At 42.8% G+C, this 72,089-nt stretch overlaps 3 protein-coding genes across 5 annotated transcripts; all 3 read right to left on the bottom strand.

Moving 5' to 3' along the window:
* Positions 1-14,159: 14,159 nt before the first annotated feature.
* On the bottom strand, positions 14,160-39,359 carry ZNF813 (zinc finger protein 813). The gene is made up of 5 exons (XM_048224205.2): positions 37,793-39,359; positions 35,908-35,994; positions 28,715-28,760; positions 25,776-25,869; positions 14,160-17,566 (listed from the first exon to the last, which is right to left on the bottom strand). Exons 2-5 carry the CDS (start codon positions 35,985-35,987, stop codon positions 15,942-15,944), a joined length of 1,845 nt encoding a protein of 614 aa, XP_048080162.2. The 5' UTR covers positions 35,988-35,994; positions 37,793-39,359; the 3' UTR covers positions 14,160-15,941.
* A 3,349-nt stretch (positions 39,360-42,708) lies between these two features.
* On the bottom strand, positions 42,709-52,629 carry LOC113250134 (vomeronasal type-1 receptor 4-like). The gene is made up of 3 exons (XM_048224201.2): positions 49,348-52,629; positions 46,990-47,753; positions 42,709-46,861 (listed from the first exon to the last, which is right to left on the bottom strand). Exons 2-3 carry the CDS (start codon positions 47,704-47,706, stop codon positions 46,835-46,837), a joined length of 744 nt encoding a protein of 247 aa, XP_048080158.2. The 5' UTR covers positions 47,707-47,753; positions 49,348-52,629; the 3' UTR covers positions 42,709-46,834.
* A 5,043-nt stretch (positions 52,630-57,672) lies between these two features.
* On the bottom strand, positions 57,673-64,847 carry LOC125283336 (vomeronasal type-1 receptor 4-like). 3 transcript variants are annotated; one of them, XM_057314058.1, is made up of 3 exons: positions 61,089-64,847; positions 60,776-60,999; positions 57,673-59,174 (listed from the first exon to the last, which is right to left on the bottom strand). In XM_057314058.1, the coding sequence occupies exon 3, from the start codon at positions 59,125-59,127 to the stop codon at positions 58,195-58,197; it is 933 nt and encodes a 310-aa protein (XP_057170041.1). In that variant the 5' UTR covers positions 59,128-59,174; positions 60,776-60,999; positions 61,089-64,847; the 3' UTR covers positions 57,673-58,194. The 3 variants fall into 3 exon arrangements, with proteins under 3 accessions (XP_057170041.1, XP_048080163.2, XP_057170042.1); XM_048224206.2 differs by having other exon boundaries at positions 57,673-58,282; positions 58,411-59,174; positions 60,776-64,836; XM_057314059.1 differs by lacking the exon at positions 61,089-64,847 and having other exon boundaries at positions 60,776-61,019.
* Between the last annotated feature and the right edge of the window lie 7,242 nt (positions 64,848-72,089).

Raw genomic sequence — 72,089 nt, 5'->3', positions numbered from 1 at the left:
TCAACCCTTTTTCAAAATCTTCTTTAATTTTCATTTCCACAATTATATTCTGTCCTTTCATTGTATTTAATTTTACTTTTGTATATATATGTTTTTCTTTCTTCACAAGTTTGGGTTGCAGTTTCTCCTAACAGTCCAAAATACACCCAGAATCTGGTGTGTGGCTCTGTTCTCTTCACCTGTCTCATCCTATTCTTTCTTTCTTTTTTTTTCCTTTTGTTTTGATTTGTTAAAGTCTTTGTCATCCTTACAGTTACATTCTATTCTTTCAATGTATTTAATTTTATTCTTGTATATATATAAGTTTTTCCTTCTTTACAATTTTGGGATGTAGTTTTTCCTATCAAACCAATGAAAATACACTTAGGATATGGTGTATTTCTCTGTTCTGTCCACCTGCCTTTATAGTCCTTTGTTTTTAGTTCTTCTTCTTCTTCTTCTTCTTCTTCTTCTTCTTCTTCTTTTGGGGGGGGGTCTTTTTCATTTTTACAGTGACATTCTGTACTTTCATTGTATTTAATTTTATTTTTGTACATATATAAGTTTTTCTTTCTTTACAGTTTTGGGATCTAGTTTTCTAACACATGGACCAAAATACACACAGGATCCAGTGTATTGCTCATTCTGTTCACCTGTGTGATTATATTCTCTATTTTTTTTTTCATTTTTTTTCAGTTACAGGACTCTTTTAATTGGTTTAGTGTATATATCACTGGGGTTGTTGCTGCCATTTTTTTATTTGGTTCTCTTGTTCATCTATTCTCTGGACAGCATGACAAGATGGGAAAGCTCACCTCAAGAAAGAGAACAAGAAGCAGTACTGACTGCCAGGGACCTAATCAGTATGGATATAAGTAATATGTTCTCGAGTTCAGAATACGATTATAAAGATATGAGGTGGGCTTGAAAAAAGCATATAGGACGCTAGAGAATCCCTTCCTGGAGAAATAAAAGAACTAAAATCTAATCAAGGCAAAATAAAAAAGGCTATTAATGAGATGCAATCAAAAATGGAGGCTCTAACTGCTAGGATATATGAGGCCGAAGAGAAAATTAGTGATACAGAAGACAACAAGATGGAGAATAAAGAAGCTAAGAGAGACAAACAACTACTAGAACCCGAGGGGAGAATCTGAGAGATAAGTGATACCATAAAGCAAAACAATATTAGAAAAATTGGTATCCCAGAAGAAGAGGAAAGAGAGAGGGACAGAAGGTATATTGGAGCAAATTATAGCTGAAAACTTCCCCATTCTGGGGAAAGAAACAGGCACCCAAGTCCAGGAAGCACAGAGAACCACCTCAAAATCAGTAAAAAATAGGACAACGCCCTGACATAAAATAGCGAAACTAGCAAATCTCAGAAACAAAGAGAAAAGCCTGAAAGCTGCTCAGGACAAGAGGTTCATAACCTACAAGGCTAGAAACATAAACATAAGACTGGCAGCAGACCTATCCACAGACACCTGGTGGGCCAGAAAGGACTGGCTTGATATATTCAGGGTGCTAAATGAGAAAAATATGCAGCCAAGAATACTTTATCCAGCTAGGAAATCCTTCAAAATAGAAGGAGGGATAAAAAAGCTACCAGGACAAACAGAAACTAAAATAATCTGTGATCACCAAACCAGCCCTACAAGAAATATTAAAAAGGATGCTTTAAGCAAGCGAAAGGAGAGCCCAAAAGTAACGTACACCAGAAAGGAACAGAGACAATATACAGAATCAGTGACTTTACAGGTAATACAATGGCACTAAATTCATATCTTTCAGTAATTACTCTGAATGTAAATGGGCTAATGCCCCCAGTGAAAAGACATAGGGTATCAAATTGGATAAAAAAAGCAAGACCCATTCATATGCTGTCTGCAAGAGACTCCTTTTAGACCCAAAGACACCTCTAGATTGAAAGTGAGAGGGTGGAAACCCATTTATCATGCCAAGGGACATCAAAAGAAAGCTGGGGTGACAATCATTATATCAGACCAATTACATTTTAAACTACAGACTGTAACAGATGAGGAAGGACACTAAATCATAAATAAAGGATCCATCCCACAGGAAGATGTAACAATTGTAAACGTTCATGCCCCTAACCTGGGAGCAGCCAATTATATAAACCAATTAATAACAAAATTAAAGAGACACATTGATCATAATATAATCATAGTAGGGGACTTTAACACCCCCATCACTGCAGTGGACAGATCACCTAAGCAAAAGATCAACAAGGAAACAAGTCCTTTGAATGACACACTGGACTAGATGGACTTCGCAGATATATATTCAGAACATTTCAGTTTAAATAAACAGAACACATTCTGCTTGAGTGCACATGGAACATTCTCCAGAATAGATCACATCCTGGCTCACAAATCAGGTCTCAACTGGTACCAAAAGACTGTGATCTTTCCCTGAATGTTTTCAGACCACAATGCTTTGAAACTGGAACTCAATCACAAGAGGAAAGTTGGAAAGAACTCAAATACATGGAGGATAAAGAGCATCCTACTAAAGTATGAATGGGTCAACCAGGAAATTAAAGAACAATTTTAAAAAGTCATGGAAATTAATGAAAATGAAAACACAACTATTACAATCTTTGGGATGCGGCAAAGGCTGTCCTAAGAGGTAAGTATATAGCAATACAAGCCTTGCTCAAGAAACAAGAAAGGTCTCAAATACACAGCCTAACCCTATACCTAAAGGAGCTGGAGAAAAACAGCAAATAAAGCCTAAACCCAACAAGAGAGAAGAAAATAATAAAGACTAGAGCAGAAATCAACAAAATGGAAATCAAAGAACAGGAGAACAGATCAACAAAACTAGCAGCTGGTTCTTTAAAAGAATAATAAGATTGATTAACCCCTGGCCAGGCTGATCAAAAAGAAAAGAGAAAGGACCCAAATAAATAAAATCATAATGAGAGAGGAGAGATCACAACCAACACTGAAGAAATGCAAACAATTATATAAGCATATTATGAGCGACCATATGCCAACAAATTAGGCAATCTGGAAGAAATGGATGCATTCCTAGAGACATATAAACAACCAAAACTGAAACAGGAAGAAAAAGAAAACCTGAGCAACCCATAACCAGCAAGGAAAGCAGTAATCAAAAATCTCCCAATAAACAAGAGCCCGGGGCCAGATGGCTTCCCAGGGGACTTCTACCAAACCTTAAAAGAAGAAATAATACCTATTCTTCTGAAGAAGTTTCAAAAAATAGAAATGGAAGGGAAATTTCCAAACTCTTTCTAAGAGGCCAGCGTCACCTTGATACCAAAACCATACAAAGACCCCACCAAAAAGGAGAATTACACTCTAATATCCCTGATGAACATGGATGCAGAACATCTCACCAAAACACTAGCCAATAGGATCCAACAGTACATTAAAAGGAATATTCACCATGACCGAGAGGGATTTTTTCCTGGGCTGCAGTGTGGTTAAGCATCCACAAATCAAGGGCCGCCTGGGTGGCTCAGTTGGTTAAATGTCTGCCTTCAGCTCAGGTCATGATCCCAGGGTCCTGGAATGGAGCCCCACATCAGACTCCTGCTTCTCCTACTTCTCCCTCTCCCTCTGCCTGCCTCTCCCCCTGCTTGTTCTTGTTCTCTCTCTCTCTCTGTCACATAAATAAAATCTTTTTAAAAACCCAAAAATCAATCAATGTGATACACTACATAAATAAAGGACAAGAACCATATGATCCTCTCAATAGATGCAGAGAAAAAGCATTTGACAAATTACAGTATCCTTTCTTGATTAAAACTCTTCACAGTGTAGGGATAGAGGGAACCTACCTCAATGTCATAAAAGCCATTTATGAAAAGCCCATAGCAAATATCATTCTCAATGGGGAAAAACTGAGGACTTTTCCTGTAAGGTCAGGAACATGGCAGGGATGTCCACTCTCACCACCGCTATTCAACATAGTACTAGAAGTCCCAGTCTCAGCAATCAGACAACAAAAAGAAAGAAAAGGCATCTGAATCGGCAAAGAAGTCAAACACTCATTCTTTCCAGATGACATGATGCTCTGTGGAAAACCCAAAAGACTGCACCCCAAAATTGCCTGAACCATACAGGAATTCAGAAAAGTGGCAGGATATAATATCAACGCACAGAAATCAGTTGTATTTCTATACACCAACAACGAGACAAAAGAAGGAGAAATTAAGGAGTTGATCCCATTTAACAACTGCACCAAAAACCAGGAGATACCCAGGAATAAACCTAACCAAAGAGGTAAAGGATCTGTACTCAGAAACCTATAGAACACTCATGAAAAAAATTGAGGAAGACACAAAGAAATGGAAAAATGCTCATTAGAAGAACAAATATTGTGAAAATGTCTATGCTAAGTAGAGCAATCTACACATTCAATGCAATCCCTATCAAAATACTGTCAACTTTATTCACAGAACTGGAACAAATAATCCTAAAATTTGTATAGAACCAGAAAAGATCCCAAATAGCCAAAAGAATGTTGAAAAAGAAAACCAAAACTGGTGGCATCACAATCCCAGACTTTAACGTCTATTACAAAGCTGTAATCATCAAGACAGTGTGGTACTGACAAAAACAGACACATAGGTCAATGCAACAGAATAGAGAACCCAGAAATGGACCCTCAACTCTGTGGTCAAATAATCTTTGACAAAGCAGAAAAGAATATCCAAGGGAAAAAGACAGTCTCTTCAACAAATGGTGCTGGGAAAATTGGAGAGCTACATGCAGAAGAGTGAAACTGGACACAAAAACAGACTCAGAATGGTTGAAAGACAGGACACCTGGGTGGCTCAGTGATTGGGTGTCTGCCTTCAGCTCAGGGCGTGATCCCAGCACTGTGGGATCGAGCCCCACATCAGGCTTCTCCGCTGGGAGCCTGCTTCTTCCTCTCCCACTCCCCCTCCTTGTGTTCCCTCTCTCGCTGGCTGTCCATCTCTGTTAAATAAATAAACAAAATCTTAAAAAAAAAAAAGAATGGTTGAAAGACATAACTGTGAGACAGGAATCCATCAAAATCCTAGAGGAGAACACAGGCAGCAACCTCTTTTTTTTTTTTTTTTATAATGATTTTTTATTATGTTAGTCACCATACAGTACATCCCCGGTTTTCGATGTAAGGCTCGATGATTCATTAGTTGTGTATAACACCCAGTGCACCATGCAATATGTGCCCTCCTTACTACCCATCACCGGTCTATCCCATTCCCCCACCCCCCTCCCCTCTGTAGCCCTCAGTTTGTTTCTCATAGTCCATAGTCTCTCATGTTTCATTCCCCCTTCTGATTACCCCCCCTTTCTTTATCCCTTTCTTCCCCTACTGATCATTCTAGTTCTTATGTTCCATAGATGAGAGAAATCATATGATAGTTGTTTTTCTCTGTTTGACTTATTTCACTAAGCATTATCTCCTCCAGTGCCGTCCATGTTGTAGCAAATGTTGAGAACTCATTCTTTCTGATTGCTGAGTAATATTCCATTGTATATATGGACCACAACTTCTTAATCCAATCATCTGTTGCAGGGCATCTCGGCTCCTTCCATGATTTAGCTATTGTGGACATTGCTGCTATGAACATTGGGGTGCATATGGCCCTTCTCTTCACTACGTCTGTATCTTTGGGGTAAACACCCAGTAGTGCAATGGCTGGATCATAGGGTAGCTCAATTTTTAACTTTTTAAGGGACCTCCACACGGTTTTCCAGAGTGGCTGTACCAACTTGCATTCCCACCAACAATGTAGGAGGGATCCCCTTTCTCCACATCCTCTCCAACAATTGTTGTTTCTTGCCTTGTCTATTTTTGCCATTCTAACTGGCGTAAGGTGGTATCTCAGTGTGGTTTTGATTTGAATTTCCTTGATGGCTAATGATTTTGAACATTTTTTCATGTGTCTGTTAGCCATTTGTATGTCTTCATTGGAAAAGTGTCTGTTCATATCTTCTGCCCATTTTTTGATTTGTTTATTTGTTTCTCGTGTATTGAGTTTGAGAAGTTCTTTGTAGATCTTGGATACCAGTCCTTTATCTGTAGTGTCATTTGCAAATATCTTCTCCCATTCCGTGGGCTGCCTCTTAGTTTTTCTGACTGTTTCCTTGGCTGTGCAGAAACTTTTAATCTTGATGAAGTCCCATAAATTCATTTTGTCTTTTGTTTCTCTTGCCTTTGGGGATGTATCATGAAAAAGGTTGCTTTGGCCGATGTCGTAGAGAGGCAGCAACCTCTTTGACCTAAGCCATAGCAACTTCTTACTAGACACATCTTCAATGGCAAGGGAAACAAAGACAAAAATGAACTATTGGGACTTCATCATATAAAAGGCTTTTGCACAGCAAAGGAAACAGTTGGCAAAACCAAAAGACAACCATCAGAATGGGATAAGATATTTGCAAAAGACATATCAGATAAAGGACTAGTACCCATAATCTAGAAAGAACTTATCAAACTCAACACCCAAAAAACAAAAAATTCAGTCAAGAAATGAGCAGAAGAGAGGTGCCTGGGTTGTCTCAGTTGGTTGAGCACCTGTCTTCAGCTCGGGTCATGATCCTGGGGTCCTGGGATCAAGCCCCATGTCCAGCTCCCCACTCAGCAGACAGTCTGCTTCTCTCTCTTCCCCTCCTCCCATCAGCTCATGCACTCTCTCTCACTTGCTCTCTCTCAAATAAATAAAATGTAAAAAAAAAAAAAAAGAAAAAGAAAAGAAATGGCTGGAAGACATGAATAGACATTTCTCCAAAGAAGACAAACAAATGGCCAACAGACAGATGAAAAAATGCTCAACATCACCCACTATCAGGGAAATACAAATCAAAACCACAATGAGATACCACTCCATGACAGTCAGAATAGCTTAAATTAACCACTCAGGAAACGACAGATGTCGGTGAGGTTGCAGAGAAAGGGGAACCCTCTTACACTGTTGGTGGGAATGGAAGCTGGTGTGCCCACTCTGGTAAACAATAGGGAAGGGCCACAAAAGGCTGAAAATAGAGCTACCCTACAACCCAACAATTGCACTACTAGGTATTTATCACGAAGATACAAATGTTGTGATCCAAAGGGGCACCTGCACCCCAAAGTTTATAGCAGCAACGTCCACAATAGCCAAACCATGGAAAGAGCCCAGATGTCCATTGACAGAAGAATGGATAAAGAAGATGTAGAGGGGCACCTGGGTGGCTCAGTCATGAAACTTCTGCCTTTGGCTCAGGTCATGATCCCAGGGTCCTGGGATCGAGCTCCACATCGGGCTCCCTGCATGGCAGGAAGCCTGCTTCTCCCACTCCCACTCCCCCTGCTTGTGTTCCCTCTCCTGCTGTCTCTATCAAATAAATAAGTAAAATCTTAAAAAAAAATGTAGAGTATATATGTACAATGGAATACTACTCAGCCATCAAAAATATGAAATCCTGCCATTTGCAAAGACCTGGATGGAACTAGAGGGTGTTAAGCTAAGTGAAATAAGTCAATCAGAGAAAGACAATTATCATATGATCTCTCTGATATGTGGAATTTCAGAAAGGAAAAACAACAGAGGATTATAGGGGAATGACAGGAAAAAAACAAAACAGGACAAAATCAGAGAGGGAGATAAACCATAAGAGACTCCTAAGCATAGGAAACAAACTGAGGGCTGCTGGTGGGGAGAAGTGTGGGGGATGGGGTAACTGGGTGAGGGACATTAAGGAGGACACGTGATGTAATATAAACTGGGAATTACATAAGACTGATGAATCACTGACCTCTACCTCTGAAACCAATAATATATTATATGTTAATTGAATTTAAATAAAACTAAGTAAATTTTTAAAAATACCCAAAAAAGAAAAAACAACAGGCAAAAACTTAGAACCCAAAGTATGTTTAGGTAGAAAGTTTCCAGTAACGAAACTTTTTCTCTGAAAGCATGTTTATCTTCAATGTTTAAGAGTCACTCTCCTTATCTAACTTGGTATCAACAATGTGACTAAAAGCATGCTTTTCATAATGTTAAAAAAAAAAAAAAAGAAGACCATGAAGGAAAATGTGAAATGAGTCTTGAGTATGGTGCTTTTGCCTTTCAGTGAGTGAAATAAGGCATCTGATTGGGAAGACCTCTGTTCGTAAATAACCTGGCATGTGATGACACCAGAGAAATTTCTTACTTCCTTTGAGTTTCATCATAAACTCATTTTGGTGAGGACTGTTCTGCTTCTACTAGGTCACAGAATCTGAGCGTCTTCGTGGTTCTGGTTCTGTGCTCGTGTTGTTGAAGCCGATTTTTGGCCAGCAATGGGAAAGAGTATGTCTGATCTAGCTTCCCACCTGGAGCCCATTAGGCTGTATGTTATAAAATCGGCTGGTCAGTTACGACTCTACTAGAAGGAAGGTGACTTTCTCTTGTGACACCGCACGGCCACAATGAACTTGAGAGTCAGGACAAGCACAGATCGCAAGTCTGCGGCCCAGGTGCTTCTGCCTTTTAGAATTTTAAATTCTTCACAGTGTGGCCAATTTAAATGCTTGCTGCATTCCGTAGATGAGATTCTGAATGAATCCACACACAGAGGACATGAGTTCCCTCAGTGGAGCCTGGCAGAGTCCTCCATCAGGAGAAACACACATCAGCCACTTCGCATGCTGAGCACGTTGAATTTAGCCAGGCTAACTCCAGAGAAATCCAAGACACAAATACAATCCACCATCCCCAGGTGACATGGAGGGACCAAGATCACTGTAATTAGCACCTTCCTTCACAGCTAAAGCCCCTGAGGGAGTGCTGGGCACGTCAGCCCACTAGCATGGAAAATTACCATCACAATGAGAAACAGGGCTGGAGAACCCCCTTCCAACAACCTGGTAGGACTCTTGTTTTATACACATGGACTAGATATTTGCAAGTATCTCAATAAATAGGAAATTATAATAAGATGATTTTAATGCTCAAGGGGCCAAAATGAGGACCCTTTGAATATGTACTTAATGCAAGAACCTTGAGAAAGCCAACTATTAAACTAAACAAACCAAGTGGGATCCATATTTTGGCTGGTATTGAGAAGCTTTTAAAGGAACCACTGACCAGAGAGTAACCACACAGGAAACAAATAAGGAACCTTCCAAGATAGTGACAAAAACTGAACTCAAAAATATCAACTCCCGGGGCACCTGCATGGCTCAGTCAGTTAAGCGTCTGCCTCCGGCTCAGGTCATGATCTCTGGGTCCTGGAATCATGCCCGGCATGCCCCCTTGCTTAGCGGGGAGCCTGCTGCTGCCCCGGCTTGTGCTCTGTCAAATAAATAAACACAATCTTAAGAATTTTTTTTTTTTAATATCAACTCCTGTACAAGTACTCCTACTGTTCCACCTTCTTCTTATACTTTAAATAAGCTGCAGGAAATGAAACATTAAAATCAAACCCTCTGTCAGAAACAAGTATTCTTGTCCCCTCAAAGATCCTTCTAGCTGGACTAAGAATCAAACTGACATGAGCAGACGAACAGGAGAAAATAAAATTAAATAGGTGTACGTACAGGGAGTCCACATAGACGAGGAAATTCCAAGACCGTGAGGCAAGATGAGGTACAAATGTCATTCTGAACTAAGGCAAAAGGTTTTGGGGCCTGGAGATTTGGAGGAAAGGTAAACACTTCATAGGGCGATAAAAAGAACATGTATTTAGTAATGAGATATTTGTCCTACTTTACAGATGGGTCACTGAGATAAACTTTGTCTCAGTTAGCAACTCTTATTCTGGGAAAGACCCTCCCCAATTTTGATTCTACTGCGTGGATCAGGGAGGGGAAAAGGTTCTCTTGAGTCTTCACCTTCTCAGATACCTTCAACTCACATTATCCACAGGCCAAAGTGGCACATTCAGAGGTTGGGGGCATGGACAAGCTGTCATGACCCCCTTCAGGTCCCTCATCTGAAACTTCCTTGGGAGTTTCACATATTAAAAGTTGACCTGGTACTTGTTTCATATCACTGATCCATCATTTTAGGCCTGACAATAGGTCAGTTGAGTCAAAGTCATTTCAGGAGGCAAGGATGCAGGTGTATTTGCAAAGGTAGCCTTTTTTTTTTTTTTAAAGATTTTATTTATTTATTCGACAGAGATAGAGACAGCCAGCGAGAGAGGGAACACAAGCAGGGGGAGGGGGAGAGGAAGAAGCAGGCTCATAGCGGAAGAGCCTGATGTGGGGCTCGATCCCATAACGCCAGGATCACGCCCTGAGCCGAAGGCAGACGCTTAACCGCTGTGCCACCCAGGCGCCCCCAAAGGTAGCCTTCTGATACAAGTAATGAAATTAAATGAGGCTTTCATATGAAAACAAAAGAACTATGCTTAATGATTAGCTCAAATGTCAAGCCGGTTTTTGACTTCTAAGGGCAGCCAGACGAGCAGACATCTAGATGTCAGACTTAAGTATCTTCAGATAGACTGAGGGCAGATAGCCACCACCTGACAGATCCTCCTGGTGTATTGTTTAAAGGCATCTGCTAGTGTTTTCAGTGGCCCATTGAGGCACAGCCCTAAGATTGTCTATACATGAGCTACTGGGAGGGTTTTGTTATATGAAGTCATTTCTATTAAGTCTGCAGAGCTTCAGTAAAAAGGGTAGTTTTAGTGCTCAAATGATTCCAAGTGAGAAACTTGGGAGAAAAAAAATCAGAAGGTTTGTTTGGGGATTGGGGGCCAGGCATTGGATGACACTAGAAAAAAATCAGGATCTAGTCTACTTTATAATGAATAGTATTAAGATCTTTTATCTACAAGATGTTTTTGAGACTTACTCTTCTCTATAATCACTCTGTTACCAAACACACCCAAATTAACACTAATTGCATTGTGAAATAAGGCTAGTTCAAGAAAAGAAACTTGGCCTGATTATTTACATAAGCGTACCAAGAATAGAGGTCTGACTTACAGATTCTTTAAAACCAGCTTTGCTGTGCTTTTCATAATGAATCTCTAGATTGAACTTTTAATAGTCTCTCCAGACCAGAAGCCAAGCCAAGTACTTGCCACCAGACATTGCCTATGATACCTATAGATGTGGGTGAACCCCTCTCTTCTAGAGGTCCCCCAAGTATCCCTAGATTCCTGCACCTGTTAGGAAATTATCTTTACTGACCTGGTAAGGCCGCTGGGCACTCTGTAAGCAAGGTATAAGACTGATATTTATAAGGGGGTTTTATTGAGTCCATGAAGTCAATCTTAGTCCCTTATGACTGTTTTCTCATGTCTGAGTCTATGCAGCTCTTTCTCAGCTATGACATTCCAGTCAAAGCTTGGTAATATAACCTGTGTTTCTTATATTCTCTCTTAAAAAAAGAAGAGAGAGAGAGAGAGATTTTACTTACCTATTGATTGATCGATTTTATTTTATTTGAGGGAGAGAGAGAAAGAATGAGCATGAGCAGGGAAGGGGTAGAGGGAGAGAGAGAAGCAGACTCCCAGCTAAGCAGGGAGCCCAACGCGGGGCTCCATCCCAGGGCCCAGGCATCATGACCTGAGCCAAAGGCAGAAGCTTAACTGACTGAGCCACACAGGTGCCCCTTATAACCAGTTTTTATCATTGTGTCTTTTCATAAGCAGACAGATGCTTATTGAAATTATGCAAATACATATGTTGGCATAAAAATAAGAATGGTCACTGAGAGTTTCTGAATTTGGGAGGAATGAGGAAGGGAGAAAAGAGAAATGTTTTAATTTGTTTCCAAAGGTATATTTTGTGCAACTGCTGAAGACAGTAAACCTAGCACAAGAATTTTAACTCCTAAATATATACTCCTAAATATATATATGTAAATATATATATTAAGGTTTCTTATTACATTCCAGTTAGTTAACATACAAGGTAACATTCATTTCAGGAGAAAAATGGGAACTGGACAATTCCATACAACACCCAGTGCTCCTCACTGGTGCCCTCCTTAATCCCCATCACTTACTTAACACATCCACTTACCACCTCCTCTCTGGAAACCATCAGCTTGTTCTCTAGAGTTGAGAGTCTGTTTCTTACTTTGCCTCCTCCTTTCTTTCTTTCCCGATGCTCACTTGTTTGTTGAATTCTACATAGGAGTGAAATCATATGACATTTGTCTTTCTCTGACTTATTTCACTTAGCAGAATACTCTCTAGCTCCATCCCTGTTGTGGCCAAAGGAAAGATTTCATTCCTTTTTAGGGTGATTAATATTCCATTGTATATACAGGTATTTACCAAATCTTCTTTATTCATTCAGTAGTCAATGAACACTTGTGTTGGAATGTTTCAGGCAGAAAAGTTTCTTGCCTCTTACTGTTGAACTTCTCCACCAACAAATCCGTACCATGGACAGCACCGGAGCCCGGGCCTATACTCACATGGTGCTGACCCAAGGGAGGAAGGTCCCGCACAGCAGTCCAGCAGGTTCCCGGAAAGGTCACCCGTCTACAGTGGCTCTAACCTATGTTGGGGTTATCTACCTGGATACTTGTGCCCGGGAGAAACCACAGCCCACACCTTGCTGATCCTGCCTATGCCACTGTCCAGAAGGCTACTTCATCTCCAACATCTGTTCTACCATTTGACATCCTAAAGCTACACCCAGATGATGGCATCATCCAATACCTTCCTCCATCCTGTTCGCCTGACGTAGGCCTGGGCAAACACGGTCATCCAACAGCATCTGGTCCTCAGGAACAGGTGTTCGGTTAGATAATGAAGATAAAGTAGGACTTCCCTACTCCTCAGAAACCCCCCCCCCATTTTTTCCCCATTACATGTATTCATCAGATGACACCGAGAGCTGCCTGTGCCTTTGCAGTGACTAAAGGGAGCCACCTCCGGGTCCCTCCCCACAATACAGAGTCTAGGTCTTAACTTTCATTCTAAGGACGGTGTCTTCATCGAGTTGTACTTAGATTCACATCCCACAGCCCAGTGTTAAATGTCTGAATTAATACCCATTGGCCTTCCATCTCTCTAATCTCAATTAAGTGTTTACTGAGGACACTCTCACCACAACTCAGGCGAAAAAGAATGTTTGTGGGGCGCCTGGGTGGCTTAGCTGGTTAAGCGTCTGCCTTTGGCTCAATTCATGGTCCCAGGATCCTGGGATCAAGCCCCATATCGGGCTCTCTGCTCAGGAGGGAGCCTGCTTCTCCCTCTCCCCCTGCCTGCCTCTCTCTGTCAAATAAATTAAATTTTAAAAAATAAATAAAAGGTGGACTTTTTAAAGAAAAGAATGGTTGTGGTGCCTATGTAGCTGCAAACAAAAATGAGGAAAATACACCTGGAGATCTGGAGAGAACTAGGAAATAAAACAAGTAGAAATTATTTTTCTAAATCCACGGAGTCCTTTGTGCAACCCGGGACAGTAGTTCTCCACATACTAATTCTTTCTCTTATACATTTCCTATCTCTTACCTGGGCTACCACATCACTCCATGTGGGCTACGTTTCTCCTGCTCCTGGGGTATGTATTACACACCCAGCACTTGCATAGGCACACGTGTACTTCACAGACACATCAAAACAATACCCCCATGTAAATGGGGCACATACCTTTATTAAGGGCCACAGTGGAACAATTTAGAGTCCCAGGACTAAATCCAGATTAGGCCATTCAAACTAGAACAGGTTTAGGTAAGGTCTGTGGGAGTTTTCTCTAAGGGACTCGGAAGGAGAAAGCACTGGGAAAGAGGAAAGAGAGTTGCTCACAAGGGTCGATTGGAGATGTCATATCAGAAGTTACATTACCTGGTGACTCTGCAGAGTGTTGTCTAGAGAACGCACTAGAGAGAGGGACTGGAGTCAGTTCAAGTCCCTGCGAAAGTCCTGGCTACACAAAGCGGATGCCAAGTAGCAGTCTCATGGAGTCCGTGAGCTAAAAGGTCAACAACATCTCCATATAATCTGTAACATATCCATAATAATATCATAGTCAGCACAAAGAGGAGAAAACGGTACAACAGATAAAGTAGGGGAAAAATAATCACTCATTATTTAAACCCTAGGCCAGTGAGAAAATGGATTCCTACGTATATTATTCCATTCCATTCCATTCCCCAAGAGGCTATAGATCCCATCAGTTCCCTACTACCTTCAATAAAATGAGATAGGTTCACATTGGTGGTCAGATAACATATCACTCATTACACATCTATGTTAATACATTAAAAACGATTGTTTTATTAATTAAAATATATTATGTTCACATATAAACTAAGTCATGCATTTCAAATCCACTCTATTATACCTGTCCAAAATACAGAATACAAGCATTAAAAAGCATTCTTCTTGCACTGATATCATGTGAGAGGAGTGATTTCCATAAATATCAGGCCTGACGTCATTCATAAGAAATGTGTATGTACAATTGTATGCCCTTGTAGGGAAAAGTTAGCTATCCTTTTTGGTTTTTCTAAAGGTTTTATTTATTTGAAAGAGAGAGAGAGAGAACGAAGAGAGAGCACAAGCAGGGGGAGCGGCAGGCAGAGGGAGAAGCAGACTCCCCGCTTAGCAAGGCGCCCAAACCAGGACTCGATCCCAGAACGCTGGGATCATGACCTGAGCCAAAGGCAGATAGATGCTTAACCCACTGAGCCACCCAGGCGTCCCTATCCTCTTTCTGACACCTGTCAGGATTTCTTCATGTCAATCACATCAACTCATACTCTCAACCCTAATGATTGCTGTTACGAAGATCCGTCAGTAGGTACTGGACTGTCACCTCTTTTCCCTTAAAGAGCAATTAGTAAAGCACTGTATTTCTAACGTCCAGGAAGTTCTTCAGTTTCAATAAATGGAGAAGAATGATGCTCTCCACACCTATTTCATGATAACTTACATCAATATTATAACCTTAAACAGCATCTCCATTGAGATTTTCTGCGTATGTTGCATATCATATGGTCCTTCATCTTCCATGGAATTTAGGTATGCATGAGTCCCACCTAATGTGGCAGGGTGTCCAATATCGTCGATGTCACAACAATCAGCCTCATGGTTTCACACACCCACTAGGAATAAATGAATCTTCTGAAGTGATTTGTGAGTGGAAATAAAGTAATATTTGTTAGTTACAAATCTCAGTACGGTGGATGTAAATAAGAAAAAAAAAGCACATCCTGAAATTATTTATACCTATGTAAAACTCCAGCCACTCAATCTTTTGAAACATAAGAGCATATACATTTCCAGGTGTTTAACTTTGCATTTTCCTCATAATAACTATTTTTATATAACGTCTGAATAGAGTGACTGATGTACTGCTTTCTGCTTGACATCTGTGACATTTTTTGACATTGGATGTTCAGATAAATAGTTTTCTAAATACTTAATCTTTCAAGTTTCTTTTCTGCACTCTCCAGTGTTTGCTAAAGTGTATATTAAAATGGTCTTTCCACACTCATTATGGTTCTAGGGTTTGAATCTAGTGTGCATTTTTGTGATATTGAGTAAGGACTGAATTCCAGTTAAAGGCTTGGCCACGTTCTTTACATTTTACAGTTTTGTTCCTGTATGGTAACTATGATGTTGAGTAAGTTGTGAGTTTTGGTGAGAAGTTGGACACATTCTTTATATATAGTTACTCTCAAATGTGAACTCTCTGGTGTGGAGTAAGGGGTGAGCAGTCCTTAAACTTTTTCTCACATTCTTTACATCTGTAAGGTTTCTCTCCAGTATGAATTCTATGATGTCCGGTAAGCGTTGAGTGCAATATAAAAGCTAAGCCACATTCTTTATATTTGTAAGGTTTCTCTCCAGTATGGATTTGCCTATATTCATTTAGGGATGAGCTGTCCTTAAAGGTTTTACCAAATTTTCACATTTGTAAGGTTTCTCTTGAGTATGAATTCTGTGATGTCCATTAATGGATGACTTCCATTTAAAGGCCATGCCACATTCTTGACATTTGTAAGGTTTCTCTCCAGTATGAATTCTCTGATGTCAATTTAGGTGTGAGCGCTGGTTAAAGGCCTTGCCACATTCATGACATTTGTAAGGTTTCTCTCCAGTATGAATTCTGTGATGTCGGTTCAGGTGTGAGCACTGGTTAAAGGCCTTTCCACATTGTTTACATTTGTAAGGTTTCTCTCCAGTATGAATTCTGTGATGTTGTATAAGGTCTGAGGGCCAGTAAAAGGCCTTGCCACACTCTTGACATTTGTAAGGTTTCTCTCCAGTATGAATTCTGTGATGTCGATTTAGGTGTGAGCTCTGGTTAAAGGCCTTTCCACATTCTTTACATTTGTAAGGTTTCTCTCCAGTGTGAATTCTGTGATGTTGTATAAGGTGTGAGGGCCAGTTAAAGGTCTTGCCACACTCTTGACATTTGTAAGGTTTCTCTCCAGTATGAGTTCTCTGATGTTCAGTAAGGCATGAGAGCCGGTTAAAGGCCTTGCCACATTCTTTACATTTGTAAGGTTTCTCTCCAGTATGAATTCTGTGATGTTTTGTGAGGTGTGAGGGCCAGTTAAAGGTCTTGCCACACTCTTGACATTTGTAAGGTTTCTCTCCAGTATGAGTTCTCTGATGTTCAGTAAGGCATGAGAGCCGGTTAAAGGCCTTGCCACATTCTTTACATTTGTAAGGTTTCTCTCCAGTATGAATTCTGTGATGTTTTGTGAGGTGTGAGGGCCAGTTAAAGGTCTTGCCACACTCTTGACATTTGTAAGGTTTCTCTTCAGTAGGGACTGTCTTATTTATATCTATATTTAGTTTTGATGACTGACTAAACATGGTCCCTGGTTTATTGCATTTGAATGGGTGTTTTCCCTCATGAATTCTCTGATGATCACGGACATCGGAGGGCTGCTTGAGTGGACCCCCACATTGATTATACTCATAAGGATTCTCTTCCAAATAGATACTCTTTTGTATAATAAGGTTAGAGCTTTGATAAAACACTTTCCCAGCTTTACTACATTCATACTGGTTCTCTGAAAACTGAGTCCTCACACATGTATGAACATGGGAGCCCTGGTTAAATGTCTTCTCTGATTCACTGCATTGAACAATTCTGTCTCCATTGAAAAGGCTCTGGTAATTTTGTAGGGTTGAGTCCTCTGTGAGGGACTTCCCAAGTGGATTCCACTTAGCATTTGGTTCTTTATTTTTAAATCTCTGGTTATCAGAAATATTTGACTGAACGATCAATCCAATCCCATTTTGTAAATGGTTCAAATCATTATTTTCAGCATGGACTAGGTAACTTTCCAGATTTTCCAAATTATCTTTCCACAAACAGGTATGTTTGAATATTTGATTGGAGCTTTTGCTTCCAGAAACATGCTTTGTAGAAGAAGCTGACTTAAAAAGGGAGCTTTTCCACAATGTTTTATGGCCTTCACCACTTCTGGCAGTGAGCTTCTTATTAAAGGCAGTTGTCTCAGTTTGGCTATTTCCTTCATGATATCTTTGATGCCCTTCACTCTCCCTACCATTGTCCCATTCTATCATTAAGTGTAAATTCTCAACAGCACTGTTTTTGTATCTACCCATTGACTCTTTTTGGAAAGAACCTTCTATGCTTGGATTTGGCAGGAAGCTCTGGGTATCATGTGAAGATACACCTGAAAGATATCAAATAAGAAAAAAGGAAAATCATTCCACTTACTACTTTCTGATGAATATACTGATGACTTCTAACATCCAAGCTTCAAATCAGAGAATGTCAGCAAGATGCCTGAGAAGGAATCATGAGGACTTCATTCCTCCATGACACATAACTTTGCACACAACATACAGACCACATATCCTAATAGATAATGCTGTGGTATTGTCATGGTGCAGCACTAATCACTTTTCTGTACCTCAAATAATCAGGAAAAGTACCACATAAGCACAAAATTAGTAGAAAGAAGGGATTTTATATTTTTAAAGATTTTATTCATTTATTTGAGAGAGAATGATAGAGCACAAGTGGCAGGAGGGGCAAAGGGAGAAGCAGACTCCCCACTGAGCACAGTGCCAGACATGGGGCTCGATCCCGGGACTCCTGGATCATGAGCTGAGCTGAAGGCAGACGCTTCACCAACTGAGCCACCCAGGCACGCCACAAAGAAGGAATTTTAAACATAATACTGCAATAAACACAAGAGGATATTCTGAAAATGGGAACATATCGACAAAAGAAGAGTTGGCTGTCAGAAAAAATCAACAACATTGACAGCCCTTTAACTAAATGAAGTAAGAATGAAAGAGAAAAGACCAACAAGTATGCGAAATGAAGAAGTGAAAGCAGACACAGTGTAACTGAAACCAGAGAAAGGAAAGGAATTATAAGAGGCGATGATGGCTAATTATATGTCCACTAATTAATACCAAAAGACAACAATAAATTTCAAACAAGGTATAAACAGTTCGGACTTCATCATGAAGAAATATTAAAAAATCACAATGGATCTACAACTACTAAGTACACTGAAAGAGTAATGAAAAAACTCCCAGCAAAGAAAAGTCCTGTGCCAGATGAATTCACTGGAAAATTCAAATAGACACTTAATGAGAAAGGGTTTCAAATCTCCTCAAACATTTCCAAGGAGAGAAGATCAGAGAATTTTGCAAAACACTCTCTCTGGGGTACCAGCATTACCAGGTTATCAAGGCCACGGGAAGATTTGAAAGTAAAGAGGGCTACAAACTACTATCTGTGAGGAATATTCATGCAAAGTTCACAATAGAACACAGCAGACTGCAGCAAAAGCACATTTTACCATTTTACAACATAATCAAATGAGAAATCATCTGGAATTAAGGGAGTTCCAACATATGGAAAAGTATACATTGAAGATTCCACATTAACAGAATGAAGATCAGAATTACATGATATTAATTAATACAACATAAATATGAAAACATTTCATGATTAAAAACACTCAATGGGGGCGCCTGGGTGGCTCAGTCATTAAGTGTCTGCCTTCAGCTCAGGGTGTGATCCCAGAGTCCTGGGATAGAGCCCCGCGTCAGGCTCCCTGCTCCACTGGGAAGCCTGCTTCTTCCTCTCCCACTCCCCTTGCTTGTGTTCCCTCTCTCACTGGCTGTCTCCCCTCTGTCAAATAAATAAAATCTTTAAAAAAAAAAAAAACACTCAATGAAGGAGGGATGGAAGAAAACCTCCTCAAAGGCCATATATGTATGAAAAGCTGAAATCTAACACATTCGACAGTAAAAGACCGCAAACTTCTCTTCTAATACCAGAAACGCCATAATGAAGTGACTGTACCCCTTCCATTCAACATACTACAGGATATTCTTTTTTTTTTTTTAAGATTTTATTTATTTGACAGAGAGACAGCCAGCGAGAGAGGGAACACAAGCAGGTGGAGTAGGAGAGGAAGAAGCAGGCTCCCAGCAGAGCAGGGAGTCCAATGCGGGGCTCAATCCCAGGACCCTGGGATCATGACCTGAGCCAAAGGCAGACGCTTAACGACTGAGCCACCCAGGTGCCCCACTATAGAATATTCTACTCAGAACAATTAAGCAATAAAAAATACATTAAAGGAATCCAATGGAAAAAGAAAAAATAAAATTATCTCTCTTCACAGATGATGATCTATAGAAAACACTAAAGTATCCTAATTTAATTTTTTTTGCTTTTTTTTTGGACATTACTGGTATTGTTTATTTCTGTTATTTTTTTCTATGAGACTGTCCATTTTCAATTTTTTTATGCTATACATGCTTAAGAAAAATTTGAAATATTCAATTTAACCTTACACCACAAAGAAACAGACAAAGAAGAAAATAAGCTAAAATTTAGTGGAAGGAAATAAAAAAGAAAAATCTAAAATAAATACATAGAGACCAAAATAACTAATAACGTAACATGAAACTAATGCCCAATTTCACCAAAATGATAAATAAAGCTGGCAATGCTTTAACTACATGAAGAATTATATACTTACAAATCTGATAACTAAGAAAAAAACCAGATAATTCCTAAAAATGTACAAGTTACTAAGACTGAATTATGAACCTTGAACCAACAATGGGAAATCTTCTTAAAGAAATAATAAGAATGAAAGTTGACTTTGGAATCAAAACTCTTCCAGCACAGAAAAGCCCAACACCTATGAATGTTTCTACATTTAATGGCCTGAGTTTCCTAAATCAAATCTTGTGTTGCGTGTTTCTTCTCTCTCTCTCTTTTGTTCAGATTAAGTATTTTCCTTTATTTTGTCTTCTAGGTCACAAAGTCAGTCCTCTGTTTCTTCCAGCCTGCTGTTCACTGCAAGCCTGTTTCCAATCTCCTGTATTGCATTGTTAATCTCTCTGATCTATTTTTTAACTATTTTATCTCTGTGGTAAGATTCTCACTATCCTTTTCTCAACCCTGTGGGTATCCTTATGATTGTTGCCTTAAATTCTCCATCAACCATGTTACTGATAACTGTTTCCTTTTAGATCTCTGGCCATGGCTATATCTCATTGTTTCATTTGGGATAAATTCTTCCATCCTGGCATTTTTTTCTAAGTCTGCCTTCCTCAGTATGTTAGAAAAGTTAGTACCGTGTACTGCTATATCCTTCACACCAGTGGTCTGCAGAGGCTCCCCTTGCCTGTTGTGGGAAGTGTTTGGACCCTCACCTCAATGTGACCAGTATTAACCAGGTGCGCTCTGGTCTGCTTGTGAAATGAAACCTGACATCACCTCCACCAGAACTGAGGCCCTACGGAACTCTCTGCTCAGGAGATGTGATATGGGCACAGCACACACCTTGCTGGTTCTGTCTAGTAGTGTCCAGCAGCTTTCTTCATCTTCAACATCTGCTCTGCCGTGTGACATCTTAACATTATGCACACAATGTTTAAATCATCCAATACCTTGTCGACATTCAGTGCCATGCATCTGGGCCTGGGAAAGTACAGTTTTCTCTGTCATCCAACAACTGGTCCTCAGGACCACCCGGGAATTGATCTAATCCTGAGAAAAGCATCTGACTTCCTTGAATCTCAGAAAACCCCTCATTTCCCAAGTTCCCATCTCTGTCACATTTGCTCATCACAAGTACCTTCCTAAGACTTTGCAGTGACCAAAGGGAACTCCCTACCCCAAGTTACCCACATTTTAAGAATTCTCCATATTTGGGGAGAGAGTCCAAGACTGCAGAGGAGTAGGAGACCCAAATTTCATCTGGTCCCAGGAATTCAGCTAGATAGCTCTCAAACCATTCTGAACACCTATGTGAGCTCAACTGGAGAACAAAGAAAATAGCAGCAACTCTATGAACAGAAAAGCAGCCACTTTCTGCAAGGTAGGAGGTGCGGTGAAGTGAATCTGAGGCAATACATGGGAAGATAGAGCGCGGAGGGAGGGAGCCTCCATCAGCCGGCTACTGGTAAGTAACAGAGTAGCGAACAAAATCAGAACTTCTCTAAGTCTGCTCTGGTGAGGGACGGTCTGCTAGTGTGTGTGGGGGGGTGGAATCCTCACTGGGACAGTGTAGTCTCAGGACCCTCGGGGTCACACAAAGACTGGGGGTGCCTGAGTGCTGCAAAGATCCCAAGCATTGAGTGGGGAAGCCAGCTTCAAAGAGAGCCTGGGAGGGGGGGGGGCGCCTGGGTGGCACAGTCGTTAAGCATCTGCCTTTGGCTCAGGGCGTGATCCCAGCATTCTGGGATTGAGCCCCACATCAGGCTTTTCCACTGGGAGTCTGCTTCTTCCTCTCCCACTCCCCCTGCTTGTGTTCCCTCTCTTGCTGGCTGTCTCTCTCTCTGTCAAATAAATAAATAAAATCTTAAAAAAAAAAAAAAAAAAGAGCCCAGGAGTGGGCCCTCAGCTCAGGACTGCCATAAACCATGATCCGCAGCTGTCAGGCCACTGCTCTTAGAGCCAGGGCCCAATAAGGGCCTGATCAGGGGAGATTCCCCTTCCTCCCCTGGGAGGAGTGGCATGGGAGCACGGTGCAGGAATCTGCTGGGTTTGGAGACTCCAAACAGGGCCGTGTGCCAGATAAACGCTCAGTCACAGGCTGGTGAGCACAGAGTGTGGACAGAGACCAGGAGACAGGAGTGATTCACTGCTTTTGTCTGAGGGCGCACTGAGGAGTGGAGCCCTGAGCTCCTGGCTCTCCCAGGGCAACTGGGAGGCCGCCATTTTCATCCTCATCTCTAAAGCTGAGAGGAAGAGCCTTTAGGGAACAAAAGCTACAGAGAGAGGGGCACCTGGGTGGCTCAGTCGTTAAGCATCTGCCTTCGGCTCAGGGTGTGATCCCAGCGTTCTTGGATCGAGCCCCATATCAGGCTCCTCCACTGGGAGCCTGCTTCTTCCTCTCCCACACCCCCTGCTTGTGTTCCCTCTCTCTCTGGCTGTCTCTCTCTCTGTCAAATACATAAATAAAATCATTAAAAAAAAAAAAACTACAGAGAGAAAACCAGAGCAGATGACTTAGCCTGGCCCCTGGCAAGGGTGGTGCAATTCCACCCGGGGCAGAGAATCAATGCGACAGGCCCTTCCCCCAAAAGATCAGCAAGAACATTCAGCCACGACCAAGTTGACTGATCAATGAGAACTGCAAAACTCCAGGCTAGGGGAATACAGCACATAGAATTCATGGCTTTTTCCCATGATTCTTTAATCTTCAACTTTAATTTTTAAATTTTTCTTTATTTTTTTTCTTTTTATTTTTTTGAATCATTCATCTTTCCTTTTTCAACCAACTTATCAATTCCTTTTTTAAAATCTTTTTTATTCTCATTCTTACAGTCATATTTCATCCCTTCATTGTATTTAACTTTCTTTTTGCATATATCTAACTTTTTCTTTCTTTAAAATATTGGGATGCAGTATTTTGTTTTAAATTATCTGCTGAGAGGACTAAAGAAGTATGTGGAAAAGGAAAGAGTCTAGGGACTCATGGGACACAACAAGTGGTCTCATATGTACATTAAGGGGATCTGAAAAGGAGAGGAGAGTGAATGGGCCCAGAGGGTTTACATGATGATCTAAGGGCTTGTATTTTCCACGTATGTGGAAAGAAGAGATAAATTCAAGAAGCTCAGGAAATTCAAAATCGGATAAAGATCGAGACATGAACATTACAATTAACCTACGAAAAAAGTCACAGGCGAAGAGAATTTTGAAACAGCATGACAAAAGCAACTCATCTCATGTAAGAGAGCTCTGTAAGATTATTACTGGGATTCACAGCAGACCTGAGAGGAGGAACTGCAGGGGACAGTGTATTCAAGCACTGAAAGATCAAAATATCCATCAGGAATACTCTATCTGGGAAAACTGTTTTCCCTGAAGGTAGAAATGAAGACTTCCCCACGTTAAATCCCCTGTAAGTTTACCAGTAGACCTGTCCTACAAGAAACGTTCAAGGAAGTCCTTCTGGTTGGAGTAAAAGGATTCTGAACAGTGACTAAAACCACATAACATAAAGCTCTCTGCTAAATATAAATATTTCCACAATTATCAAACCCTGTAATGATGTAATGAGGTAGCACAAGTTGCTTTTATTTCTGCCTCAAAATGTTTTTAAATCAAAGCATAAAAATCATAAGTCTAGGCAATAAAGTACACAACATAAAAGATAGAATTTGTGATATCGGTAACATAAAATGTGTGCAGGGGTGGAGAGAAGTAGAATAATTTTGGATGCAAATGAGAATATAAGTTTGAAATGGCTTCTTAAACGTTTAAATTGTTTTAAGCAATCTGTGTGAAAGCACAATGAAAATACATACAGAAGACACAAAAGGTAATGAAAATGGTATCAAAGCTTGTCATGGGTATAACAGCACAAGTAAGGATAAAATATAATACCTAAACTTGATACAGAAGTAGGGAATGCTTCAAAATTACTTTCAATTCAAAAAAGTGTTTCTCTCAGGCAAGGAGAATATAAAGTCACCAATAAATACTGATGAAATCAATTCTATTATTATGACAACTCACGTAGACACAACACAGCATACAATGGCCACTAACCAATGAAAGAAATACACACGATGAGTCCCAAAGTATGTATGCGTAATATTGATACAAACAAACGCATAATTTTACTGGCGAAGGGCATAAAGCTGATTCATATTTGAGGTAAATTCACATTGTCTTGAAATCTACCGAGTTAACAATTGTCATCCTAGAATAAAATACACAGGTAAAAAGGAAACCACAACTACTAAATGTGGGATGTCTGAGACAAAAAGTACATGATTATGGAATTGCAAAACCAGAATAAGACAAAATTTAATCCAAAAAATTCTACATAAAAAACAGTTGAATTATTAAAAAGGAAAACCACTATGTAACTGTATTTTCAAACATAGACTGTGACCCCCTGAAAAACAAGCATTGGAATTGTTAGCATGTCTTCATTGACAGTAAAATTATAAATATTGATTAAAATAAACCATAAAAAGGTCTAATGAAACGTTTTACAAATATGTACTTAAAATACATTAAAAATGTATCATGTTATTAATTTCCTTTCATGCAGAATGTAAGGCTATAATTCATTCTTTAGAACCAAGCAAACAAAAGTTTTTCATTTCTAAATAAACAAACACCACCCACATTGTAAAATATACTGGCAATGACTTTATACAAAATAGCTATTTGGATGAAATTCAAGTACATTCTGAGGAAAGTAGAAGAAAAAATCTAGTGATTAATTTTCCCTGAAATAAAATTACATTTATAAACAATAGTTTTTCTTAAATATGGGGATTGTACTTATTATCTACCTCACTTCCTAGAAAGCACATGCCCATGTCCTGTCAGAACTTTGAATCTAAACAAAAAATTAAGGTGAATCTCACATACAACTAATTAGAAAGTGAAAACACACATGGCAAAGTCACAAGAATTTCATATAAGATGAAATTATAAAATGATGCATTTTTAAAAGTTATTTGAGAGAGACAGAGAGAGTGACAAAGAGCACAGGTGGGAGAAGAGGGAGAAGCAGGCTCCAGGGAGCCCGACTCGGGGCTCAATCCCAGAACCCTGAGATCATGAACCAACTGAGCCATCCAGGTGCCCCAACATGATGCAGTTATTAAGAAATAAGGTAACAACTGAGATTTTATTAAAGCCTACAAGTTCTGAGTTTCAAAAGTTTTAGCTCACCTATGGCATTATTTAGGTAGGAATTCTAGGAAACAAATATTAATGTTCCATTATTTCACCACTGAGGAATGGAACATATAGAGTGGGAATTTTCCATATTAGTTAATATGAAGAAAAATGAACTTTTGAAAGGAAATAAAGATTACATTTTCTCATTTTAGGGGGGTGCTTTGTTATCTGATGAAGTTACTGAGTCTCAATTTTGTTAAGATTAAAGCTTCCATAATATGGGAAAGCATAAACCGGAAAACAAGGGATGTCTGTCTCCAGGGTTCCAAGAATTTCTGCACCAAACCCCAATAGGCCCACCACTACCCTGACACACATCTCACATGAGGCAAAAGAGAACTTACAAAGGGCTTAACATTAAGATCCTCAGAAATAGGGAGACTTTTGCAGGGCCCTCACAGCAATGGAGAAACTCTCAGATTATGGAGGCCCTCCCACCCCAAGGGGAGTCTCCTGGCCCTCCCTGTGCATGTGATGGACCATCACTGGAGCTGAAGGAGAATCCTTAGTGAAGGTAAGAGCTTCATAATGTTGGATAGCACATGTTCTTCTGGGAGAGGGAGAGAAATAACATCAGCTTCTCAAACTAATTTCCATTGAGAGAGAGCTACTTGAAGCACAGTTTAAGGTCTACCTTCCTCCTTCAGACTTGGACCTCCCCTCCATCATCTGCCTCATTCATTCCCACCTACCCGGATGGAAGGCTACTGCCTCCTCTCTCTTCACATCCCAGAGCTGCTTCTCTTGCTCCAAAAACATGATCAGGTCTGGCTTTGACACAGAGACCTGTTTTTTAGAAAAAAGGAAAACGAGTATTGCTGGAGATTCAAACTTTTAATCACAGTTGTGCTCAGGAGAGAAGAGAGGACACTGTAGAATCTAGAAAATGGCTTCCCAAATGCTGTTGCCCAAAAGCCCCTTTAGAACACACAGGAGGGATTTCCAGTGTTCACATCCTGACCTCCACCTCCAAGTACTACCAGTACAATAACAAAGAGTAGAAACGGGGAATTTAAGATGTGAGCAATATCATTTTATGCCGCTCAATGTTTAGAACTGCCAGTAATCTACAGAAGTGATGATGTTCCCTTAAGAAAGGGGAAGCTAAAGCTGAAATGGAAACATGAAGGTCCATGAAAGGTAGAAAGACCATCCTTTGTCCCCGCTAAGATTCAGGGTCAGTGAGCTCCTACGTGGAGACCAACAGGTGAATTTCTCCTTCTCCGTCTTCACATGCCCGCCCTTCGCACAGACGCCCACAAAATCTGCAACAGCACGGGGATCCCAGCTGCACTGTCTTGCTCCTTCCAAACCACCTGGAACAGACCTTATTACCTCCCCTTGAACCAAAGCCTGCAGTCAACTCTCATAAGAGCGCCTGGGAGCCCTCATGCTTAACCCTGGTCTCACCTCACCGTCAGCTGGAGCACATAATGAAAGCGACACTGATGCTGCCACCTTGACCAAAAGAGAGACTCTGTCTGGGGGGGAACAGGTGGTGACAGTTCCTAAAACTCGTCAACTTCCCAATGGGAAAGCGGATGGGAAACACTTCGCTAAGCATTTCTTCCAATGTTTTGTGGATTCCTTGGGGGATCAGTACCCCACTATTGAGAAGTCATGATTCTGCAGGTTTGCAGTTGGGCCCACAAAATGGCATCTTTATTAAGTTCCCCGTTGGTGCTGATGCTGGTCCCCCAGGCCTGCTTTTAGAAGCTCTGAGCTAGAAACTTCTAGAAGGATAGGTTCCTTTGCAGGATTCTAGGGGCGGAGCTCCTGCTGGAATGGGTGTGGCCACGCTGTTGCCTAGCGCACAAGGGGGAGATGGGGGAGGGTTGGCTCACCTGGTGGCACCAGGGTTGGGTGAGGTGTCCCTTCTCAGGATGCTTCCCAAAGCTACCCTGTGTGCTCAGATACCTGCCCCTCCCAGGGGTCGGTGGATGCACAGGGCAATCAGGTGTGAGGGCCTGTGCGCAGGTGAGCGGAGCCTCCAACCCCAAGAGAGGCAGAGGGAGCGTGAAGGTGTTGACATCACAGCTTTGAAAATGAACCAAGAGCAGAGAGGAGGCTGGATGAACAGTTCGCGGTGGGAGCAGACAGAAACCTTTGAAAATGATGTCATTGACACATATTTGATGACACGCAAAGGCAGTCACGATCCCTGTTGGGTAATAAAGCATGTAACTGAATTACCAGATCAGAACATCTTTTCTGTGTCGCTGGGGCACCCGCATGCGTGTGTGGGGGAGGGTGTTTAATGAATTGTGATGCCAGTTTGTTCTCCCCCGCTCCCTTTCAGGTACTGAGCATCTCTCACATCTCCAAAGTGCTTTAATTTTTTTTAAAACCACATCCATTTTTTTGGGATGCCTGGGTGCTCGGGCCTCAAGCGTCCGTTTGGCTCAGGTCATGATCCCAGGGTCCTAGGATGGAGTCCTGCATCGAGCTCCTTGCATAGCAGGGAGCCTGCTTCTCCCTCTGCCTGTTGCTCCCCCTGCTTGTGTGCTCTCTCTCTCAAATAAATAAATAAAATCTTTAAAAATATAAAATAAATTAATTCGTTAATAAAATAAAATAAAAAGTGCTCATCTCCAAGGCCACCCTGGTTTTCTCCTGTTATGTACTCAGAGTTTTATAATTTTTCACTTTACATTTAGGTCTGTATCCATTTTGAATTCATTTTTGTAAAGGGTATAAGGTCCATTTCCAGATTCATTTTTCTGCATGTGGATATTCAGTTCTTTCAGCACAATTTGTTCAAAAGACTATCTTTCCTCCATTGTATTTTCTTTGCTTTTTGGTCAAAGATTAGTTGACTGCATTCATGGGGGTGTATTTCTGAGCTCTCTATTCTGTTCCATTGATCTAATGGTCTATTTTTTGTTGTTTTTATTTTAATTCCAGTTAGTTAACATACGGCGTTATATCAGTTTCAGGTGTACAATATAGTGATTCAACAACGCCATACATTACCCCATGCCCATCGCAGGTGCACTCCTCTCGCTGTCTACTCTCTCACGAATATGACATCGTGTTGATTAGTCCAGCTTTCTGGTAAGTCTTGAAGTCACACAGACTCAGTCCTCTAACTTTGTTCTTCTCCTTCCATACTGTATTCCTATTCCAAGCCTTTCGTCTCCCCATATAAGCTTTAGAATCGACTTGCTAGCATCCACAAAATAACTCGCTAGAGGGGCACCTGGCTGGCTCAGTTGGAAGAGCATGCGACACCTGATCTCAGAATCATGAGTTCAAGCCCCACATTGGGTGTAGTGATTACTTAAGAAAAAAACTTTCTAGGATTTTGACTAGGATTGCACTGAATCTATTGATCAATTGGGAACAACTGACGTCTTGAGAATACTGAATCTAACTTTTCAAGAACATGAATTATCCCTCCATTTAGTCCTTCTTTGATTTTGTACGAGTTTTACAGTGATAGAAAACAGATTCATTTTTGCCAGAGCCTGGGGGTTGGGAGGAATGGGGAGTGATTCCTTAATGGGTCTGGGCTACTCTTTGGGGTGGTAAAAAGTTCTGGAATTAGACTGTGGTGAGAGTTCCATAAAAACATGAGTATACTTAATGCCACTCAATTACAAATTTGACAGTTTTTAAAATAGGGACTTACGGTTTCCAGTTCCACATGTAAGCATCTTGAAAGCTGCCATTTCTTCCTAACAAAAGGTAAAAAACTGAACAGATTAAAAAATTGACAACTCTTCTTGGACCATAAAAGAGAGGAAGACACAGGGCAGACTGCTGCCCCCAAGACTGGATTAACAATTCTGTAGTTACATCATTTCTCTCCTCTCCCGTTTTACTAGAAGCATCCAAGAGAGAACACCGTTCTTTCGACACTTTGCTTAGACATTCCCTCAGCCCAAGATCCAATTCCAGTGCTCACAACATCTGCCCTGCACAAAACACCAGGACAGGAACACAACCCAGCCAAGTGCTTTTCCACATTATAACAGCAATCACCTTAAGGCGCCTGGGGGGCTCAGTCGGTTTAAGCATCTGCCTTCTGCTCAGGTCATGATTCCAGGGTCCTGGGATCAGCCCTGCCTCGGGCTTCCTGCTCAGCGGGGAGCCTACTTTTCCCTCTCCCTCTGCCCCCACCCGCGCCGCCCCCCCCCATACTCTCTCACTTATTCTCTCTCTCAAATAAACAAAATCTTTAAAAAATTAAAATAAAAAAAATCAATAACAGCAATCAGCTTTCCTCTGGCTTCCAGGAAAGCGATCCTCATTTCTGTCTGGGACCCACCAACATGGCCTTTACCGTCTGTATTTCTACAACACTCTCCCAGGAGCACTGAGGTGTTCTCAGGAAGATTGAGGGTCTCTCTACGGCTCTCCTCTTTTCTTCCGAGCTCTCACCAGGATCGCCCTTAGTGGTGATCCAGGCTTTTTCCACCACGCGCTCCCCTTCCATTCTCTAACCATTATACTGTTCCAGTGCCACGTCCACCCTTCTAAGTATGTTTCACGGGTGTACCTCCAGTTCTATGACCGATTTTTGTCTTACTCTATCTCAGCTACTGAAACAGAATGCCAGAGACTGGGTAGTTTATAGACAATACATTTCTTTTTCCTCACAGGGGCAGAGGCTGGGAAGGCTGAGACCGAGGCACCAGCAGATATCTGGTGAGAGCCCACTTTCTGGTTTCTAGACAGAGTCTTCCGCTGTGGGCTCAAATGATACAGGGGCAAGGGAGCTTGCCTAGGCCATTTTTACGAGGGTACCATCCCCATTCATGGGGCCTCTACCCTCATGACTTACTCATCTCCTGAAGGCCCCATCTCTTAATGGTATCACCATGGGAGTTCGGTTTTAACATATGGAAGTTGGTGGTACACAAGTATTCAGACCATAGCAGGTACCAAACAGAAAGCAGGGTTTTCCTTTGTTGCTGGAAGGTTCGTGCATTGTAAATTCGCTTATGGGGTCCCAATGAACTTTTATTGTTAACCAGGACTTTCAATTTTGCCTTGTTTTTTTTTTTTTTTAAAGGATTTTATTTATTTATTTATTTGACAGAGATAGAGACAGCCAGTGAGAGAGGGAACACAGCAGGGGGAGTGGGAGAGGAGGAAGCAGGCTCATAGCAGAGGAGCCTGATGTGGGGCTCGATCCCGCAACGCCGGGATCACGCCCTGAGCCGAAGGCAGACGCTTTAACCGCTGTGCCACCCAGGCGCCCCTCAATTTTGCCTTGTTTTACTGGCTACTCTTACTGGGCAGAGATGGGATAACACCTTAGACAGGATATTGAGACTAAGCCTTCTGAACTACCAAAAATCAGATCATTTAAATAGTGAAAAATTTGGGTATAAAAAGGATGGAGGCACTCACACTAAATTCTTCTGCATCTACCACTGGCACACGGCAGAAGATTTGGTCTCACTAATACCTCTCCCCGTGCACATCTCTCTGATGGGGATAACCCCCTCTAAAACTTACATAACAAGGAAGTACACACTGCAACGCATCAATTTCTACTATAGATTCCAAAGCAGCAAAAATAACAGGATGTTGAATTCATCCAAAAGGCCCTATCGCCTGGGTGGCTCAGTCAGTTAAGCATCTGCCTTCAGCTCAGGTCATGATCCCAGGGTCCTGGGATTGAACCCCTGCATCAGGCTCCCTGTTCAGCAAGGAGCCTGATTCTCCCTCTCCCACTCCCCCTGCTTGTGCTCTATCAAATAAATAAATGAAATCTTTTTTAAAATGTGGTGTATATATATATATATATATATACATACACACACACACACACACACACACACACACCTGGAATACTACTCAGCCATCAAAAAAGTGAAATCTTGCTATTTGCAACGACGTCGATGGAACTAGGGGGTGTTATGCTAAGTGAAATAAGTCAATCAGAGAAAGACTACTATTATATGAGCTCACTCACATGTGGAATTTGAGAAATAAAATAGAGGATCATAGGGGAAGGGAGGGAAAAATAAAACAAGACAAAATCAAAGAGGGAGACAAACCATAAGAGACTCTTTCTTAATCATAGGAAACAAATTGAGGGTTGCTGGAGGGGAGGGGGGTGGGGGATGCGGTAACTGGGTGATGGGCATTAAAAGAGGGCACGTGATACAATGAGCACTGGGTGTTATATGCAACTGATGAATCATTGACCTCTACCTCTGAAACTAATGATACACTGTATGTTAATTAATTGAATTTAAATTTTTTAAAAATGTTATAGATATCCTATATATAAACATTTATAAGGTGCTATTGCCATTGTACCAGTATTAAAACGTGATCTACCTTGCTATGACAGGTTTTGTACTGCACCCATTTGAGAATCCTAGAGATGCTATGGTTTCATTACACTGTTGCTAATTAATTAATTTCAATGTTTATTTTCAGACTGAATAACAACCAGACAATATAAATAAATAAATGTAGAGCATAAATATATCCATTACTATATGAAACAGAGGAATTGCTCCTGGTAAAGTCAAACTTTTTTTTATTATATGCAATTCAATTTTTTCATGGATATGAATTATAAGAATTAAAGTAGAAAAATGGAAACTAGGTTCTATGTAATTTTAAACAGTGATACAATTAACATCAGAATTCTGAGATCAAGCCCCTTGTCAGTTCTGTGCTGGGCATGGAGCCTGCTTAAGGTTCTCTCTGTGCCCCTGCCCATCCCTCTCTCTCCATCTCTAAAACAACAACAACCAGATTCATTGGCTTTCCCCCCCAAACACGTGTGCCTCCACTGTTCCAAGTTTAATGGAGGCTCCACCGTCAACTTATTCCCCTACAATTAGAGATGAGACCTGCATCCTGAGCCCTCTTTCTTGCCAAAATGCCCACAAAGCATCCCCACATGATAGAGAAGTCTGCTCTTCACAGATCTCAAATTCCATGAAATTTTACCCAAGACACCATATATTTTTTAACCCATATTCACCTGATGTCTTGAAAATCAGCAAAAGCATACTTTTGATCCATTCCACTTCTAACTGGCCATTTCCACATGACAATACGTTATTTCAAATGACTACCATCTCTCCACAGATGGAATTTAAGCCACTCGTGGTGAGGCCCCCAAAAGCTCTACTCTCTAAACCTGAACCTCCCCATCAGCTCAACTGCACACTGGTCATTATGCTGTGAAATTATTGCTTTTTTCCTGAATGACCATCTCACATGCTGCTATAACTTTCCCTATAATTCAATGTCTAGTGTATTTCTGTGAACATGTATTATTTCACATTGACACTTACACTCTGAAAGATGTCTCTGTCATCCCTAGATTGTAGGACTCCTGCTAAATATTGCCTTGATTCCAAAGATCACCAACAAGCATTCATAAATTTTCATTTGCAGGGGTTTATTTACATCCTGCTCATATATTTCATTTATATATAAGTATACCTGGTCTTGGGTTGGAACGGGAGTCATCGGCATGAATTCCTACTTAGCTATATAGATATACAGAAATACGTACAGATGTGAAACATCTATGCATGTATAACATACATTTCCTCCTTCCGTACGTGTAGAGGGCCAAGTGGCAATGATACTTCTGTAGCAATCATCAAATCCAACACCAGATCTTGATTTTGAACATCATTCTCTAATAAAAGTTTCCTGTGAGAAATGGTGGATTCTAAGGGAAAGACAGGGAGTATACAAGAAATGAAAGCTTTTATAGGAGTGACACACAAGTGCCCAGATCAAAAGTTTAAGGCACATCGATGGGACAGTGAAGTCGACCTGAAAACAGTTCTCCAGTGGCTAATGTTGGAACAATTTTGACAACCAAAGAGCATAGTGTTGGATTAAACACAAAGTATAAGTACACATGAGTCTGTACCAATGGGAAAAAAAATAAAGAAATGAAGGAAAAGAGAAATATATTCCTTAGAGAAGAATGTCAAATAATAAAGCTGAAAGTAATGGAGCTAGTTCACTTTATCCACTCACCCCTTCCTTGAATATGAGCTATACTTAGTGATTTTTCTTCCAAAGAAAAGAGTAAAAAAAAAAAAATTTAAGAGTGGAGAAACCTGGAAAATACTTTAAACAAGTGATTGATGTGAATATCACCTTAATGGTAAGTCATGTCAATGATCAAATGCTCTGACATGATGACTGTGGTGTCTGTCTCTAGAATACCTAAATCCTGTCTGGTCACGAGGAAAACGTAACTCGAATCCAACTTGAGGGTTATTCTAAAAAGTGCCTTGTCAGTATTTCCGCCACCCTGTCAAGGTCCCGAAAACCAAGGACACACTCAGAGAGTTTCACAGAGGAGACAGGAGAGACCCAGCGACAAAATCTACTGTGGTGTTCTGGATTGGATCCTGGGAGAGCAAAAAGACCAAATGCACCAAGGTAATATCCAATAGTAAATTTAGAGGAGACTTGAAGGAAGGTATTTAGGACATCCCTTACTATCTTTGCAACTTTTCTACAAATCTTAAAAAAAAAAAAATTTTAAGTAAACTCTACAACCAACGTGGGCTTTGAACTCACAGCCCTGAGATCAAGAGGCACATGCCCCACTGACTGAGCCAGCCAGGCTCCCCCACAAATGTAAAATTAGTTTAAAATAAAACATTTACTTTAAAACTTCACAGCTTATAATTACAGATAGTTACATTACAATATTTCTCATGTTTGAAACCACAGACATTTTTTCCTTGAAAGTATTTTAACATCCTTCATGATTTTAAAAACAAACTCCTTGTTAAACAAAGTAGATTCATATCTTTTGCCTCCTCTATTGCTCCAAGCTTAATGGAAAGTTCCTCCACAAATGTTTCCTCAGGGTGGGAATTCAGGAGTCCATCTTGAAACCTCTTTCTTGTCAACATAGCCAACTGGCATCGATGCTTTACAGGACAACTTTCCCTTTACAGATCCTAGAAGTGCATTCATACCATACATCAAATCTCTTGTTTAGTTGTTACTTACCTGCTGCCTTTTTATTTTTATTTTATTTTATTTTTTTTTTAAAGATTTTATTTATTTATTCGACAGGATAGAGACAGCCAGCGAGAGAGGGAACACAAGCAGGAGGAGTGGGAGGGGAAGAAGCAGGCTCATAGCGGAGGAGCCTGATGTGGGGCTCGATCCCATAACGCCGGGATCACGCCCTGAGCCGAAGGCAGACGCTTAACCGCTGTGCCACCCAGGCGCCCCTTCCTGCTGCCTTTTTAGACTTCAGCTGTAAACATCTGTGTTCTTAGTGACTCTACAGCTCATTCTTTCACCCTTTATGTGAAAACATTTTAATATGCTAATCTAGGGGCACCTGGATGGCTCGTCGTTAAGCCTCTGACTTTGGCTCAGGGCATGATCCTGGTGTTCTGGGATCGATCCCCGCATCAGGCTCCTCCTGTGGGAGCCTGCTTCTTCCTCTCCCACTCCCCCTGCTTGTGTTCCCTCTCTCACTGGTTGTCTCTCTCTCTGTCGAATGACTAAATAAAATCTTAAAAAAATAATAATATGTTAATCTATACCACAAGCATGAGTGTATTTCAGAATTTTTTGTTTGTTTGTTTTAAAGAAAGAGAGCACAAGCAGGAAGGGCAGAGGGGGAGGGAGAGAGAACCTCAAGCAGACTCCATGCTGAGCATGGAGCCCAACGCAGGGCTTGATCTTACAACCCTGAGATCATGACCTGAGCCAAAACCAAGAGTCAGATGCTTAACAGCACCACCCAGGCACCCCAGCATGACTGTGTTTCAAATGACCACCATTAACCTTAGGAGGTAAGGGACAAAATTTAGAACATGCATTTTAATTTCTGCTGCTTCACACCAGGCTATTAGCATTAACATCTAGGCCTTTCTTCCCTTCTTGATGGGTCATTCCATCTGCAATTCCTTTGTTAGGGAACTGTCCTTACAATTCCATGCCTGGTTCAGTTTAGGAAAATTGAATATATCAGATTGAAAGTGACATGCTCAAAAGCATTTCCAGTATCTCACATGATTTCAGGACTATTTTATTATTGCATGGACTCTGAATTTCTCCACAGCCATCATTCATGAAGTACAATTATATAAGTAATGACATAAGACTTTATTTACTATCACCACTACCATTTACTTTTTATTATTAGGGCAGAATCTCTGTCTGTCTTTCTTACTACTCTACCTATAATGACACTGGCTTGTAGTTGTGCTTGAGGGTTTGTGAGAGAGGATTTCATCAGTGAGTAAACACAGCCCTAAACAATTTAGATTCTTCTGATGAGATCAGGGAATTCTGTCTTTCTTCCACAGCAGAAATGGCGGAGTCTGTATACGCGGGGTTTCACCGCTCATGAGAACAAACGGGCTGACAGTAGGGAGTTCTGCAGCACTTAGTACAGAGGTGCTCACCACCCACCAACTAGGATTATCAAAAAGAGCCAAGTAAATGTAAAACATGGAGGAGAGGGTCTAAAAAGACACAAAGGTGCTCACCAGAACAAGGATGGTTTGGGTGACTCTGGTCTCAGGGAAGGATCTTGGGGAGACCTTGGTCCTATGAATGTATTGGACCAGCTGCCTGTGTTGGTACAGGATGAACACCTTGGAGCCACATGAGTCCCAGACACAAAACATCATGAAAGGATATCAGTGCTGCATATATGGAGTCTGAGACTTTGTCGTGAAGCGGAGCAGAATGGTATCCAAAACCATTTTCCTTAAGATGGTTTTGTTCCTCCACTTGCCAGTCACAAATATAGGAAAAATAAAATTTACCAGCATGTGGAGGATCCCACAGAGGATATTGAAGGGACCGACGTACTTTGGGATTTTCACATTAAGCTCTGCCCACCTGGAGTTTCTGGGGCTGATGGTGACGGCTTGGAAGACATTCAGGAGATGGGTGGTACCAATGGTCACACCGCTGGCCATGGCCACTCTGTGAATGTATAAAACAAGTTTGCATCCAAAGTAATTGAGGAAATGTCTTAACCCCAAAGCTGCCATTGTCCCTGGGATTCCTCTGGAAAGAATGTCCAGGCTCCTGTCTCATTCCCTAACTCAGGATGGCAAATAAACCTCAATTGCCTGACTAGTTCTGGGGTCTCATATTCTTATGGGGCCCATGTACATAATCAAATTTGTTTTTCTTCTCCTGTCTTATGTTCATAGGATTATTAGACCAGCCAAAGAACCAATAAGGGTCGAGAGGATTTTTTTTCTCCCCTTCCCAACAATCATATGCACAGAACATAATCACACTCTTCCTGAAATACACTCTGTGAAATCTGCACATCATATTAACTATTAGATGAATTTCCGAGTTACAGTTTTGGGGTTTGTTTTCTGTTTTTAATGTAGGCTCCATGCCCAGTGTGGAACCCAACACGGGGCTTACTTACACGCACAACCCTAAGATCAAGACCTGAGCTGAGATCGACTGTCAATGTGACAAATTGGAAGTTTCAGATAGTGACTAAGCATGAGATTTCAAGAGACATTCCACAAAAAAAAAAAAAGCACTGAGTCAGAAGACAACTCACACTCTGTACACAGACACACATGCATCTTTACACTTACACAAAGATATAAACACACACATGCATGAGCACGCACACTCTAATACAGTCATATACTCACATGAATGTATGAGCTCAGTCACTCTCATACTTCACATAGTCCCTATCACACACTGACAGGAACACACACACTCACCACATACACACTCGTGCTCATCCACACACGCATAGTGAAACAAGCAGCGACAAGCTCGCACAACTATACTCAGGCTCATAAAAGTCACTCGATCCGGCATCATGGGTAAGCCGGTCTCAGTAAGGTGTTCATGTATGGAAAACCACTAGTAACTACAGTCCTTAACATGGCATCATTCCTAATCCATCATTCATTCCATCACTGATATTCCCTCCAACATGGCAACCACCCACATGGAAACTGTTTCCAACATGCAGAACTCAAAAAGTGCCATGAGCATGGCCACTTCCGTCTGAGATGCATGGCAGGAAAGTTGGTGAGTTTGGACAAGTGACAGTATGTGAGTGACAGAGCAGGGTGTGAAAGTAGGCAGAGGGAGAAGGGGCATAAGGATAAATTGGAGCAGGGGTCTGCCTTTGGCTCAGGTCATGATCCCAGGGTCCTGGGATCAAGTCCTATGTTGGGCTCCCTGCTCAGTGGGGAGCCTGCTTCTCCATCTGCAGCTCCCCCTGCTTGTGCTCACTTACTCTCTCTGTCAAATAAATAAATAAAATCTTTTAAAAAGGATAAACTGGAGCTGTGGAGAGTCTGGGGGCAAGGAGGTGATAGAAAGAAGACAGAGGATCTGTACTAATTTCTAGGACTGCTGTTAACACATCACTACAAACTGAGTGGATTAAAATCACAGAAATTTATTCTCTCACAGTTCTGGAAGTGTTCCCCCTTGTTCCAACCCCAGAGATTCTGGCTCTTAGTCATTCGTGAGGCCCAGAACCAATCAGGTCTTAACGAAGGGGCCCAACTCATTCCACTGAGGCCAATGTAAACACTGAAGCTCCCAGATACATTTCTGAGGACGAAGCACAGGGTCTGGTCAACGGGGAAGCCTCCATGGGGAGGGCTGCTCTGCATATGATCTGATAGGGAAGGGTCAGTCTACCCCACATTCCTGATGTTGTACCAGATCCTGTGTGCATCTCCAGGAGACAAGTGCACTGAAAAATAGGGGAAGAGAAACTCACATTTTGACCTCCACTTGGAAGCTCTATAAGTGCACTGATGTTCACAGGCCCCAGAAGCAATGGAATAGCAATCAGATCACATACACCGTCCCTGGCCATGGGGAAGGTTTTGGATTTCATGGTGAATGCCATGGAAGACACTGGAAGGGAAGGCAAGTCCTTAGAGAATGTAGGAGCATGTGAAAAACGAGACAGATGATGTCCCTCTGTGACTACCAGAGAATTAAATGTAGGCTTCCAGAATCATTCCATTCAAGCACAGCATCTCAAACCACATTTTATGGCAGAGTTTTCTCCTTTGACCTTTGGCCCCCACCTGTGACATCTGCTTCATTCATTCCCACCTACCTGGGCGTGTGGCTATTGTCTCCTTTCTCTTCACATCCCAGGGCTCTTTCCTTTGCTCCAAAGGAAACCAGGTCTTGCTTAGATACGCCAAGACCTGTTTGTTAGAAAAAAGGAACATGACTTTTGTTGTGGATTCCCCAATTTATAACCCAGCACTATGCTCAGTAGAAAAGCAAGCACATTATAAGAAATCATAGAAAATTATTTCTCCAAACGCTGTTTGCTGATGGCCTCTTTAGAATACTTAAGAAGTATATTCAATTTGCACATTCTAACTCCACTTCCAAGAACTACTGAATCAGAAATAAGGGGTATAAACTGGAATTTAACATGTACTCCATAATATTTTATGCCACTGAATTTCTCTAATTATCCGTAATCTAAAGTGAAGGATACAGATCACGTCACAAAAGGGAAAGATTAAGGTCATGAAGATTTTCTCCTTTACAACAAACCCAAAAGTGTTTCCTTAAACCCCAAATTTAGTCATGCAAAGCAGAAGTTCCCAGGAGACATTCTATAAATGAAAGTAAACCCTGAGAAGGGATGAGGAATTCCGGAGGGACGTTATCCTCCTGGGAGACCAGGCTCCTGGAGTTTCCCAACAGCACGTCCCTGTACATTTCCCGCTGAGCATGGTCCGGCATCCCCACTCCTCCTGAGAGAAGTCGATGGCAAACATCCCAGAATGTCAGCAGTCCCTGAAAGACAAACTACAGTTACCAAGTGCCAGATCTCATAATTTGACCCAACATGAAAAAAGGGTTATAGAGAACTGGTTCTGACTTAGGTGACGGACCTGAATTATCTAATCAAGTAACTGTAGCACAGTATTACTCTCCACTGTAGTTTCTAACCCTATGGAAACAATAGGATGTAAGATCCACAAAAACAGGGGCACCTGGCTGGCTCATTCAGAAGAGTATGCACTCTTGATCTTGGGGTTGTGAGTTCGAGCCCCACAATGGGCAGAGAGTTTACTTAAAAATAAAATATTTGGGATGCCTGGGTGCCTCAGTTCGTTGGGCATCTGCCTTTGGCTCGGGTCATGATTCCAGGGTCCTGGAACTGAGCCCCGCATCAGGCTCCCTGCTCAGAGGGGAGCCTGCTTCTCCGTCTGCCTGCGGCTCTCCCTGCTTCTGCATACATGCTTGCTCTCGCTCTCTCTCTCTGACAAATTAATAAATAAAATCATTAAAAAAATAAAAAATAAAAATAAAATATTTTTTAAAAAATCCACAGAAAACTGGAGATACTATATGAAACATAAAATATAAAATTAAGACATCAACACAGGCATATACATGTTGTAAGTTGTTGTAAGTTGTATATGTATCTTGTATGGGAGACTCACAGTGAGTATAAAGTGTATTTCTCAAATCTTAATATATACAACAGACTGGAGATCTTGTTAAGAATGGGAAGAATTCATGAACGACTTTGAAGTGAGAGTCTCATGGCAATTTCGGGTTCCTACAGAATAGTAAGAATGGCAAGAGCAATTTTTTTTTTAAAGATTTATTTATTTGACAGAGAAAGAGAGACAGCAAGAGAGGGAACACAAGCAGGGGGAGTGGGAGAGGGAGAAGCAGACTCCACACTGAGCAGGGAGCCCGATGTGGGGCTCGACCCCAGACCGTGGAATCATGACCTGAGCTGAAGGCAGACGCTTAATGACTGAACCACCCAGGCGCCCCAAGAGCAATCTTTTTAACATGTACTATATACTAGACATTATTCTATCAGTTTTTCATAATGCATAAAACCACAAAAATAATCTGCCTGCAATATTATGCTTCTTTTATAAGAATATATGTCCAATACCCAATAAATGGTAGAGCTGGGATTTTACCTAGTTTATCTGACCTAGAATTTATCAATAAGGAAGACGCATACAAGGCCAACATACAGAGACGATCCTAAAAGAATAACTGTAGCATTTTATAACCGAGTCATGGAAACACGAAGGTACCAACACAGATTTGATCTAATAACTTCTACACCTTATGCATACATCATATATTTTTAAAATAACCAAATATTAATTTAATTATATCAAAAGTGATATAATAGAAAAATTTAATGTCACTGATATTAAGAAACACTTTCAATTGCATAAACAAATTTATTTGTAGATGAAGCTTTTGTGTCTTTTAAAAACACTATGGACACAACGTACACACGACAATCACAAACCAATATAAGAGCTATTATTTCTGACTGTGTATTTCATTGACAATTTGTATTTTCTCTATCATTGGTGCTGAGTTATATTTTGGAATTTTAGGACACTTAACATATATAAGGTATCTGTTGTGGGTTTTTTTCTGAAAATACGACAAAGTCATAAAGAAGGGTGCGTCCGACATGACTTTGGAACGAAAGGAAACTTACAGGAGCAAGGCTTGACTGATTTAGGCTCATCTTGCAAAAACCAAATACTCTAATACACAGAGGTGAGAGCCTTCATTTCCCAAAGCAAACGACAAGCAAAGACAAACTCAGAAGAGTCTCCAGAGTAAATGTCATAGCTTACGCACATCACTCAGTAAATAGCCCCAAATGCTTATTGGTCATAATGGAACACGTGCTAATGTGATGGTGGAGGAATCTAGCAGACAACACCTGAACCACGTGAACGAACATGACGGCAGCTGTAACAGACACACTAAGTGTCCTGCCATTTCCACAAGGGTGCAGATGCTGCTCTCCTCCTTCCGTCTTTTTTCCCCCATCATTAATTTGCTTTAAAAATACATTTATAGGGGCACCTGAGTGGCTCAGTCGGTTAAGCATCTGCCTTCGGCTCAGGTCATGATCCCAGGGTCCTGGGATAGAGTCCTGCATTGGGCTCCCTGCTCAGCGGGGAGTCTGCTTCTCCCTCTCCCTCTGCTGCTCCCCCTGCACGTGCTCTCTCTCTCTGTCAGATAAAAAAAATCTTAAAATTAAAAAAAAAAAACCTTTATAGAGCAGTGCTGACTCGCTCAGTCAGCAAAGCATGGGACTCTTGACCTTGGGGTTGTGAGGTTGGGCCCCACGATGGGTACAAAGATTACGTTAAATTAAATCCTTAAAATAATAATAATAATAATAATAATAATAATAATAATAATAATAAATGTCAAATTCATAAAAGTAAAGACTAGAACAGAAGTTGCCAGGGGCTCAGGGAGTGGGTAGAAGGAGGAGATCTTGGACGAGTTTCAGCTACGCAGGATGAATCAGTTCTGGGGGTTATAATGTACAGCATGGTGGGTATAGATTATACTTTCTCAGAAACTTGAATTGGCTAAGAGACTAGATCTTAATGTTCTCACCACACATACCTGTCTTTCCTGAGCCTGCCCAGTAGAAACTAACTCCCAGAATTCACATAATTTTATCTATTTAAGACACTTCCGGGGCACCTGGCTGGCTCAGTCTGAAGAGTATGTGACTCTCGATCTCAGGGTTGTGAGTTGGAGCCCCATGTTGGGTGTAGATATTTCTTAAAAACCTTGGAGGGAGGGAGGGAGGGAGGGAGGGAGGGAGGGAGGGAGGGAGGGAGGGAGGGAAGGAAGGAAGGAAGGAAGGAAGGAAGGAAGGAAGGAAGGAAGGAAGGGAGGGCGGGAGGGGGGAAGAAAGGAAAAGAGAAAGGGAAGGAAAATACACTTCCATGTCCTTTATAAAATAGCAAGCAATTTAATAGGAAACCGCAGTTTTCTGGGACAATGACATTAGAAACTATTTTATTCCCAAAAAGGGAAAAGAAATACAAATAATGATGATGACGATAACAGAAACTGTTTTCTCTGTGGATGTTCCACTGGGTGACATCAGAACTCCCACCACCCACAGAGCTGGCCCCAATGAACCCAACTCTCCTATACACCAGCGCTTCCTTGCACTGACCCCACGGTCCCCAATTCAACCTTCTAATCCTTTGCTCAAGAATAACAGTTCGTGAGGAGAACCAGGACTGCTTCATCTCTGTTTTCACAGGACCCTATGAAATAAAAAGAATCCTTCCTCTTCCTGTTGGCCTCTTCACCACAGAACCAGGAAACTGGAGTGCCCTCCCACCCGGGTTCCAGCCCTGGAGCACCCCACCGGGGAACAGTTACAACAGTCTAGACTGTCAAACTGCCATCAGCCATCTGGGACCCAGGGCACAGGGGGAGACCTAGAGTCCAGGAGGCGAGTGCATGACGGAGAGCACGACAACAAACAGGACACGGGAAAATGCACGGGGACGAGATGTGGTTGCAGAGACCAGGGGCACGTGGGACCAAGGCGGAGGGGAGAGAGTCGCAGCCTCTGAAGGCACACGAGGGTCAAAAGGTGCAATGGGAATAAAATACACTGCAGAGCTAGGGGCGTGCAAGGGGGCAGAGCATACAAGAAAGTGAGGCATCTGGGGAATTCCGGGGAGTGGAACCATATGGGTGCCAGGTGTCACGGCATGCAAGGCTGTAAGGGGAAGAGCAAGAGTCCGTGCAGGAAGGTGGAGGGCACAGCCGGGTAAAGGCACTGCAGACAATATTCAGGAAAGGGCTACAGAAGTGAGGGGCACAATAGGTGGGGGTGCAGATCCTAGGGACCGAGCATGGTCCACGGCACAGGAAAAGGGTGCAGAGAGGAAACGGACATGCGCAGACAACAGCAGCAAGGTGAACGTCCACCGGTGGGCATCAGTGGATCAAAGGACCCGGGAAAGGGGCTGGGATGACAGGACCAGGGAGAAAGCACCAAGGTGAAGAATGGGGGGGGGCAATGGGGGCAATCGACAGCTGAGGGCTATCAATATAAAGTACGCAATCGTTGGGCTGCAGTCACTGTAACGGGAGTCAGGGATGGGATACAGGGAGGGGAGGAAGGGTGGCATGGAGCTAACAGAAGGGAAGTCTTGGACGGACGATGGAATTCTTAGTGGGATAGAACTCAAAAGGGCACACACTGGAGACAATGTGGCAGGATGGCTGTCTAGAAAGGCTGGGTGCACAGGATGGGGCAGGCAGAAGTCAGGGAGATGAGGAGAGACAGGAGATGAAGGACATGGGACCCATCACGTTCACCCGACTGACGGGTGGAGGTCCGAGGATGCGGGGAAACGGAGGTAGGAGATGAGGGGATGGGTGCAACTCACAACAGAACTCCCTAAATCAGTCCCCACTCGATTTCCCCATTTATATTTGTCCTCATTTATTATTGGATTTTTAAAACTTCAGGTAATGAGACACAAATCTTACATACACAAAATACCCCTGAAAACTCCTTAATCTGAGTAGACAGCTTAGAGCTAGCTGCAAGTAGAACTTGGGGGAATGACCCAGCCTTCTCTCTCCTCTTTGGGTATGCCAGACAGAGTGACCCCGGTGGGTCTGGCAGGACGTGTTTATTGGTACTTGATGCTTAGTGACGGGAATAAATATCTATACCGTCTCCGAGCCCCGCTTATGCCTTGACCTCTTATGCCCTAAACCTGATAGGATGAAAACCCTTTTATTTATTGTGGGGATTCTAAATATAACACATGTTTTAAGAAAATAAAACATAGCCACACACAGCACATTTTAACTCTTCTGTTTTTCCTTTCTTTTCCCTTAGAAGAAGCTATTCCAGGAGGTACCATTAGTAATACTTCTGTGGATATATTTCAATATTTTAAGATATTTTTGCCTGTAAACAATTACATGCATGTTTCATTATAAAATATGTAAGGAATAAAATAAATGTAAGTCCCCATGAATTACCCCTTGCCCAATACCATTTGCAAATTGACCAATTTTCACTGCTTTGAGAGTTATCCCCTTTTTTTTAATGGAATCTGGGATGTTTACCTAACATACATGAACACTTTCTGTACTTATATCAATATTATATACATATTGTCACACTGGGCTTTCTCCCCAATCAAACTGCTCTCCTCATTTGGAGACTTGAACCTTTAGACAGAATCTGAAGGTGTATTTCTTGTGGTAGGGTGTCTCCGTCTCACATTCAAGGCAAAGACATGGGCAGGTTACTGCCTACTGCAGGTGGGGCTGCAGGTGCAAATGACATGGAAAATACAACTTACCGACAGGGAACAAGTTCAGGAAACTTTAGTACGTCCTGGTACAGCAACAATACTATCTCCTTATAAGCTGAGATGATTCATTAAGCCCACCGACAGGCAGGCTGAGCGTCCCCAGAAAGAGTGAGCCAAGGGGAGATGGGGGACACTACTTTCATGATCGATAGAATGGGAAACGGTTTCTTTAAAAGAAGAAAACAAAATGGGGTGCCTGGGTGGCTCAGTTGGTTAAGCACCTGCCTTGGGCTCAGGTCATGACCCCGGAGTCCTGGGATGGAGTCCTGGGATGGAGTCCCGCATCGAGCTCCACGCCCCCACCAGCACGGAGCTTGCTTCCCCTTCTCCTGCTCCCCCTGCTTGTGCGCTCTTTCTCTAGTAAATAAATAAAACCTTCTTTAAAAAGAACAAAACATCTCAACTAGAAAGGAGGAAATGACAAATTAGATGAAAATTAAGAGTTTGTCCTCATCAAAAGGCACCTAGATACGTAGATAGACACATGGATGGATGGATGGATGGATGGATGGATGGATGGACAGACAGAACCAGTACCAAGAATAGATATATTCTACATGTAGAAATATCTCCTGTAAATCAATAAGAGAAAGAGAGGCAACACAACTGAAAACAAATGGGTAAAATAAACCAAAAGACACACAAAACAACGATTTACTTCAAGGCGCATAGATATGGGAAAAGATGTTCAAGTTCCTGTCTCATCAAGAAAATGGAAATACAGTCACTGCCTGGTACCATCACACAACAACCAGAACAATAAACCAAAAACGACAGAAAACACCACCTGCTGACAAGGAAGCAACTAAACGGAGAATCCCATCCACAGGGGTTGGGGTCAAGTTCACGCACACGCTTTGGGAGACTGTCTGGCAATCTGTCCCGAAGCCAAACAGATGGAAACCTGAGACCCAGCAGTATCACTACTCCGTATACACCTGAAAACACCCCCCGCGCATCTCAACACACTCTAGAATTTACACATCGGCGTCATTCTAACAGCGCCAAGTGCAAAGATCACTCCGTGTGCTTCATCAGCATAGCGGCTAACTTGTCTGATTTTCAGACCATGAGATCCACTCGCCAGCGCCCAGAAATGATCAATAACAACATGGAATAGTTACCAATAAAATCACAAACGCATGCAATTGAACCATGAAAATACAAAAGAGTTCATGCTACAGGATTCCTTTTGTATCGAGGACAAGCGAGGTCAGAGATTTACATGTGAGACGTCCCGTGGGTGCCCCTTGAAGATGGTGCCTGGGAGGGGCCGCGAGGAGGGGCTTCCTGCCAGCCTGGCCGTGTTCTGAGGCACAGAGGGGCGTGCGCGCGTGACACATCACAGAGCTATCCGCTTCGGACCCGCGCATGCGTATTCATTTTTAAAGTACGGATGAGCAGTAAGAAAGTTGTGAGGGGGGGCGCCTGGGTGGCACAGCGGTTAAGCGTCTGCCTTGGGCTCGGGGGGCGTGATCCCGGCATTATGGGATCGAGCCCCACATCAGGCTCCTCTGCTATGAGCTTGCTTCTTCCTCTCCCAATCCCCCTGCTTGTTGTGTTCCCTCTCTTGCTGGCTGTCTCTATCTCTGTCAAATAAATAAATAAAATCTTAAAAAAACAAAAAAGTTGTGAGGATCTGAACAGACTGGTGTCATTGCTCCATGACGTTGTCACGGCAGAAGCTAAAAGCATCCGATAATGTCACCCATTTGTTTCTTAAAGTATGCTGCAATATCCAGGTTACAAACCAAGAGATACTTAGCACTGTATGTACTTACACTGGAATGGTTTTTAAATTCAGAACAGGTGTCAGGAACACCACACGGTAAACCAATAAATCCAATCCCAAATATATTCATCATTATTTTCAACACATATAATTATTCCTATTACAGCTGAACTTTGACCACACTGAGATTTTTTTTTCCCCAGCGACACAGCTAAAATAGAATGAAGGTAGAAACATGGAGGACACATTCCATGTAATGATAAACAACAAACCGGGAAGGTGATATAAATACCAAATATACGTGAAGCTGTTGGTCATTGTCGTCTTTAAAACTATTTCTACATTTCTTACTGCACACTTTTCCATATTATTGCTTGAGGGCTGAGAAACATAGTGTAATTACACGCGTGTATCTGGATCTACCTGTATATTCGTGCGTGTACGCACACGCACTGCGATGTACCAGAGATGTGTGCCTCTGCCCCCCTTATAATGTGCCCCTTGCATAATGGTCAATCCATGGGGGATCCTATCAATCTATGACAAACAACTGATCCTTTCAATCCCATCAACCTATGGGCAATGAGTGAGTTAACAACGGAATATGGGGGGGGGGGACACACTTCCAATAAGATGAGGGAATTTTTTTAAAGATTTTATTTATTTCTTTGAAAGAGAGAGCACAAGCAGCAGAGGACAGAGAGAGACGGAGAAGCAGGCTCCCCTCTGAGCACCGAGCCCGATGTGGGGCTCGATCCTAGGACCCTGAGATCATGACTTGAGCTGAAGGCAGACGCTCCATCGACGGAGCCCCCCAGAAGCCCCAAGATGTCATTGCTTTGTCAATTTGTTACTCCTTCTGCAGGCAAACCTGGGTCTGGACACCGTGGAGTCACCCGTGTTCAGGAGCACACAGGGGCTGAGAACAGGAAAACACATAGTGAAGACCGCAGACAAGCTCCCCAGTAACCGACTGGCATTAATTAAAAAAGCCAGACAAAGTTGACAAATTAAGGAGAGGGTATAAAAAAATACGAAGGTGCTCACCAGGAGAAGGATGCTCTGGGTGGCTCTGGACTCCGCGGAGGATCTGGCGGAGACAGTGTTCGTGTGAATGTGCCGGACCCGCTGCTTGTGCCTGTACAGGATGACAACCAGGGAGCCGCTGGCCCCGAGCATGAGCCCCAAAGAGAACAAGTTAGTGAATGAAAGCCATGCTGTGAACAGCGAGGCTGTGGTCGTATTGTAAAGTACTGCACAACAGTACCCTAAATCCATTTTCCTCGTGAAGTTTGCATCGATCCCCTCGCCAGTCACAGAGAGGGGAAAAATGGTATTCATCAGTACGTTCAGGATCCAGCACAGGGTGGTGGAGGGGACGGTGTACTTGGGAGCTTTCCCTTTCAGCGCGGCCCACCTGGAGTTCTGGGGGCTGACCGTGATGACCTGGAAGACACTCAGGAGGCAGGTGCTCTCCATGGACACATTCCTGGCCACTCTCCGAACAAAGAAAAGAAGGCTGCATCTAAAGTCACTGGCGGAATGTCTCAACCCAAAAGCTGCCAACGTCTGGGGGACGCCGTTAGAGAGTAGGACCAAGACGTTGGCAACAGTCAGGTGCCTGAGGATGAGATCCGTGCACCTTGCCTTGCACCCAGCAATGTGGAGGAGGACATAACGGCACAGAACAGAGAAGTTCCCCAGGACTCCCAGCACAGTCTGTGATAAGATGATCACGCCCACCGCCAGATCCCTCGTGGCCATCCTGTCGCTTCTCAGGGACTGATGTGCATCTTCACGGCCACTGGAGCCTGTGTGGAAAGCGGACCGGAACTGCCTTCAGACTGTCACCTGAATCCCAGTATTCTCCACTGACTAGATTAGTTGAATCTTAGATGTCTCCACCTTAATGTCTTTTACTAAGACATTTTTCAAGACTTAAACATACACATTTCAGAGAAAACTTGGAACATACAGACCACTGCTATCAAGAGCGGTCATATGGTCACCTCTCATTCTGCACAAAGCCGTGAGGCTGGCTACTGTCACTTTAACTGCAGAGATGGGGCAATTACAGAGTTCAGGCAAAGAGCAGTGAAGTCATGCGTCTAAATCCCTATGCAGCTTAAGGGCAGATGGGGACTTGAAAATGCCAGGTGCTAGGAACAGAAGCACGCTTTGAACCACCGAGCAACACCAAAAATGTGGTCATGGTGCTTTTCAGATCACCCAGACATATCTTTCTATTGCTTTTCCATTTGGTGTCAGATTGGTGGTGACATCATCATTTTGATCTTACACGTTTCCATGTACATAGATTTATCCTATAGCCAATGCCAATTATGAATGAATATTCAGAAATCTTATGAAAAGCAGAGGTACGGATTGCAGGTTAATACCCCAGCAGCCTGCCCCAGGACGAGCACATTTAATGAACGGAAGAACGGCTTGCAATTAGGAGGGCAAAAAAAAAGAGAAAAAGGATCTGTTTGCTTTTATGCCAGGAACAAAACACAATGTCACCTACTGCAGGAAACTTGGAAAAAACTCATGCCGGACCCTAAATTATAGGACATGAAACAACACTATATGGTAAATAGCACAGACTAAAAAAAGTACATCTTTAATTCTTTTCAGATCATACACTTATTAACTTATTCATACCAAGTTCATAAAATTACTAGCAATGATGCATGGTTTTTGAAAAATAAAAACATGTAAGGGACATAGATGCAAAATTCAATCTCTAGGGTATGAAACCATGTACATTTTATGAATTGCAGTAGTGAATATTTTGAATAGATATTAGAATATTTTTAAACCAAATAAAATATAATTTCAATCCTGACAGCTACTGTCTGAAACTCATAAAGTTACCCTTTCCTTAACGATCTGTCCCTAACCTCAAGAAGGAAGTCCTACCACAACCAACAGACCACCGCTGCATTCAGCAGAAGCACAATTACTGTCTCCATTAATTGCATGAGACACCGGAGCTGAAGAAAACATTTCTATTCGAGCAACTGTAACTTGAACACACTGACTCTGCATGGGATTACGTGGTCCACACAGGATTCATCCTGTGATTACAAGCCCGAATGTGTTACGAGCACAAGTCTGGGAATCCTGCAATTGAGGCTCTGAGTCCTGTAAGGTAGAGAGAGGGCAGGTTGATCTCAGAACTATGATCCCTGAGCACTTTAAAAATCAGGTTTCATTAAATGACTGTCATGGTCAGTTACACGGACATTAACGCAGGGGCCACCATCACTGGGTGACGTGAAGGACTTCGTCTGCCTCATTAGCTTAGCTGACGCCCCAGGAATTATTCCTGCCTCTGTGTGGCAGGGACAGGAGACCGAGGTCAAACCCAGAAGCAGCCCCTTTTCTAATACAACCACTTACCCGGACTTCTAACACCAGGCTATCATGGTAAAGTCTGCCTCTCCGTGGGAGGCACGCTTCTGCCTGCGGTGAGGACGGTGGGCTGACGTGAAGGTCTCACCAGCCGGTGCAGGTGAGGGGAGGAGGCAGCCAGACCCTGAGATATGGGTTCAGGATCCTGTGACCGCACCTGCCCCTCAGGACCGCACTTGTCCTCTCTCCCACAGCAGCAATCAGAGAGCGGGCTGGGAGGGAGAAAGTTTCCGGGAACCTTTTTCCAGTTGCTAATTAAAAAAAAAAAAAGGAACCAAACAAAACAATTACACGTTTCCTTTCAGTGGCTCCCAAGGGAGCTTGGAGTGTTCGAGCAACTCTGGACTGACGTGGGCAGGAAACTCTGGGGTCTGACAGGTCAGGAGGCACAGCCGTCTCCCTGCATTCGCAGAGAACTTCCCTAGGAAGTCATTCTGCCAAGAAAACATGTTCTTTCCTTCTCTTCACACTGTCGTGTTCACCAACACCTAAGCTATGAGCAGAGACAAAAATGAGACAGGCATCACCTGAGGATTTCCCGACACACGCAAGCAAACGCCATCCATGACACCGATGTTTCACGTTAGAAATCACTGGATTTCTCTGCACCGCTATGTTCCAATGTTGAGTCTCTGCATGATTCAATGTCAACTAATACAGGTGTTTTGTAGGAAAGTGAACAGCAATACTGACTCTTGCTCGTGACAGGAAGTAGCAGCAGGACAGTGTCCGTGGAAGAAAGAGGGAAGGCTCACAAGAGCCCCTCATACACAGAAGCAGGAGGGTCAATCTTGTAAGAGGCAGACTGTACTCTTTCAACCACCAGTTAACCCCCGCAACTTAAATCAAGAGCAGTGAAGGATTCCCATAGTTCTCACCACTTCATTTTCTTCCCAGAATTGTTACCAGTAAGCACTGGGTGAAATCCTACTGGGCAGGGTCCAGGCACTCCTACTGCTCCTGGGAGGAATCTTTGGCCACATCCCTGAATGTCAACCATCACTGAAATAAATACTACGTTTACCATGCGACCACTGGGCAGACTGTGTAATTTACCTAAGAGACGGTTCAGAGAACTGGTTCTGACTTAGGTGAGTGGTCGGAATTACACGCTAAGAGGACTGGACACAAAATCATTCCATGATGTTCTCCCTAATTCGGAGGAAAGAGGAGGGCGTAAGGTTCACCAAACCCCGAGAAAGACTACCCTTAGGGCATCCACACGGGCATCCACAGTTCTGTTCGGCTGCTCTATTTACATCACACGTAAGTTGTGCATCTTTCTCAATGGGACTCACGGTGAGTCGGAAGCGTACTTCTCAAGAATTTAACGTACACAACCACAACCTGGAGATCTTGTTAACATACATGCTCTGATGCTGTTCTGGGGAGGGGCCCGAGTTTCTGCATTTCTAACAAGTTCACCGAGTGTTACCAATGCCTCTGGTCCAAGGGCCGCACTTCTGAACGCCAAAGAGTTAAAATGCGGAGGGAAATAATCACATGTCACTTACAACAGTTTTACAGAAATTTTACATTCTAATATATGGCCACAATCTTTTTGAATATTTCCCTAGGTATTATTCAAAGAGCTTTCATAAATTCATTTCATAAATGAAACTGATAAATTTCAAAAATCATCTATGAGAATATTACTCTTCCACTTTTATGAGACTCTTCTGTCAAACATGCAGGAAACAGAAGGGCCTGGGATTTAACCCCATTTGTGAGATGTAGAATTTATCCAAAAGGAACACATTGGTCAATGTACAGAACGATGCAAAAGAATATTCATGACAGGTTTTCTAAGTGAGAGGAGTAAAGGAGGTAACGTCACACTTGGGGCACCTGGGTGGCTCAGTCGTGACGCGTCTGCCTTCGGCTCAGGTCACGATCCTGGGGTCTTGGGATCCAGCCCCACATCGGGCTCCCTCCTCAGCGGGGAGTCTGCTTCTCCCTCTCCCTTGCTGCTCCACCTGCTTGTGCTCACTCTCTCTGTCAGATAAACAAAACCTTAAAAATTTAAAAAAAAAAAAAAACCTCCATAGAGGGGTGCTGAGTGGCTCAGTCAGCAAAGCATGGGACTCTTGACCTTGGGGTTGTGTGTTCGGGCCCCACATTGGGTGCAAAGATGACTTAAAAATAAAATCCTTAAAAAATAATAATAAGTGTCTGTTCATATCTTCTGCCCATTTCATGATTTGTTTGTTTCTCATGTATTGAGTTTGAGAAGTTCTTTGTAGATCTTGGATACCAGTCTTTTATCTGTAGTGTCATTTGCAAATATCTTCTCCCATTCCGTGGGCTGCCTCTTAGTTGTTCTGACTGTTTCCTTGGCTGTGCAGGAGCTTTTTATTTTGATGAAGTCCCACAAGTTCATTTTTTCTTTTGTTTCTCTTGCCTTTGGAGATGTGTCATGAAAAAGGTTGCCGTGGCCATTGTCGAAGAGGTTGCAGCCTATGCTCTACTCTAGGATTTTGATGGATTCCTGTCTCACGTCGAGGCCTTTCATCCATTTGGAGTTTATCTTTGTGTATGGTGGGAGAGAGTGGTCAAGTTTCATTCTTTTGCATGGAGCTGTCCAATTTTCCCAGCACCATTTATTAAAGAGACTGTCTTTTTTCCACTGGATGTTTTTTCCTGCTTTATCAAAGATTAGTTCCCCAAAGAGCCGAGGTTCCATTTCTGCATTCTCTACTCTGTTCCATTAGCCTATGTGTCTGTTTTTGTGCCAGTACCATGCTGTCTTTGTATCACAGCTTTGTAGTACAGCTTGAAATCTGGCAACATGATGCCCCCAGCTTTGTTTTTCCTTTTCAACAATTCCTTGGCGATTTGGGGCCTTTTCTGGTTCCACACAAATTTAAGGGCTGTTTGTTCCACTTCTTTGAAAAATGTCATTGGTATTTTGATCAGGATGGCATTGAAACTGTAGATTTCTCTGGGTAGCATAGACATTTTAACTATGTTAATTTTTCAATCCATGAGCATGGAATATTTTTCCACCTTTTTGTGTCCTCTTCAATCCCTCTTACATTGTTGGTGGGAATGCAAATTGGCACAGCCACTCTGGAAAACAAGTGTGGAGGTCCCTTAAAAAGTCAAAAATTGAGGTACCGGATGATCCAGCAATTGCACTACTGGGTATTTACCCCAAAGATACACATAGCGAAGAGAAGGGCCTTATGCACCCCAATGTTCATAGCAGCATTGTCCACAATAGCTAAATTGTGGAAGGAGCCGAGATGCCCTTCAACAGATGACTGGATTAAGAAGATGTGGTCCATACATATAATGGAATATTACTCAGCCATCAAAAAGAATGATTTCTCAACATTTGCTGCAACATGGACAGGACTGGAGGAGGTAATGCTAAGCGAAATAAGTCAACCAGGGAAAGACAATATCATATGGTTTCACTCATTTATGGAACATAAGACGTAGGAAGATCGGTAGAAGAAGAAAGGGATAAAGAAAGGGGGGGTAAACAGAAGGGGGAATGAACCACAAGAGACTATGGACTCTGGGAAAGAAACTGAGGGCTTCGGGGTGGGGGAATGGGACAGGTTGGTGATGGATAGTAAGGAGGGCACGTATTGCATGGTGCACTGGGTGTTATACGCAACTAATGAATCATTGAACTTTACATAAAAAACTAGGGATGTACTGCATGGAGATTAACATGAAATAATAATAATAATAATAATAATAATAAAAAAATATAAAAGTCAAAATCATAAAAGCAAAGACTAGAATGGTGGATGCCAGGGGCTCAGGATGGGGGTGGAAGGAGGACATCTTTGACAAGTTTCAGCTACACAGGATGAATCGGTTCTGGGGTTATAATGTAAAGCACGGGGGGCATAGATTACACTGTATTATAAATTTGATGCTAAGAGAGTAGATCTTAATGTTCTCACCACACATACCTGTCTTTCCTGAGACCGCCGGGTAGAAACTAACTCCCAGAATTCACATAATTTTAATCTATTCAAGACACTTCCGGGACACCTGGCTGGCTCAGTCCGAACAGTATGTGACTCTCGATCTCGGGGTTGTGAGTTCAGCCCCATGTTGGGTGTAGAGATTACTGAAAAATCTTGGAAGGAAGGAAGGAACGAAGGTGGAAATAATATAGGAAGCAATTTAATAGAAAACCTTAGATTTCTGGGAAAATGACATTAGAAACTATTTTATTCCCCAAAAAGGGAAAAGAAATACAAATAATGATGATGATGATAACAGAATCTGTTTTCTCTGTGGATGTCCCACTGGGTGACATCAGAACTCCCACCACCCACAGAGCTGGCCCCAATGAACCCAACTCTCCTATACACCAGCGCTTCCTTGCACTGACCCCACGGTCCCCAATTCAACCTTCAAATCCTTTGCTCAAGAATAACAGTTCGTGAGGAGAACCAGGACTGCTTCATCTCTGTTTTCACAGGACCCTATGAAATGAAAAGAATCCTTCCTCTTCCTGTTGGCCTCTTCACCACAGAACCAGGAAACTGGAGTGCCCTCCCACCCGGGTTCCAGCCCTGGAGCACCCCACCGGGGAACAGTTACAACAGTCTAGACTGTCAAACTGCCATCAGCCACCTGGGACCCAGGGCACAGGGGGAGACCTAGAGTCCAGGAGGCGAGTGCATGACGGAGAGCACGGCAACAAACAGGACACGGGAAAATGCACGGGGACGAGATGTGGTTGCAGAGACAAGGGGCACGTGGGACCGAGGCGCCGGGGAGAGGGTCGCAGGCTCCGAAGGCACATGAGCGTCAAAAGGTGCAATGGGGATGAAATACACTGCAGGGCTTAGGGGCGTGCAAGGGGCAGAGAGTACAAGAAAGTGAAGCATCTGGGGAACACCAGGTGGTGGAACCATATGGGTGCCAGGTGTCACGGCATGCAAGGCTCTAAGGGCAGAGTGAGAGTCTGTGCAGGAACGCAGAGGGCACAGCTGGGTAAAGGCACTGCAGACAATATTCAGGAAAGGGCTACAGAAGTGAGGGGCACAATAGGTGGGGGTGCAGATCCTGGGGGCCCAGCATGGTCCACGGCACAGGAAAAGAGTGCAGAGAGGAAACGGACATACATACACAACAGCAGCAAGGAGAGAGAGTCCACCGGTGGGCATCAGTGGACCCAAGAACCCGGGAAAGGGGCTGGGATGACAGGACCAGGGAGCAAAGCACCACAGTGAAGAATGGTGGGGGGCGATGGGGGCAATCATAGCTGAGGGCTATCAAGATAAAGGACACAATCGTTGGGATGCAGTCACTGTAACGGGGGTCAGGGGTGGGATACAGGTAGGGGAAGAAGGGTGGCATGGAGCTGAAGGAAGGGAAGTGTTGGACGGACGATGGAATTCTTTGTGATAGAGAACTCAAAAGGGCACACACTGGAGGCAATGTGGCAGGATGGCTGTCTAGAAAGGCTGGGTGGAGAGGATGGGGCAGGCAGAAGTCAGGGAGATGAGGAGTAACAGGACATGAAGGACATGGGACCCATCACATTCATCCGACTGCCGGGTGGAGGTCCTAGGTTGTGAGGGAACGGAGGTAGGAGATGAGGGATGGGTGCAACTCACAACAGAACTCCCTAACTCAGTCCCCACTCGATTTCCCCATTTATATTTGTCTTTATTTATTATTGGATTTTTTTTTAAATTTCAGGTTATGAGACACAAATCTTACATACACAAAATACCCCTAAAAACTCCTTAATCTGAGTAGACAGCTTAGAGCTAGCTGCAAGTAGAACTTGGGGGAATGACCCAGCCTTCTCTCTCTTCTTTGGGGATGCCAGACAGAGTGACCCCGGTGGGTCTGGCAGGACGTGTTTATTGGTACTTGATGCTTAGTGACGGGAATAAATATCTATACCGTCTCCGAGCCCCGCTTATGCCTTGACCTCTTATGCCCTAAACCTGATAGGATGAAAACCCTTTTACTTATTGTGGGGATTCTAAACATAACACATGCTTTAAGAAAATAAAACATAGACACACACAGCACATTTTAGTCTTCTGTTTTTCCTTTCTTTTCCGTAGAAGAAGCTATCCCAGGAAGTCACCATTAGTAATACTTCTGTAGATATATTTCAATTTTTTAAGATATTTTTGCCTGTAAACAATTACATGCATGTTTCATTATAAAGTATTTAAAGAATAAAATAAAATGAAAGTCCCAATGAATTACCCCTTGCCCAATACCAGTTTCCTCTGCAAATGGACCTATTTTCACTGCATTCAGAGTTATCCACCCTTTTTTATGGAATTTGGGATGTTTTCCTAACATACATGAACACTTTCTGTACTGATATCAATATTATATACATATTGTCACACTGGGCTTACTCCCCAATCAAACTGCTCTCCTCATTTGGAGACTTGAACTTTTAGATGGAATCTGAAGGTGTATTTCTCGTGGTAGGGTCTCTCCGTCTCACATTCAAGGCAAAGACATGGGCAGGTTACTGCCTACTGCAGGTGGGGTTGCAGTTGCAAATAACATGGAAAATACAACTTAACGACAGGGAACAAGTTCAGGAAACTTTAGTACGTCCTGGTACAGCAACAATACTATCTCCTTATAAAGCTGAGATGATTCATTAAGCCCACCGACAGGCAGGCTGAGCGTCCCCAGAAAAAGTGAGCCAAGGGGAGATGGGGGACACTACTTTCATGATCAATAGAATGGGAAACGATTTCTTTAAAAGAAGAAAACAAAATGGGGTGCCTGGGTGGCTCAGTTGGTTAAGCACCTGCCTTGGGCCCAGGTCATGACCCCGGGGTCCTGGGATGGAGTTCCGCATGGAGTTCCCTCCAAGCAGGGAGCTGGCTTCTCCCTCTCCTGCTCCCCTTCTGGTGCACTCTCTCTCAAATAAATAAAACCTTCTTTAAAAAAGAACAAAACACCTCAACTAGAAAGGAGGAAACAACAAATTAGATGAAAATTAAGAGTTTGTCCTCATCAAAAGGCACCTAGATACATAGACAGACACATGGATGGATGGATGGATGGATGGACGGACGGACGGACGGACAGACAGAACCAGTACCAAGAATAGATATATTCTACATGTAGAAATATCTCCTGTAAATCAATAAGAGAAAGAGAGGCAACACAACTGAAAACAAATGGGTAAAATAAACCAAAAGACACACAAAACGATTTACTTCAAGGCGCATAGATATGGGAAAAGATGTTCAAGTTCCTGTCTCATCAAGAAAATGGAAAGACAGTCACTGCCTGGTACCATCACACAACAACCAGAACAATAAACCAAAAACTAAAGCAACTAAACGGAGAATCCCATCCACAGGCGTTGGGGTCAAGTTCACGCACACGCTTTGGGAGACTGTCTGGCAATCTGTCCCAAAGCCAAACAGATGGAAACCTGAGACCCAGCAGTATCACTACTCCGTATACACCTGAAAACACCCCCCGCGCATCTCAGCACACTCTAGAATTTACACATCGGCGTCATTCTAACAGCGCCAAGTGCAAAGATCACTCCGTGTGCTTCATCAGCATAGCGGCTAACTTGTCTGATTTTCAGACCATGAGATCCACTCGCCAGCGCCCAGAAATGATCAATAACAACATGGAATAGTTACCAATAAAATCACAAACGCATGCAATTGAACCGTGAAAATACAAAAGAGTTCATGCTACAGGATTCCTTTTGTATCGAGGAAAAGCGAGGTCAGAGATTTACATGTGAGACGTCCCGTGGGTGACCCTTGAAGATGGTGCCTGGGAGGGGCCGCGAGGAGGGGCTTCCTGCCAGCCTGGCCGTGTTCTGAGGCACAGAGGGGCGTGCGCGCGTGACACATCACAGAGCTATCCGCTTCGGACCCGCGCATGCGTATTCATTTTTAAAGTACAGATCAACAATAAGAAAGTTGTGAGCATCCGAACAGACTGGTGTCATTGCTCCCTGATGTTGTCACGGCAGAAGCTAAAAGCATCCGATAATGTCACCCATTCGTTTCTTAAAGAATGTTGCAATATCTTGGTTAAAAACCAAGAGATACTTAGCACCGTATGTACCTACTGGAATGGATTTTAAGTTCAGAACAGATGTCAGGAACACCACACAGTAAATCAATAAATCCAATCCCAAATATAGTCATTATTTTCAAGACATATAATTATTTCTATTAAAGCTGAACTTTGACCACGCTTAGATTTTTTTCCCCCAAGAGACGCAGCTAAAAGAATGAAGGTAAAAACATGGAAGACACATTCCATGTAATTTTAAACACCAACCGGGAAGGTGATATAAATACCAGATACACTTAAAGCTGTTGGTCATTGTCGTCTTTAATACTATTTCTATATTTCTTACTGCACACTTTTCCATATTATTGCTTGAGGGCTGAGAAACATAGTGTAATTACACGCGTGTATCTAGATCACCCTGCATATACGTGCGTGTTCGTACACGCACTGCAATGTACCAGTGATGTGTGCCTCTGCCCCCCTCATAATGTGCCCCGTGCATAACTGTCCATCTATGGGGAATCCTATCAATCGATGGCCAACGAGGGATCCTATCAATCCCATCAACCTATGGGCAATGAGTGAGTTAACAACGGAATATTGTGGGAAATAAAAACACATTTCCAATAAGATGAGGGAATTTTTTAAAAAGATTTATGTCTTTGAAAGAGAGAGCACAAGCAGCAGGAGGACAGAGAGACAGGGAGAAGCAGGCTCCCCTCTGAGCACCGAGCCCGATGTGGGACTCGATCCCAGGACCCTGAGATCATGACCTGAGCTGAAGGCAGACGCTCCATCAACAGAGCCCCCAAGCGTCCCACGATGTCATTGCTTTGTCAATTTCTTACTCCTTCTCCAGGCAAACCTGGGTCTGGACACCGTGGAGACACCCGTGTTCAGGAGCACACAGGGGCTGAGAGCAGGAAAACACATAGTGAAGACCGCAGACAAGCTCCCCAGTAACCGACTGGCATTAATTAAAAAAGCCAGACAAAGTTGACAAATTAAGGAGAGGGTATAAAAAAATACGAAGGTGCTCACCAGGAGAAGGATGCTCTGGGTGGCTCTGGACTCCGCGGAGGATCTGGCGGAGACAGTGTTCGTGTGAATGTGCCGGACCCGCTGCTTGTGCCTGTACAGGATGACAACCAGGGAGCCGCTGGCCCCGAGCATGAACCCCAAAGAGAACACATCAGTGAGTGAGACCCATGCTATGAACAGCGAGGCTGTGGTCTTACGGTAAATTACTGCACAACAGTACCCTAAATCCATTTTCCTCGTGATGTTTGCATCGAACCCCTCGCCAGTCACAGAGAGGGGAAAAATGATATTCATCAGTATGGTCAGGATCCAGCACAGGGTGGTGGAGGGGACGGTGTACTTGGGAGCTTTCCCTTTCAGCACGGCCCACCTGGAGTTCTGGGGGCTGACCGTGATGACCTGGAAGACACTCAGGAGGCAGGTGCTCTCCATGGACACATTCCTGGCCACTCTCCGAACAAGGAAAAGAAGGCTGCATCTAAAGTCACTGGCGGAATGTCTCAACCCAAAAGCTGCCAACGTCTGGGGGACGCCGTTAGAGAGTAGGACCAAGACGTTGGCGACAGTCAGGTGCCTGAGGATGAGATCCGTGCACCTTGCCTTGCACCCAGCAATGTGGAGGAGGACATAACGGCACAGAAGAGAGAAGTTCCCCAGGACTCCCAGCACAGTCTGTGATAAGATGATCACTCCCACCGCCAGATCCCTCGTGGCCATCCTGTCGCTTCTCAGGGACTGATGTGCATCTTCACGGCCACTGGAGCCTGTGTGGAAAGCAGACCGGAGCTGCCTTCAGACTGTCACCTGAATCCCAGTATTCTCCACTGACTAGATTAGTTGAATCTTAGATGTCTCCACCTTAATGTCTTTTACTAAGACATTTTTCAAGACTTAAATATATACCCTTTAGAGAATACTTAGAACATACGGACCACCGCTAGGAAGAGCGGTCACATGGTCACCTCTCATTCTGCACAAAGCCGTGAGGCTCGCTACTGTCACTTTAACTGCAGAGATGGGGCAATTACAGAGTTCAGGCAAAGAGCAGTGAAGTCATGCGTCTAAATCCCTATGCAGCTTAAGGGCAGATGGGGACTTGAAAATGCCAGGTGCTAGGAACAGAAGCACGCTTTGAACCACCGAGCAACACCAAAAATGTGGTCAGTGGTGCTTTTCAGATCACCCAGACCTATCTTTCTATTGCTTTTCCATTTGGTGTCAGATTGGTGGTGACATCATCATTTTGATCTTACACGTTTCCATGTACATAGATTTATCCTATAGCCAATGCCAATTATGAATGAATATTCAGAAATCTTATGAAAAGCAGAGGTACGGATTGCAGGTTAATACCCCAGCAGCCTGCCCCAGGACGAGCACATTTAATGAACGGAAGAACGGCTTGCAACTAGGAGGGCAAAAAAAAAAGAGAAAAAGGATCTGTTTGCTTTTATGCCAGGAACAAAACACAATGTCACCTACTGCAGGAAACTTGGAAAAAACTCATGCCGGACCCTAAATTATAGGACATGAAACAACACTATATGGTAAATAGCACAGACCAAAAAAACTACATCATTATTCTTTTCAGATCATACACTTATTAACTTATTCATACCAAGTTCATAAAATTACTAGCAATGATGCATGGTTTTTGAAAATTATTAACATGTAAGGGACATAGATGCAAAATTCAATCTCTAGGGTATGAAACCATGTACATTTTATGAATTGCAGTAGTGAATATTTTGAATCAATATTAGAATATTTTTAAACCAAATAAAATATAAGATAATTTCAATCCTGACAGCTACTGTCTGAAACTCATAAAGTTACCCTTTCCTTAACGATGTGTCCCTAACCTCAAGAAGGAAGTCCTACCACAACCAACAGACCACCGCTGCATTCAGCAGAAGCACAATTACTGTCTCCATTAATTGCATGACACACCGGAGCTGAAGAAAACATTTCTATTCGAGCAACTGTAACTTGAACACACTGACTGTGCATGGGATTACGTGGTCCACACAGGATTCATCCTGTGATTACAAGCCCGAATGTGTTATGAGCACAAGTCTGGGAATCCTGCAATTGAGGCTCTGAGTCCTGTAAGGTAGAGAGAGTGGCAGGTTGATCTCAGAACTATGATCCCTGAGCACTTTAAAAATCAGGTTTCATTAAATGACTGTCATGGTCAGTTACACGGACATTAACGCAGGGGCCACCATCACTGGGTGACGTGAAGGACTTCGTCTGCCTCATTAGCTTAGCTGACGCCCCAGGAATTATTCCTGCCTCTGTGTGGCAGGGACAGTAGACCAAGGTCAAACCCAGAAGCAGCCCCTTTTCTAATACAACCACTTACCCGGACTTCTAACACCAGGCTTTCATGGTAAAGTCTGCCTCTCCGTGGGAGGCACGCTTCTGCCTGTGGTGAGGACGGTGGGCTGACGTGAAGGTCTCACCAGCCGGTGCAGGTGAGGGGAGGAGGCAGCCAGACCCTGAGATATGGGTTCAGGATCCTGTGACCGCACCTGCCCCTCAGGACCGCACTTGTCCTCTCTCCCACAGCAGCAATCAGAGAGTGGGCTGGGAGGGAGAAAGTTTCCGGGAACCTTTTTCCAGTTGCTAATTAAAAAAAAAAAAAAAAAAAAAAAGGAACCAAACAAAACAATTACGTTTCCTTTCAGTGGCTCCCAAGGGAGCTTGGAGTGTTCGAGCAACTCTGGACTGACGTGGGCAGGAAACTCTGGGGTCTGACAGGTCAGGAGGCACAGCCGTCTCCCTGCATTCGCAGAGAACTTCCCTAGGAAGTCATTCTGCCAAGAAAACATGTTCTTTCCTTCTCTTCACACTGTCGTGTGCACCAACACCTAAGCTATGAGCAGAGACAAAAATGAGACAGGCATCACCTGAGGATTTCCCGACACACGCAAGCAAACGCCATCCATGACACCGATGTTTCACGTTAGAAATCACTGGATTTCTCTGCACCGCTATGTTCCAATGTTGAGTCTCTGCATGATTCAATGTCAACTAATACAGGGTTTTGTAGGAAATCAACAGCAATACTGACTCTTGCTCGTGACAGGAAGTAGCAGCAGGACAGTGTCCGTGGAAGAAAGAGGGAAGGCTCACAAGAGCCCCTCACACACAGAAGCAGGAGGGTCGATCTTGTAAGAGGCAGACTGTACACTTTCAACCACCAGTTAACCCCCGCAACTTACTCAAATCAAGACCAGTGAAGGATTCCCATAGTTCTCACCACTTCATTTTCTTCCCAGAATTGTTACCAGTAAGCACTGGGTGAAATCCTACTGGGCAGGGTCCAGGCACTCCCACTGCTCCTGGGAGGAATCTTTGGCCACATCCCTGAATGTCAACCATCGCTGAAATAAATACTACATTTACCATGCGACCACTGGGCAGACTGTGTAATTTTACCTAAGAGACGATTCAGAGAACTGGTTCTGACTTAGGTGAGTGGTCGGAATTACACGCTAAGAGGACTGGACACAAAATCATTCCATGATGTTCTCCCTAATTCGGAGGAAAGAGGAGGGCGTAAGGTTCACCAAACCCCGAGAAAGACTACCCTTAGGGCATCCACACGGGCATCCACACGGGCATCCACAGTTCTGTTCGGCTGCTCTATTTACATCATACGTAAGTTGTGCATCTTTCTCAATGGGACTCACGGTGAGTCGGAAGCATACTTCTCAAGAATTTAACGTACACAATCACAACCTGGAGATCTTGTTAACATACAGGCTCTGATGCTGTTCTGGGGCAGGGCCCGAGTTTCTGCGTTTCTAACAAGTTCACCAAGTGTTGCCAACGCCTCTGGTCCAAGGGCCGCACTTCTGAACAGCAAAGAGGTAAAATGCTGAGGAAATAATCACATGTCACTTAGAGCAGTAATACAGAAACTACACAATCTAATATATGGCCACCATCTTTTTTGAGTATTTCCCTAGGTATTATTCAAAGAGCTTTCACACATTAATTTCATAAATGAAATTGATAAATTTCAAAAATAATCTATGAGACTAATACTCTTCCACTTTTATGAGACTCTTATGTCAAACATCCAGTGAACGGAAGGGCCTGGGATTTAACCCCATTTCTGAGATGTAGAATTTGTCCAAAAGGAACACATTGGTCAATGTATGGAACGATGCAAAAAGAATATTCTGACAGGTTTTCTAAGTGAGAGGAGTAAAGAAGGTAACATCACACTTGGGGCACCTGATGGTTCAGTCGTGACGCGGTGCCTTCACCTCAGGTCATGATCCTGGGGTCCTGGGATCCAGCCCCGCATCGGGCTACCTGCTCAGTGGCAGTCTGCTTCTCCCTCAACCTCTGCTGATCCCCCTGCTTGTGCTCACTCTCTCTGTCAGATAAACAATGAAATCTTAATCAAAAAAACAAAACAACAAAAAAAAAACCTTTACAGATGGGTGCTGACTGGGTCAGTCAGCAAAGCATGGGACTCTTCACCTCGGGGTTGTGAGTTTCGGCCCCACATTTCGTACTATTACTTACAAATAAGATCCTTATGATCCAGCAATTGCACTACTGGGTATTTACCCCAAAGATACAGACGTAGTGAAGAGAAGGGCCATATGCACCCCAATGTTCATAACGGCATTGTCCACAATAGCTAAATTGTGGAAGGAGTTGAGATGCCCTTCAACAGATGACTGGATTAAGAAGATGTGGTCCAGGGGCGCCTGGGTGGTGCAGTCGTTAAGCGTCTGCCTTCGGCTCAGGGCTTGATCCCAGCGTTCTGGGATCGAGCCCCACATCAGGCTCCTCTGATAGGAGCCTGCTTCTTCCTCTCCTACTCCCCTTGCTTGTGTTCCCTCTCTCGCTGGCTGTCTCTGTCAAATAAATAAATAAAATCTTAAAAAAAAAACCTGCTTATTTAAAAAAAAAAAAGATGTGGTCCACAGTGGTGCTAAGATGGCGGAGAAGTAGGGGTCCCCTTTTTCAGCTGGTCCCCTGAGTCGAGCTGGATAGGTACCAGACCATCCTGAACACCCACGGAATCAGCCTGAGACACAGGAAGATACATCTGGATCTCTACAAATGAACATCTCCAGCGCTGAGTATTGAGGTATGAAGCGGGGAGCCATGAAACCGCAAACAGATATCAGAAGATAAACGGAAGGGGGAGGGAGCCGCCGCGTTCCAGCGCTGGGAAGCGGTGGCCACCTGCACGGGAGAGCGCCGGACTCGAGGACGGCACCCTCGAGAGAGCAGACTGAGACAGTGAACCGAGAATGCGCGCTACCAGACTGAAAACTGGAGCCCCGGAGAGTGTGCGAACCACACTGAACCGGAGCTCTGGAGCACGCGGGGGCGGCTGGCGGCTGGCGGTGTTAGAAACACAAAGGACAGAGACGTGCCAGCCCTGGAAGTGAGGGCTGGGACACCGGCTGTGGGGCACACATCCCGGGACGCTGCACAGTTTTTAGCAGCACCAACAGAAACAGAGTTAAAGTGGCCAGAAAAGCTCAGTGGAGAGCGGACTGCGATCCCTCTGTTCTGAGACAGAGGCTGGGATTTGGCCACTGCTGCTCTGACTCTCAGAAGAGGCACAGAAAACCGCCAGGGAAAGCTGCCAGAGAACAAAAGCCCGGAAATACAGGCTCACAGTGTGCCCAACCGCATCCCCCCTCGCAGGGGTCACAGAGACTCTAACCAAAGAGGGTTACCTGAGTATCGGTGCAGCAGGCCCCCGCCCCAGAAGGCAGGCTGACAAATCAAGAAGCCCACATCCCTAAGGTCCCTAAAAAACAAGTGCACACTGCCTGGGTCCTGGTCAATAATTTGGGCTCTGGGCAACCCCGCAAACTCTCCTCATCAGAATGACGAGAAGGAGAAATCCTCCCCCAGCAAACAAAGGATAAAGAGTCTGTGGCCTTTGTCACAGAACTGATGGATATGGATATAACCAAATTATCAGAAATGGAGTTCAGAGTAACAATGGTCAAGATGATGTGTAGACTTGAAAAAAATATTGACGAAAATATTAACGAGAATATACAATCTCTAAGGGCGGAAATGAGAGTGAATCTGGCAGAAATTAAAAATGCTATGAATCCAATGCAGTCAAAACTAGATGCTCTGACGGCCAGGGTAAACGAGGCAGAAGAGCAAATGAGTGAACTGGAGGATGGGTTAGTAGAAGAGAAAGCTAAAACAGAAACTTGGCTCAAAAAAAATCCAATCTCAAGAATGTAGGTTACGGGGGCGCCTGGGTAGCGCAGTTGTTAGGCGTCTGCCTTCGGCTCAGGGCGTGATCCCAGGGTCCTGGGATTGAGCCCCGCATCAGGCTCCTCTGCTGGGAGCCTGCTTCTTCCTCTCCCACTCCCCGTGCTGTGTTCCCTCTCTCGCTGGCTGTCTCTCTCTGTCAAATAAATAATAAAATCTTAAAAAAAAAAAAAAAGAATATAGGTTACAGGAGATTGCTGACTCAATGAAACGTTCCAATGTCAGAATCATCAGCATCCCCGAGGGGGTGGAGAAAAAGAGAGGTCTAGAAGAGATATTTGAACAAATTGTAGCTGAAAACTTCCCTAATCTTTCAAAGGAAAAAAGCATTCGTGTCCAAGAGGCAGAGAGGACCCCTCCCAAGCTCAACCACGACAAACCTACGCCACGTCACGTCATAGTGCAATTCGCAAATATTAGATCCAGGGATACAGTATTGAAAGCGGCCAGGGCAAAGAAATTTCTCACATACCAAGGCAAAGGTATTAGGATTACATCAGATCATCTACACAGACCTAGAATGAGAGAAAGGGGTGGGGGGGGGCATTTTTAAAGCTCTTTCAGAGAAAAACATGCAGCCAAGGATCCTTTATCCAGCAAGGCTGTCATTCAGAATGGATGGAGAGAAAGACTGTCCAGAATCGCCAGTCACTGACCAATTTCGTAACCACGAAACCAGCCCTACAGGAGATATTAAGGAGGGTTCTATAAAAGTAAAAAGGCCCCAAGAGTGATACAGAACAGAAAGTCACAATCTATAGAAACAAAGACTTTACAGGCAACATGGCATCATTAAAATCATATCTCTCAATAATCACTCTCAATGTAAATGGCCTAAATGCTCCCATAATGCCACAGGGTGGCAGATTGGATAAAAAGACATGACCCATCCATTAACTGTCTAAAAGAGACTCATTTTGAACCTAAAGATACATCCAGACTGAAAGTAAAGGGATGGAATACCATCTTTCATGCCAATGGACCTCAAAAGAAAGCTGGGGTAGCAATTCTCATATCAGACAGATTGGATTTTAAACTAAAGACTATAGTTAGAGATACAGAAGGGCACTATATTATTCTTAAAGGATGTATCCGACAAGTGGATATGACAGTTATGAATATCTTTGCCCCCAACAGGGGAGCAACAAGACACACAAGCCAACTCTTAACCAGAATAAAGAGACATATAGATAGAAATACGTTAATAGTAGGAGACCTCAACACTCCACTATCAGCAATAGACAGATCACCTAAGCAGACAATCAACAAAGAAACAAGAGCTTTGAATGCCATACTAGACCAGATGGACCTCATAGATATATATAGAACACTACACCCCAGAACCAAAGAATACTCATTCTATTCTAATGCACATGGAACATTCTCAAGAATAGACCATGCTCTATGTCACAAAACAGGTCTCAACCGATACCAAAAGACTGAAATTATTCCCTGCATATGCTCAGACCGCAATGCTTTGAAACTGGAACTCAATCACAAGGAAAAATCTGGAAGAAACTCAAACACTTGGAGACTAAGAACCATCCTGCTCAAGAATGATTCGATAAACCAGGAAATCAAAAATCAATTTAAACAATTTATGGAGACCAACGAGAATGAAAACACAACGGTCCAAAACCCATGGGACACTGCAAAGGCAGTCCTAAGGGGAAAATACATAGCCATCCAAGCCTCACTCAAAAGAATAGAAAAATCTAACATGCACTTTTTATATTCTCACCTCAAGAACCTGGAACAGCAACAGAGGGACAGGCCTAATCCACGCACATGAAAGCAGTTGATCAAGATTAGAGCAGAGATCAATGACTTAGAAACCAGGAGCACAGTAGAGCAGATCAACAGAACTAGAAGCTGGTTCTTTGAAAGAATAAATAAAATAGATAAGCCACTGGCAAGACTTATCCAGAAGAATAGAGAAAGGACCCAAATTAATAAAATTATGGCTGAAAAGGGAGAGGTCACAACCAACACCAATGAAATAGGAAGGATTATTAGAAACGTTTATCAACAGCTTTATGCCAATAAATTAAGCAACCTGGGAGAGATGGAGGCCTTCCTGGAAACCTATAAACTACCAAGACTGAAACAGGAAGAAATTGATTTTTTAAACAGAACAATTAATTATGAAGAGATTGAAACAGTGATTAAAAACCTTCCAAAAAACAGAACTCCAGGGCCTGATGGATTCCCCGGGGAATTCTATCAAACATTCAAAGAAGAAATAATACCTATTCTCCTTAAACTGTTTCAAAAAATAGAAACAGAAGGAAAACTACCAAACTCATTCTATGAGGCCAATATGACTTTAATCCCCAAACCAGGCAAAGACCCCATCAAAAAGGAGAATTACAGACCAATTTCCCTGATGAATATGGACGCCAAAATTCTCAACAAGATCCTAGCTAATAGGATCCAACAATACATTAAAAGGATAATCCATCAAGACCAAGTGGGATTCAACCCTGGGATGCAAGGGTGGTTCAATATTTGCAAATCGATCAGTGTGATAGATCATATCAACATGAAAAAGGCCAAGAACCATATGATCCTCTCAATAGATGCAGAAAAATCATTTGACAAAATACAGCATCCTTTCCTGATTAAAACCCTTCAGAGTGTAGGGATAGAGGGTACTTTCCTCAATCTCATAAAAACCATCTATGAAAACCTACAGCAAATATCATTCTCAATGGGGAAAAGCTGGAAGCCTTTCCCTTAAAATCAGGGACACGACAAGGGTGCCCACTCTCGCCACTATTACTCAACATAGTACTAGAAGTCCTTACAACAGCAATCAGACAACAAAAAGGGATCAAAGGTATCCACATCGGCAAAGAGGAAGTCAAAATGTCTCTCTTCGCAGATGACATGATACTCTATATGGAAAACCCAAAAGAATCCACCCCCAAACTACTAGAAGTTATAGTTAAATTCAGTAATGTGGCGGGATACAAAATCAATGCTCAGCAATCAGTTGCATGTCTATACACGAACAATGAGACTGAAGAAAGAGAAATTAGGGAATCCATCCCATTTACAATAGCACCAAAAATTATACCTTATCTCGGAATTCACTTAACCAGAGACATAAAGGATCCATATTCTAGAAACTACAAATCCCTCTTGAAAGACATTGAAGAAGACACAAAAAGATGGAAAAATATTCCATGCTCATGGATCGGAAGAATGAACATAGTTAAAGTGTCCACGCTACCCAGAGCAATCTACACTTTCAATGCCATCCCGATCAAAATACCAATGACATTTTTCAAAGAAGTGGAACAAACAGCCCTTAAATATGTGTGGAACCAGAAAAGGCCCCAAAGCACCAAGGAAGTGTTGAAAAGGAAAAACAAAGCTGGGGGCATCACAATGCCGGATTTCAAGCTGTACTACAAAGCTGTGATCACAAAGACAGCATGGTACTGGCACAAAAACAGACACATAGACCAATGGAACAGAATAGAGAACGCAGAAATGGAACCTCGCCTCTTTGGGGAACTAATCTTTGATAAAGCAGGAAAAAACATCCAGTGGAAAAAGAGAGTCTCTTCAATAAATAGTGCTGGGAAAATTGGACAGCTCCATGCAAAAGAATGAAACTTGACCACTCTCTCCCACCATACACAAAGATAAACTCCAAATGGATGAAAGGCCTTGATGTGAGACAGGAATCCATCAAAATCCTAGAGGAGAACATAGGCAGCAACCTCTACAACATCGGCCACAGCAACCTTTTCATGACACATCTCCATAGGCAAGAGAAACAAAAGAAAAAATAAACTTGTGGGACTTCATCAAGATAAAAAGCTTCTGCACAGCCAAGGAAACAGTCAAAACAACTAAGAGGCAGCCCACGGAATGGGAGAAGATATTTGTAAATGACACTACAGATAAAAGACTGGTATCCAAGATCTACAAAGAACTTCTCAAACTCAATACACAAGAAACAAATGAACAAATCATAAAATGGGCAGAAGATATGAATAGACACTTTTCCAATGACGACATACAAATGCCTAACAGACATGAAAAAATGTTCAAAATCATTAGCCATCAGGGAAATTCAAATCAAAACCACACTAACATACCACCTTACGCCAGTTAGAATGGCAAAAATCAACAAGACAGGAAACAGCAATTGCTGAAGAGGATGTGGAGAAAGGGGATCCCTCCTACATTGTTGGTGGGAATGCAGGTTGGTGCAGCCACTCTGGAAAACAGTGTGGAGGTCCCTTAAAAAGTTAAAAATTGAGCTACCCTATGACCCAGCCATTGCACTACTGGGTATTAACCCCAAAGATACAGACGTAGTGAAGAGAAGGGCCATATGCACCCCAATGTTCATAACAGCGTTATCCACAATAGCTAAATCGTGGAAGGAACCAAGATGCCCTTCAACAGATGACTGGATTGAGAAGCTATGGTCCATCTATACAATGGAATATTACTCAGCTATCAGAAAGAACTATTTCTCAACATTTGCTGCAACATGGATGGCACTGGAGGAGATAATGCTAAGTGAAATAAGTCAAGCAGAGAAAGACAATTATCATATGATTTCTCTCATCTATTGAACATAAGAACTAGGAAGATTGGTAGGGGAAGAAAGAGATAAAGAAAGGGGGGTAATCAGAAGGGGGAGTGAAGCATGGGAGACTATGGACTCTGAGAAATAAACTGAGGGCTTCAGAGGGGAGGGGGCTGGGGGAATGGGATACACTGGCAATGGGTAGTAAGGAGGGCACATATTGCATGGTGCACTGGGTGTTATAAGCAACTAATGAATCATCGAAACTTGCATCAGAAACCAGGGATGTACTGTATGGTGACTAACATAACGTAATAAAAAAACATTAAAAAAAATAATAATAGGGGCGCCTGGGTGGCGCAGTCGTTAAGCGTCTGCCTTTGGCTCAGGGCAGGATCCCGTTGTTCTGGGATCAAGCCCCACATCAGGCTTCTCCGCTAGGAGCCTGCTTCTTCCTCTCCCACTCCTCCTGCTTGTGTTCCCTCTCTCACTGGCTGTCTCTCTCTATCAAATAAATAAATAAAATCTTAAAATAATAATAATAATAATAAATTTTAAAAAAAGAAGCCGTGGTCCATATATACAATGGAATATTACTCAGCCATCAAAAAGAATGATTTCTCAACTTTTGCTGCAACATGGATGGGACTGGAAGAGATACTGCTAACCGAAATAAGTCAAGCAGAGAAAGACAATTATCATATGGTTTCACTCATTTATGGAACATAAGAAATAGGAAAATCGGTAAGAGAAGAAAGGGAAGAAGAAAGGGGGTAAACAGAAGGGGGAATGAAGCATGACAGACTATGGACTCTGGGAAACAAACTGAGGGCTTCAGAGGGGAGGGGGTGGGGTAATGGGATAGACCGGTGATGGGTAGTAAGGAGGGCACGTATTGCATGGTACACTGGATGTTATATGCAAGTAATGAATCATGGAACTTTACATCAAACACTAGGGATGTACTGTATGGTGACTAACATAATATAATAAAAAATATTTTTAAAAAAACCACACTGAGATACCACCTTACACCAGTTAGAATGGCAAAAATTGGGGCGCCTGGGTGGCACAGCGGTTAAGCGTCTGCCTTCAGCTCAGGGCGTGATCCCAGCGTTCTGGGATCGAGTCCCACATCAGGCTCCTCCGCTATGAGCCTGCTTCTTCCTCTCCCACTCCCCCTGCTTGTGTTCCCTCTCTCGCTGGCTGTCTCTATCTCTGTCAAATAAATAAATAAAATCTTTAAAAAAAAAAAAAAAGAATGGCAAAAATTGACAAGGCAAGAAACAACAATTGTTGGAGAGGATGTGGAGAAAGGGGATCCCTCCTACATTGTTGGTGGGAATGCAAGTTGGTACAGCCACTCTAGAAAACAGTGTGGAGGTCCCCTAAAAAGCTAAATTGAGCTACCCTATGATCCAGCCATTGCACTACTGGGTATTTACCCCAAAGATACAGACGTAGTGAAGAGAAGGGCCATATGCACCCCAATGTTCATAGCAGCATTATCCACAATAGCTAAATCGTGGAAGGAGCCGAGATGCCCTTCAACAGATGACTGGATTAAGAAGATGTGGTCCATATATATAATGGAATATTACTCAGCTATCAAAAAGAACGATTTCTCAACATTTGCTGCAACATGGACGGCACTGGAGGAGATAATGCTAAGTGAAATAAGTCCAGCAGAGAAAGTCAATTATCATATGGTTTCTCTCATCTGTGGAACATAAGAACTAGGAAGACCGGTAGGAGAAGAAAGGGATAAGGAAGGGGGGGGTAATCAGAAGGGGGAATGAAGCATGAGAGACTATGGACTCTGAGAAACAAACTGAGGGGTTCAGAGGGGAGAGGGGTGGGGGAATGGGATAGGCTGGTGATGGGTAGTAAGGAGGGCACGTATTGCATGGTGCACTGACTGTTATACGCAAGTAATAAGTCATGGAACCTTATATCAAAAACTAGGGATGTACTGTACTGTATGGTGACTAACATAATATATTAAAAAATATATTATTATTAAAAAAAAAGATGTGGCCCATATATACAATGGAATATTACTCAGCCTTCAAAAAGAACGATTATACAACATTTTCAGCAACATGGACAGGTTGGAGGAGATTACGCTAAGCGAAATAAGTCAAGCAGAGAAATACAATGACCATATGGTTTCACTCATTTATGGAACATAAGAAGTAGGAAGATCGGTAGGAGAATGAAGGGAAGAATGAAGGGGGGCGTAAGCAGAAGGGGGAATGAACCATGAGAGACTGTGGAATCTGGGAAACAAACTGAGGGCTTCAGAGGGGAGGGGAGTGGGGGATTGGGATAGGCCGGTGATGGGTATTAAGGAGGGCACATATTGCATGAAGAACTGGGTATTATGCGCAAATAATGAATCATGGAATTTTGCCTCAAAAATTAAGGATGTACTGTATGGTGACTAACATAATAATAAATTATTAAAAATATTTAAGAAAACAAAAAATAAAATAAATCCTTAAAAAATAATAATAAATAAATGTCAAATTCAAAAAAGCAAAGACTAGAAAGTTGGTTGCCAGGGGCTCAGGGTGTGGGTGGAATGAGGACATCTTGGACGAGTTTCAGCTACGCAGTATGAATCAGTCCTGGGGGTTATAATGTACAGCATGGTGGGTATAGATTATACTTTCTCAGAAACTTGAATTGGCTAAGAGACTAGATCTTAATGCTCTCACCACACATACCTGTCTTTCCTGAGCCTGCCCAGTAGAAGCTACTCCCAGAATTCACATAATTTTATCTATTTAAGACACTTCCGGGGCACCTGGCTGGCTCAGTCTGAAGAGTATGTGACTCTCAATCT

This window comes from Ursus arctos, unplaced genomic scaffold (assembly GCF_023065955.2).
Source record: "Ursus arctos isolate Adak ecotype North America unplaced genomic scaffold, UrsArc2.0 scaffold_19, whole genome shotgun sequence".
In the NCBI taxonomy this organism is placed as follows: domain Eukaryota; kingdom Metazoa; phylum Chordata; class Mammalia; order Carnivora; family Ursidae; genus Ursus; species Ursus arctos.
The sequence above is the reverse complement of the archived record's forward strand: the minus strand, read 5'-3'. Positions and strand labels throughout refer to the sequence as shown.

Coding starts and splice junctions, on each gene's coding strand:
- LOC113250134 (XM_048224201.2), bottom strand. CDS start 47,706: ATGGCCACGAGGGATCTGGCGGTGGGCGTGATCATCTTATCACAGACT. Junction 46,862..46,989: donor CCCAGAGCATCCTTCTCCTG/GTGAGCACCTTC, acceptor TCCTGTTCTCAG/CCCCTGTGTGCTCCTGAACA.
- LOC125283336 (XM_057314058.1), bottom strand. CDS start 59,127: ATGGCCACGAGGGATCTGGCGGTGGGAGTGATCATCTTATCACAGACT.
- ZNF813 (XM_048224205.2), bottom strand. CDS start 35,987: ATGGCCAGCGGTGTGACCATTGGTACCACCCATCTCCTGAATGTCTTC. Junction 28,761..35,907: donor ATCAGCCCCAGAAACTCCAG/GTGGGCAGAGCT, acceptor ACCTTTTGTTAG/GAAGAAATGGCAGCTTTCAA. Junction 17,567..25,775: donor GGCAGTAGCCTTCCATCCGG/GTAGGTGGGAAT, acceptor GATATCTTTCAG/GTGTATCTTCACATGATACC.